The sequence below is a fragment of the Pipistrellus hanaki genome, assembly GCF_964339955.1.
Source record: "Pipistrellus hanaki genome assembly, chromosome: 1".
NCBI classification, from domain to species: domain Eukaryota; kingdom Metazoa; phylum Chordata; class Mammalia; order Chiroptera; family Vespertilionidae; genus Pipistrellus; species Pipistrellus hanaki.
In genome coordinates, this window is record NC_140503.1 from 144,626,527 (window position 1) to 144,698,615 (window position 72,089).

Here is a 72,089-nt window from a genome sequence, read left to right on the forward strand (position 1 = left end):
TTAGTTTGTAATCTAATTTGGGCTTTTTACACCCCTGAGCAAGAGGTATGAAATAGTGTACACTGTATTTGTATTTCATGGTTCCCAGGACTCACCCTTGCCAATGAAAAAGGTCTTTTGCATTTGTGTGTGTGTGTGTGTGTGTGTGTGTGTGTGTGTGTGTGTGTGAGAGAGAGAGAGAGAGAGAGAGAGAGAGAGAGAGAGAGAGAGAGAACAGCAGGAGGAATGCCAGTAGAGAGAGAGAACACAGAATAAATAGCCTGTGTAAGTATACCTGAGTGAGTGGGTTTGCTTGTTAAAGACACATTTGGTAGATTAGTAAGTGATGCTTCCATCCTTTGTGTGAGGCTGTATGTGTCAGTGGGTGCTCGCATATAAATGTCTCGCTGGGTGTAAGTCCAGGCGGGGCGGCTTCTCCAGCGTTGATCACTGCTATCTATTCCCTCCGTCGCTTTCCACCCCTCTGGCACGGCCCATGGAAACAAGATGGTCTATGTGCCCGGAATGAACAGCCTACTCCCGCTCCGAACGGCAGCGGAGGTCCGAGGCACATTACATCCTCCCGGGAAATGGAAGGACCCGCACGCGGGCCATCGCTGTCTGCGGCGTAATGAGCCGAGCGGGAGGTAATGAGAAGTGACTGTCACGCCGTCTCTGGGGCCCGCTCCTCCCGCCGCGCAATTACACGGTGACCCTAGAGGGAGACGGAGAAGGAGGAGGCCACACGCCCCCGCTTCCTGCGGGCCTGACAATCAGCCCCAGCTCACCAGCAGGAGCTGACAGGCAGAGGGGCTCATCTGACAGCCCAGAGGGCGTGCGGGGAGGTAGGTGATGATAATTCGGGAGGCGCTCTCCGCAGCCACAGGCTGTTTGCCGGGCGGGCTTGGCCGGGTGCCTGGAAGAGGCCAGCGGACCAGGACGGTCCTCTCCGGCTCTCCCCTGGCCGGTGCTTCGGGGTGAGAACCCGAGGGTCCAGGGAGTGTGCTGGTGGGCAGAGCCAGCTTTAGAGGAAGGCCCCCGGGCGGCTGCCCCCCAGAAGCTCTAAGTGATGAAGTAACAGCTCCCGGACGACCGGTCTCCCCAGTCCTGTTTCGGAGTTTCCTTTCACAGAGAATGTTCATTATAGGGACCATTTCCACAGGCTTTCTTCTAGTGTTGAAAGGGACATGGCCGGGCTGCAGAAAAGGGAAGGGGTTGCCCGCAGAGTCAACTTTCATTGATGATTGATTGATTGATTGATTGATTTTTAAATATATTTTATTGATTTTTTTACAGAGAGGAAGAGAGAGGGATAGAGAGCTAGAAACATCGATCAGCTGTCTCCTGCACACACCCTACTAGGGATGGGCCCACAACCAATGTACATGCCCTTGACCAGACTCGAACCCAGGACCTTTCAGTCCACAGGCCGACGCTCCATCCACTGAGCCAAACCGGTTTCGGCTCATTGATTTATTTTTAAAATATTTTTTATTGCTTTCAGAGAGAAAGGGAGAAGGAGAAAGAGACAGAAGCATCGAAGAAGAGAGAGAATCATTGATTGGCTGCCTCCTGCATGATCAGGGATGGAGCCCACAGCTCAGGCAGGTGCTTGGGCCGGGAGTCCAGCCGTGACCTTCGGGTTCACAGGTTCACCTCAACCACCGGGCCCCCACTGCCGGGCCAGCGTCCGCTTTCAGAGAGAGAACATACAGAAGGAGCAAAAAGGCGGAAGCCTCTGAGAATTCTTCTCATTGTGTTCATGTTGCTGTGATAGCTGAGGCCGGCCCATGCTCGGAGGGAAGCCTGCCAACGGTGAACGGGCACGAGCTGGGCTGCTGGGTTGCTTGGCACCGAGAGAGAGAGAATTGCAGCGCAGGCCGCCTGCTGGCGGGGCCACCCCATTTTCCACTCCTCTGCGCTTCGCTGCGGAAAGCCCCCAGGTGGCATTAGGGAGAATTAGCGTGTAAATCGTGTAAATCGCAGGGCCTGCTAATTCCTCACCACTTCATTAGCTGACAGTTCAAGGAAAGCGCCCTCCTGCCATTCACCTCCCGACCGGGCGCTGGCACGTCTCATCAGCGGAAGCAGAGTTCAGCCGTGTGGCACTGACATGCTGGTGACTTCTGCTTCTCCCCATCATGCGTGCTGGTTTATTCCCTGACCCTGTCCTGGCAATTAATTACCTACTGGAGGTCCCTGGGACTTCTCCCTGAAATCTCTAGGTTCAGACTAGGTTTAGTGTCACCAGGAAAAGGTGGAAAATGATCCTGTCCTTTTTCAGAATGGGTCCAAAGATGTGCCACAGAGAGGAAACATAAAATAGTACCCTCTATTTAAAGGACACTCTTTTACAACATTACTACTAGCTCATATGTTTTGAATGCTTACTATGTGCCAGGCATTATTCTAAGTACTTTATAGGTCACTAGTGGACTGGTGCATGAAAATTCATGCACAGTGGGGGTGTCCCTCAGCCTAGCCTGTACCCTCTCCTTTCTGGGACATCCCTCTCACAATCCGGGACTGCTAGCTCCTAACTGCTCACCTGCCTGACTGCCTCATCAGCCCTAACTACTCTGCCGGCTGGCCTGCTCACTCCCAACTGGCCCCCCCTTTGCTGGCCTGCTTGTCCCCAACTGCTGCCTTCTCTGCTGGTCTTCTCACTCCCAACAGCCCCACCCCCCCTTGCCAGCCTGCTTGTCCCCAACTGCCCCCCTTGCTGACCTGATCACCCCCAATTGGCCCCCATGCTGGCCTGCTTGCACCCAATTGCCCTTCCCTCCTGGCCTGACTGTCCTTAACCACCTCTGCCTCGGCCCCACCACCATGGCTTTGACTGGAAGGATGTCGGTAGGTCTCCTGGTCTAATTAGCATATCACCCCATTATTAGATTATTAGTATAGATTATATACTCACTAGAGGCAGGGTGGGGGGTGTCCCTTAGCCCAGCCTGTGCTCTCTTGCAATCTGGAACACCCAGGGTAGGGTCCCTAGGCCTGGCCAGTGATCAGGGTCTATCAGGGCTTTCCTTCCCCTGGCTGCTGGCAGCTGGCCCTACCCCCGCCGCCGCTGCCACTGCTTGCCATCTGTAACCTAGGCCTCCCTCTGTGGGTCCATGGTGGGGCGATTGGCACCCCCAACCAATCTCATCGCACCCGCTGTTGGCTGGCCTGGCAACAGTGTGGGTCATAGCGTGGTCGTCCAGAAGATCGTCAGGATGGTTCTTCTGCTGTTCTATCATTTGGTTGAGTTGCAGATTATGCATTTATTATTACAGATTTGTATTTGATACAGGAGGAAACTGAGGCACAGAGAGGTTGAGTTTGTTGCTTAGGACACACAGTATTTGAATACATGAAGCCTGGATCCAGAGCCCACACTCTTAAGCACTAGGGTATTTTGCCATAATTAGTCAGTCACTTACTTAATTCCTGGATTAATTGAGCAAAAATTAATGAAGCACCAACTATGTGTTACTTAATATGCCAGAGCTTAGCCTATTAGAGTTTAGCTGCCCATCCTTTTATTTCAATTTCCATGTCCGAAGGCAGTGTGGAGCACCCACGGTGTTTCCAGGGTTGTGCTCATGTAGATACAAGAGAAGTGTGGGGTGTGATCTCGCCATTGAGAAATGTACAGACATGTAGACCAGGGGCTGACAAACTTTCCTCTGTAAATGGTCAGATAGTAAATATTGTTGGCAATGAAGGTTACATGGTCTCAGTCCCAATAAATGTAAAAGCAGCTTTAGCCACTATGTAAGTAAATGAGCAATGTGTGTTCTAATACAACTGCAGAAATAAGCAGCAGGCCATATTGGGCCCATGGGCTTCCTGATAAAGGGGTCCTAAGGGAAGAATGTAGAACAGTCAGCAGTGATAATGTGACTGAAAGCAGAGCTCTGTGGGTACCCCCTGTCCAGCATGTGAGGTGCACAGATGTAACAAAGGGTCAGGGAGCACAGAGACCAGTGTAGTGTGCATTTTAATTAAGAGGCAGATGGTTTCTGGAGACGGAGCCTGACCCTCCACTAAAGGATGGAAAGTATGCCACTCCCAGCTGTGAAGCTGTAAGGTGGCTTCATGAACCAGTTCATGGTTCTTATTACTATGGGTAACAGGCAAGTTGGTTGTCTTATTTCCTTCTCCCCTTCCTTCCTGGCTAATAGAATTCCACTTTTGTTTGGTACCTTGAGTTGCTCAGCTCCAAGCAATGCTGCATCACTGATTAAAGTCAATCTTAGTAATTATATCCTCAAATTTTCCAGCTATATGACCTAGTTCTGATCAAAGTGCCTGCTGGGTGAAGTGGGGGTGGAATGATTGGGAAACTTTTAGCTTTTCTCATCAAAGGGACAGACAAAGTTCATGCCACATACGGCTCCTGTTTTCCTGTCACAATGGGAACATGAAGATGAGCGGGGGCAGCCTTTCTGGGGCGACTGTGTTGTAGATGGGGGCTGGGGGCAGAGAGAGGTAGCCACTGAGTAGCTGCGTGGTAGCTGGGCTGCCTGCCTCTGGCTTCTTTGTTAAGAGATAGCTACATCTATATATTTTTATCATGTTATTTGCAATAACTAAGCATATATATATATATATATATATATATATATATATATATATGGTTTCAAGCCACTCTTAGTTGATTAAAAAGCGTGTCTTTAAAATTGTTCCAGGAGAACTAACTAGAATTTACTTACTCCTAGAATTTTCCCATTTCCTTAGCTATATCAGAAAACAGTGCTAAATCTGATAAGAATTATTTCTAATAGTTTTCATCTTCTTGTTAAGTTCCTTCCCCACAATATACTAATTAAGAGAAAAAGAGCATATTGCACAAGCCCATTTTAAATTAATATCATTAAGTTAAACATCATTCACTTACACTCTTAGTGTATATGTCTTTAAATCTGTATGACAAGGGGTCAATAGTGGTTGTGCCTGGGTTATTGATTTTCTGTAGGTGTCAGGATTAGGAGTGTGTTCTTTTGCTTTGCTTTATTTTTCTAATTATTATAGAGAAAATACACAAACAGGAAAAAAAGTATAAATTGGCACTGACAAAAACTAAATTCATTTTATGTGAAGGCAAGCTTTTTTTCTGGATGACACTATTTTCTTCTCATTTCTCCCTTTGGTTTTCTAATCTCACCTCTTACAATTTTTTTTTTAACCATATTATTGGTTGTTTTTTTTTTGTTGTTGTTTGTTTCATAAATGTTATCTTTCTGTACATTTTGCTGTTAAGTGAAGTCCACAGTACGATGTTGTGAGTGTAAAGTTGGGTCACATGTTACTAAATGTCACCCAATTTTCTCTTATAGTTACTCATTCGTTTAGTAGATGTTGTAGAGTGGCTGTTATGCACCAGCCTCTGTTCTGTGTGTGACAGAATGAGGAGGAACAAGCATTTGGAGCTGTGTGCTCCTCCTTGCTTTGGGCTGTCACATATCACTCATTCTGTAAGACCAGTATAAATGCTGCCTCCCCCAGGAAATCTGAAGTGACCCACTCGTTGAGGATTAACTCACCCTTCTACATTTCCATCACGCTATTGTTTCTTCCAGTCTTTGCTTATTTTTGTATTGATGGCACATTATGCTTATTGGTGTGCATCCTTGTCTGGGCTGTGAATTCCTTTAGAAGAGCTGCTGTGTCATTTTGGCCTTTCTTAGATCTGTGTCGCTTCTTTAAACAAGCATGCCTTTATCCACAGTAAGGGTGACAGGCCACATAAATTACATGCTCAGATACATGCTCTCTGTGCAGAATGTCCTGAACTTGACCCATACATTGTCATATGTTAATCCTCAATTTTCCCAGATGCCAATAGGCACCAATGCCACTTGTCTTTCTGATCTTCTCTGTGTTCTTCAGGTATGTTTCATCCCTGGTCTTTTCTAAAACTCAGCTGTGTCCCCTCCCCAACTTTCTTACTTTGCAGGGAGACTCAGGCCCTGCAGAGGGACCCTCAGACTGACTATATTTAACTCTCATCAAGCCCTTACTTAATAATGTATTTAATAAATAGGTGGATGATCAAGTGAATGTTCATAGAAAGCCCACACTTAAAAACTTGACACTTTTAATAGCAAGTTTGGTGGAAAAGAAAATCAAAATACTATTGTCTGCAGGCGGTGTTTATGGAAGCGTGAGGAGGCACACAGATATGGTGGCACACAGGCCAGTGCTCTCCTGAGCACATGCTTGTTGGTATGGTGACCCTCTTTAAGTGAGTGAGAAAGAAAAAAAAAAAACCACACAATTTTTTTTCTGATCGAGTTAGATCAGGAAATTGTGGCAATTTTTGGAATGTCAAGAGTAAAAATAAGAAAGAAAGAATTAATCCTGTTAGCCCCCAAAGGGAAGCTGTCACCATCAAAGCTATAACTCTCTAAATGAATGTAACACCTCTGAAAACTCCTACCACTGTGCCAAGTGTTTACATGTTCTCTGCGAATGTGGCGTCAAGCAGCAAGTGGTTTTGGTGGAGAAGCACACCATCTGTGTGATCACCCACCCTTGCTAGAGTGCTCTGAACTCAGCATCTCCATATACAGTATTCCTCCTCGCATGGTTCAGAATGGGTGTGAGGAAGTGAGGGAAAACAACCAGCTTCCTTGAAACTCAGACTCCATCTGACATCTTTCCAGACACCTTTCTTAACCACACTTAGTGCAGTCCTGGAAGGTAACCTGTTCACAATAGGTTTACAAATAGTTAAACAGGACGGCCTGACCTAGAACATCAGCAGCTGCCTTCACCATCACTCAGTCTGGAAGGGGGAACCAGATCACCATTTGGTTCGCGTTTAAATGAAAGTCTGTGTAGTTGTGGGAGAAACAAGTCCACAGAAGTTATATGTGTGCCCTCTAGGCAGATGAACGAAAATGGTTTCACTAAATACTTCATCGTTAGTATCGTAGATGTGTCTCTTTGGAAAAATAACACTAGATAATTTTGATGAAAATACAAAATCAAGAATGAAAGACTGTATTCCATCCTGTGCTTTATATTTTGCTTATTTAAATATTCCACAGATGCCCTTGCTAGTTAGGCTCAGTGGATAGAGCGTCGGTCTGCTGACTGAAGGATCATGGGTTCAATTCTGGGCTAAAGGCACATATCCGGGTTGCAGGCTCGATCCTCAGTAGGGGACATGCAGGAGGTAGCCAATCAATGATTCTCTCATCATTGATGTTTCTATCTCTCTCTCCCTCTCCTTTCCTCTCTGAAATCAATAAAAATATATACTAAAAATATTCCACAGGCATTCACGCAGGTATTTTATTTGAGGATAAGCTCATCCTAATTTTAGAAATGAAATCTAAAGTTGCACTCATCTAAATGTACATATCAGTAAAGGCTGTCACCCCTTATGAATCATGTCCTCACTTGCCTGCAATTGATGCGGTGACATCATGTCCTTTCGGGCTGCTCAGAAGCCATGCTGGGTGAGGAAGGGACATTCCTTACATAAGTGGGGCAGCTTTTCCCACTTTGCCCCCAGGCCTGTCTTGCACTTTTCTGTCTGGAAGGTAGAGCACGGTCATTGTTGAAAAAAAGCACACTCCAGGAATGAAGTGATGGTAACTAAAGAATTTGAGAAGTGGTGGGTGTAAGATGTGTCATTCTACATTTATGTGATAAATTCAAAACAGCACTTTAATACAATCAAAAAATGAGTTGTCATTAATATTTTCCTGCAAACTCGGGGTAAGACTTGCATGGTGGCCACCATCACAAAGCACAGTGACAACCTTTGAGAGAGTCATTAGACACTGGTATTCCTGGGTGGCTTGCTGGCTCAGGAAGCCGTGCTAGTGATGCAACAAGTGTTATAGAAATTAGGTTGGGGAACTGCAGAGGCAAGAAGATCTATATCGTATCATACTCCAAGGAGTCTTGGCATTCTGAATCTTGACAGCATGGCTACTTCCCCCCTCCCCCCCGCCCTCGCCCCCCCCCCCCTCCCCTCAGTGGGAAAACAAAGACAAAACAAAACAAAAATCCATAATTATTTTTGCCCTCCAATTATGTCAGGAACTGTCAACAACTTTTGGAATATCAGGACTAAAAATGAGAAATACAGAATTAATCCCGCTAACACAACATAAAGCACGATTGCCATGGAAAGATAATGACAACGTGGTTACCAGACCTGAACAGGAAGAGGGGGCACCTGGACACTGGGAAGAGTCTTTACCTGCCTGGATTGGATAGTAAATCAGTCCACCTTCTCCACTTACGTTTTTAAATCTTCTTCGACAGATCACTATACCTCATGTGGGCCCATGTATTCTTAATGCATGTTATTTATCTATTTATTTTATTTGTGAGTTTATTTTATTTTTTATTTAAAAATTGGGGTAACATTGGTTAAGAAGATTAGTTTTTCAGGATCAGATTCTGATCCATAATCTCTATATTGCATTGTGTACCCACCAACCAAAGTCAAATCATTTTCCATCGCCATATATTTTGCCACCTTTACCCTTTATTCCTCCTACACTCCCCGCCCTTTGGTAACCACTATACTGTTGTTTGTGTCTGTGAGTTTCAGTCTTATATCACACGAGTGAAATCCTGTGGTTCTTAGTTTTCACTGACTGACTTATTTCACTTAGCATAATATTCTCAAGGTCCATCCAAGTTTTTGCAAACGGCAGTATTTCATCTTTTCTTATGGCTACGTAGTAATCCATAGTATCTATGTACCACATCTTCTTTTTTAAATTATTCATTGTTTTTTGCTTTTATTTTTTAAATGTTTTTTTTAAAAAATCTTTATTGTTGAAAGTATTACACAGGTCTTCTTTTTCCCCCTTCAACCTCTTCCAGCCTGCTCCGTTCTCCCTCACCCCCAGGCCCTTACCACCCCATGGTCTGTGTCCATGTGTTATGCATATATGCACTCAAGTTCATTGGTTAATCTCTTCCCACCCACCCTCTCCTGCTGTACCACATCTTCTTTATCCAATCTTCTATCAAAGGACACTTTCTATGTCTTAACTACTATGAATAATACTGCAGTGAGCACAGAAGTTCACATATCTTTATGAATAAATGTTTTCAAAGTTTTTGGGTAGATACCCATAAGAAAGATTGCTGGGTCGTATGGTAACTCTAGTCTTAATTTTTTGAGGAACCTCCATACTGAATCAGGAATGAATGAGAGTTCCTTTTTCCCCCCACAATCTCTCTAACACTTGTTATTGCTTGTCTTGTTGATGATAACCATTCTAACAGGTATGAGTCTGTGAGACCTTGGTCTTAGAGGAGATTTTATAAATTTGACCTCAAAGGCAAGGGAAGCAAATGCAAAAATAAATGGATGGGATTATATTAAATTAAAAAGCTACTGTAAGTGAAAGAAACCACCAACAAAACGGTAACCAACCAAATAGGAGGTGATATTGGCAAACAACACCTCTGACAAGGGGTTAATAAGAAAAAAAATATAAAGAAGTCATACAACTCAAAACCAAACAAACAACCCAATTTATACAAGGGCAAGAGGTTCTGAACAGACACTTTTCCCAAGAAAACATACAAATGGCCAACAGATATATGAAAAGATGCTCAACTTCAATAGCTAATACAGAAATGCAAATTTTAATGCATTTTTATTTTATTTTTTTTTAATATTTTTTATTGATTTTATACAGAGAGGAAGGGAGAGAGATAGAGAGTTAGAAACATCGATGAGAGTCATCGATCAGCTGCCTCTTGCACACCCCCTACTGGGGATATGCCCGCAACCAAGGTACATGCCCTTGACCGGAATCGAACGCGGGACCCTTCAGTCCCCAAGCCGACGCTCTATCCATTGAGCCAAACCGGTCCCGGCTTAATGCATTTTTAAATCAAATTGTTTATATCAACAGAGGCTCTGCAAAAAAAAAAAAAAAAAAAAAAATCTGCCAAAGACCCCATACTCTCAAGAGATTGCTGTGACCTGGAGAACCAGATGGACTTTGAACAGTATTTGATAGTCTATACATAAATATTGAAAGGATGTTTAACAATCAGATTTTATTTCAGAATTATAATATGCAAAGAGACCAGGTAGGATGAATTAGTGGGTGTACAAGGAAAGATCATAGCTTGGAAGGGTAGGAGACCAATGCAATTGTCCATTTGAGGGCTGACCCATAGTGTAAGTAAAGGGGCTGACGTTTCAAACTTAAAGCAAAGTGAGCATGTTTATCTGGTTAACAGATTAGTGCCATCTGAAGAATAAAGAGGGTTTTTTGTTTGTTTGTTTGTTTTTGAGGGGAGAAATGCATTTAGGATTTTATGCTTTGGAACACTGGTTATTTAACTTGAATTTTAAGAATGATGACACCAGAGAAAAGTCTTAATACTGCTTGCACTGAAATTTCAAGGTCTTTTGGCTGCAATTTCTCAGAAACATTACTTCAATCTTTGATTAATCAGAAAGTTTACTTAGACATTCAGCAGAGATCTCTGAACCTGCCTTTATGCAAGCATTTTCAAATCAGTTAAATTAGTTTCCCAAAGCAAGTAGGAGAGAAAAGGTCTGGCTTTTCTGTATTTTAGAGCTACTTTCTTCCTCTTTTATCTACAGCACACCATTGACAGCTAACAGATAACTCTTGGTAAAAAAAAAGAAGATATATATATATATATATATATATATATATATATATATACATATATACACATATATATATATATATATATATATATATATATATATATATATATATCAAGACAGTTTTGATGTCTCTGGCTTGTTTCTACTGAAGAATATAAAATTCACACCACATCACCAAATCACTATTCAGATAACACTCCTTTACTCTTGTAATCCTTAAAATGGAAACAGGCCCAATAAGTACTCATATGTGGACAAAGAAACATTGCTAAGAGTAAAAGAAAGATACCTTACATTGTGTGTGTATGTGTGTGTGTGTGCCCATTGCCCCAGTTTCTCATCAAATGGAAGGTGCTGACATTGGCACACAGTTCAATATAAAGCAAGGGCATGGAGGATAAAAATGATTATTGGTGGTTATCAAAATTTGACTAATAGTTATGCTGTTGTGGTAAAGGTCTCAACTATCCTGGTAAAGATTCTCATATAATGCTTGTTTTCTTAACCATGCTGTGGGTTTTCATACATGATGACTGATTTGGTGAAATTCTGTGAAGTACCACAAGCTAATTACCATGACAGAAAAATGTCAGTAAAAATATTCTACTCAAAAAGAGTCACAATATATTGGGTTACTTTGGTTTTTTAAAACTTAGTTATAGACTGGTATATTAAAGTTAAAGTTTTGATGTAACCAGTGTTATAGAAATTAGGTTGGGGAACTGCAGAGGACAGAAGACCTATATCGTATCAATACAAAATAGATAAATAACACACATTAAGAATACATGGGCCCACATTCTTCTTTGGGAAGAATTCATAATAATAATAAACTGCATAACTTTTTTGAAAGTATATAAAAACTTCTTCCCAGTACTTTTCTCATTACATGTCCCATTACATGGTTATTAAAATAATAACACTATGATGATAAGGAAACCAAAGCATAAAATTTAAGTAATTTTTATACAGTTAGTTAATGGCAAAAGCAGAAATAGTAAGTAAACCCTCCAGAGCCTTTCTACTAGATGACACTTTTTTTGTATTAATGCTGATTCTCATTTCAACTAAAAAATTCATATGTAGTAGATCACATTTAACAGACAAAAAAAATCAATATAAATTGATGTAAATGAAGTAACCCCCCCAAAAAAAATTTAGTCATCCTACTGTTTAAATTCTATAATTACTAAGAACAAAACTTTTGTGTGTGTTCTATTCACTGTTTCCCTTTTTGTTCTTTTAAAAATGTTTTATTGTTTACACTATTACAGATGTTCTCATTTCCCCCCTTTGCACACCTCTACCCAGACCTCACCCCCTCTCCTTCAATCTTCTCTCTAGCCAACACCACTTGTCTGTGTCTATGGGTTGTTCATATATGTTCTTTGGCTAATCCCTTCTTTAATCTATTCACCCTCACCCCACTTCCATCTAACCTCTGTCAGGCTGTTCCTTGTATCCATGCCTCTGTTTCTATTTTGTTCATCATTTTATTTTGTTCTTTAGATTTCACATACAAGTGAAATCATATGGTATTTTTATTTCTTGGACTGGTTTGCTTCACTTAGCATAATAATCTCTAGGTCCATCCATGTTGTTGCAAAAGGTAAGAGTTCCTTTTTTTTTTTTTTTTTTTTTTTTTTTTTTTTTTTTTTAACAACTTTGTTGTATTACATTGTATAAATATACCACCACTTTTTTTATCCACTCATCTACTGATGGGCATTTTGGCTGTTTCTAGATTTTGGCTATCCTATATAATAAATAGGCAATATGCAAATTGACTGTCATTCCAGCACGCAAGATGGCCAACCCAAAATGGCTGGCAGGGGAGGGCAGTTGGGAAGTACCAGGCCTGCAGGAGAGGGCAGTTGGGAGTGACTAAGCCTGAAGGGGAGGGCTGTTGGGGTGGGGGGGTGAGGGGGGACCAGGCCTGTAGGGTAAAATCATTGGGAGGGACGAGGCCTGCAGAAGAGGGCAGTTGGGGGGGGGTCCAGGACTGCAGGGGAGGGCAGTTAGGAAAGCAGGCAGGCAGGGGAGGCCAAGCAGTTTGGGGAGAGCAGGCCTGCAGAAGAGGTCAGTTGGGGGTGACCAGGTGAGCAGGGGAGGGCAGTTAGTGGTGACCAGGCTGTCAAGGGAGGGCAGTTAGGGGAGACTGGGCTGGCAGGGGAACAGTTAGGCATCGATCCGACTGGCAGGAGAGTGGTTAGGGATGATCAGGCTGGCAGGCAGGCAGGCAGGCAGGCAGGCAGGCAAGCGGTTGGGAGCTAGCAGTCCTGGATTGTGAGAGGGATCCCAGTTTGGAGAGGGTGCAGGCTGGGCTGAGGGACACCCCCCCCGCACCCCCCATGCACAAATTTCGTACACAGGGCCTCTAGTTATTGCATAAAAAGTAACTATCACAAGAAACCACTGAATGCTAGAACACTGCAGATCAGGATGTACTCAAAATTAACCCATAAGCTATACCAATAAAATATAAAAAATTATAATTCTCTAGAAATGTGGAGAACTAAAAATTTCCCACCATAACAGAACCTTTAAGTCCACTTGAGTTTATCATATATTTCCATGTTAATATCTTTTTTAGAAAAGTGAAAGTTTGGTTGTGCTATTTTTCTATTCCCTCTCAATCAGTACTTGGCTTAATCTTCAGTTTTCAGCATTTGTTCTATAGTAATAAAATATAATATATTGTTTACCTACTCATAAAGTCATTGACCAAAGAGTTCGTTAGAGTATCAAATGTGTTAATCATTTGATAAGGAGGCATTGGCCCTTTCAACGATGTTAAGAATGAGTTTACAATCCAAACTCAGGTGAATTTCTATTTTACCTTACATTTAATATCCAGCTATCACTTAGGGAGAAGACTGTTGCTAATTAATAGTATTTAGGTTAACCAAGGGGAAAGAAAACATAGCTTAACATATTTGTAGAAAGAGCATCTCTACAGGGGTTTAGGAGACAAGAAGTTTGATTTGATTGATTTGATTAAACTTATTGGCATGGTGAACTATGTAATTATCAGCATGTATCAGGAGAGCAAGTTTAATATATATTATTATATTACACATTTTAATATAGTGAGCTGACTCACAAGGAGTGAAAATGTTGAAATGGAAATTCAGACTTTGAAATTCCTAGAATCTCTGAAACCATCTTGCATTTCTCTCTCCATCTGCCCCGTCAACATGACTTTCTGAAATAACTAATCTCAAAGGAATATTTAAGAAAAAAAATCATGTGGATGTGTTTTTCTCCCCTAATAAATGCCAATCTTAGGCAGTGTTTTTGTCAGGAGTTTCTGTTCCAGCTTTAAAAGCCAAAAGGAAAAAAAAATGAAAATGAGTATAGCAGAATTTAATTTAAGACGCAAATGTAGATTCTACAGGAAAGCCGCAAAAGCTAATTGTAGTTTTTCTCCAAAGACAAAGTGTGTTGTCACCTTTCTCCTCCTGGGAATGCCCAGACCACAGCTGCCCTGTCACATTTTGACCTCTCAGATAAAGTATGCCTGACTTAAAACACACACACACACACACACACACACACACTAAATTAAAAAACAACAATAAGCATTCTAGACCCCAGTGCCAGTGGCAGAAATCAATAGACACTTAACCCTATCCAGAACAAGGTGCAAAGGCAACCATATGTGACAATATGACTGTTAACGCATGAGAAATCCAGAATAGAAACAGCAGTTGCATATTATAAAGAAAGGGCAGTGCTCACATAGTATAGATTAAAAAAAAAAAAAATCAACCCCTGAATTAAGGACACCACTTGTTCATACCCTATGAAGTTGCACACACATTTCATAGTTAGACTAACTTTGAGTCTATTCTAAAATGTACAACTTTAATTTCTTTTTATTGTTGTTGTTATTGTTGTTTATTTCTGTCAAACCTGGATACTAAGTTATCTATCAATACATATTATGCTAAGCTTGGGTAAATATACATATTTGTAGCAAAACTTTGTTCACTCTTTTAAGTCTTAGGACCTTTGTTAATTCTTACCTGAGGATATTTTTTCCCCCCATTGCATTTCAGAGAAAGTAAAAGAGAGTGAGGGAGGGGGAGGAAGAGAGAGAGAAACATTGATGTGAGAGAGTCCCCGGACTGGGGACTGGTGGGTGGGAAAGTAAGCTGGGGTGCAAACCATCAACCGAGGCATGTGCCCTTGACTGTGATTCAAACCCAAGAACCTCTGGTGCACAGACCACCTTTATATATATATATATATATATATATATATATATATATATATATATATATATATATTTAATTTTTTAAATTTTTTTTTACACTGTCCCCTTTTTCCTTGAGTGGAAGTGTGTTATAATAAATTGAATCGCCATTGTGTCACAAAATGGGAGTGGTCTTGCACACATGCCCAGGAAAGCCGGAGAAAAGGTATTATTTAGAGTCCAGGGGACTGAATGAATTTACCAAATTAAATAATTAGGAAAAGCTTGAGTAAGTCACAAAATTAGAATTTAGAATTTTAAAAAATGCCTCTGTGACTTACATGTCCTTTCTCTATTATGTATGTTAATTAGGGCCACAGATCCTATGACCAAAAAAAAAAAAAAAAAAAAGGTTTTCTTAATCTTTATCCTTCCCTGTCAAAACTCAATTTACTCAGTTAATAAAGTTCTATTGGTTTTATGTGCCCTTTCCTGCCCTCTACTAGGGGTGCTACTGCATTAGAAAATGATCAGAAACAGGAAGGAGGCTGTAAGGAAGGGGGAGTGTGAATAATTGTATTAAGCACCCTAGAGCATAACATGGTCCCAGGTGTCCAAGTGTGTGCCATAGTCCAGAGGTTGTTAGGGCTACTCATTGAGGGAGGGGTGCCTTAGACAGAGCAAGGGGTTGGGGGACACAGTGATTGTACTATGTGGCTTGTACCTACCTGTAGTTTCTCTTCAAGCTTTACCCTCTGGTGTTATTCTGCTTAATAGCAAAGGACTACCTTTCCCCACTTCTTTTTATTGATTGGAGTGGGTAGGCAAAGTTCTAATTACTGGTCATCTACTCTTCTTATCTGCCTGTGAAAGACCCTTCTCGCCTCTGATGTCCCATGTCAAAGCCACATGTGTTGGGAAAGACTGTCCTGAACCCCTTACAACACCACGCTATGGTACAAAAATGTGCCGCTAATTTACTCTCAATTAACACTTATAACGGGTGATTTAAAAAATGTTTGATAACCAAACAGCAGGGGAACCTGTGTCTCATATTCAAGCTGATAGCTCATATCAGTCTCCACTTTCTACCATGAACAGTCAAAATGAACTCAGACTGTGACTTTCTAACTAACTAAACATATATTTTTACATATTTGTATGAGCATGGTGGCATGAACAAGAAGGGAAGTGACTCTAACAGTGTTATTTTACTACTCAATGTGAACTGTTTGGAGAAATAGACTCTGTGAAATGCATACATTTTTGCTTGGTTTTCAGTTTCAAATATTGCTTTTTCCTTTCCCTGTCAACCAGGAAAAATTTCCAATTCCTTAACAGATGGAATAATAAGTGATGTTTCAATCTTGCACCTCAAAGAATAATAGCATAGTAATTAGAGCTTTCTCAGCATATATGCCAAATATATATTTAATATACTTGACAACTTTTACTTCGGCAAATATTTAATTTAAACAAAATCACAGGAGACAAAGAATATCTAAATAGCCAACATTTTAATTTAGTTTTGAGATCAGCAGTAATTTAAGCAAATGCGGACTGGACAGCTTTCTGAAATATTAAGCGGTGGACTTGCGTCTAAAGTGTAGGTTGGAGACATGTGAAGTTGGTCTGGAAAGTTTCTAAGAGTCCTTTCACCTTCAGGCTGAATAGAGACTTTTACCCAACTCATGCTGTCAGCACAGGAAGGAAAAGCCCACTTGTTGAGTAGCACTATACTATGGCATTTCTGAAGGCAAATTGTTTCTATCCAAATCCCTTGGCTGGTAGGAACAACAGGGGATTTGCTCATTATTGGCATTGTGTTCTCCAAGGAAATCCAAAGGATGCTGGGAACCTGGGTTGGTTATGTATTGTAAACCTTCCAAGGGGCTTCATATCACAAAAGAACAACCCAAACTCCACAGAGGGTGGCGTTTTAAGAAGAATCAGTGCTTGTGCTGATGTTGTCTTGCCATTTCATGCAGATTGGCAAAGGTCTAAAGGTGAAAAATATCTGGGTTCACTGTCCATTGACTGTGTCTTACTAGTAACCATGAAGTTTTTGGGAGGCTGAGTCTCAATCTGAGCCCAAGGGTTCAGCCAGAGCCGCTTGTTCTCTGCCAGCGCAGTGAGTTAATACTAGTAACCGGCAGGCTTCAGTGCCGGGTCACCCTGCCAGGACAAAGTTTATTGCCATGTCTACCAAGGGTCAATAAACTGGCTATGTGCATATGTGGTTAGTATTCTACACGGTTGGCTCTAAGTGCTAGAAATGGATCTGTACTTGTGCCAAGGAAATAGCTATACGCACTGCAGATATCTTGGCTTTCTCCTGCTGCTTCTCAGGTGGTGTGAGTCTTGGCAGGAGCCCAGCTCCAGGATGGAAATTGGGTTCTTTGTCCCACCAGCTATGCTGGGCAGCTTCACAGGGCATGTGAGGCAGTTCCAACTGGCAAACAGCCCCTTCTTTTTAATAAAGCCGTTGGCACCTTCCTTAGGGGAGAAACACAAGTGAGAAAAAGCTGGTCTTCCCTAGGCACTGAAGATGCTAAGATGGCTATCTTTATCACAAGATCTTAAGCGGAACTTAACTGAGAATACCAATATATTGCAAAGAAAAGGTCTATAATTTAATCATCATCACCTTCATCACCATCATCACAATTGCCATCATGATCATCGTTGAAATACAAGGCAGAATGAAGTAGTACCCCGAGGGCTCCGAGGCTCCCAGAATGGAACAATTATGACTTGGCACCTGTCTTGCCAGAACATCTTGTAAGCAGGTACAGTGCCAAATGAGCACATGTGAACAAGAATACGCAGCAAGGAGGAAATGTTTATTTTATTAGTGAGTACCAAATCTAACTAGAAGCAGGAAAGAACTGCTCCATCTGCTCTGTGGACAGAGCCATCCAGGCTGCAAGACAACAGACAACTACTGGTGTAGAAGTCATGGGGAAAGATAAAAGGTGTGCATCTGGCCCTTGAGCAAAATCTGGTAAATAAGCATTCTGCAGCGTAGAAGCACCTTTTACCTGCCCACCCTGTCATAGGAGGAAAACGTCTGTAAATCAAATCCATACGCTTTGCTACTCATCAAACATTGATTATTATTGTTCTGCTGGGCAAGTAGGAAGAGTGGCTAGCTGGCTGCCTTTTGCATGTATAAACAAATTGTCCATGAAGACTGCTTACTTTATTTGTTGGTTCATACACTTGCAGGTAATATGGGGGGAGAAAGGAAGTTCCGTGTGGGCCAACAGCAGACACCCTGATTTATTTCTACCTACATAGTAGCCTAATATTGCCTCTGGAGAGTGTTTTCCTTTCTTTTTGCTTCTCTTTTTCAAAAAAATACAATTTTATTGAGGTATAAGTGATATGTATATTAAACAGCATACATAAATCTTACAACTGATAAATTTATGTATAGAATATATATCCATGAAACCATCGTTACAGTTGTAACATATTTAGTATCAAAGAGTTTTCTTGTATCCTTTGTAATTCATTCATACCTGATCCTCCCACCCCAATATCTCCTTCCCTTACTGATCTGCTTTTTGTTACATATAGATTACTGAGCATTTCCTAGAATTTTATACAAATATAATCATGAATTAGGTACTTTTTTATTTAACTTATTTCACTCTAATCATGCATTATGTACTTTTTTGTTTGATTTCTTTCATTCTTTATATTAATTTTGAGATTCATAAGCTTTGTCATGTATCAATAGTTCATTATTTTGTATTGCAGAATGGTATTCTATTAGATGGATAAAGACCCATTTGTTTACCTATACACATGTTGATGATATTTGGATTGTTTCAAAATTTTAGCTATTACAAATAAAGCTGTATGAACATTATGGAGGAGATGCTATCATTTCTTTTATGGAAATATGTAAGAGTGAAATGGCTGAATTATATGGTAGGTATAGGATAATTTTAAGAAATTTCCACACTATTTTCCAAAATGGTTGTGCACCTTACATTTCCATAAGCAGAGCCTGAAAGTTGCAGTTCTTCCATCGAGAAGACATTTGAAATTTTGTTTGTTTCAGTAGTTGTGCAGCAGTATCTCATTGTGGTTTTAACTTGTATTTCCTTAATGACTAACAAACTCGAAATTCTTTTCATGTGTTTATTTGCAATCTGCCTGACTTTTCTGGGGAAATGTATGTTCAGTTTTTTGGCTTATTAACATTTTAAAAATTGAATTGGTTGGGGTGACATTGATTAATAAAATTATATAGGTTTTATGTGTACAATTCTATAATACATCATCTCTATATTGTATTGTGTGTTCACCAGTCCAATTTAAGTCTCCTTCCATAACCATTTCCCCCCACTTTTACCTTCTTCTATACCTCTTCCCTATGCCTCTTTTCCCCTGATAATCATGCTGTTGTCTGTGTCTGTGAGATTTATTATTATTATTATTTTTTTCTTAATCCCTTCACCTTTTTTTAGATTTGAGTGAAATCATATGGTACTTTCTCTGACAGGCCTTTCTCAGACAGGCCTAATAACCCAGTGATTCCACTTTTGGGAATACTAAAAAAAAAAAAAAACACCCAAAACACTGATTCAAAATATAGTGCAAACTTATGTTCATTGCAATGTTATTTACAATAGCCAAGATCTAGAAGCAGCCCAAGTGCCCATCAGTAGATGAATGAATCAAAAAGATGTACTGTCTGGGTTCTCTATTCTATTTCATTGGTCTATATGTCTGTTCTTGTGCCAGTACCATGCTGTTTTGAGAACAGTGGCTTTGTAATACAGCTTGAAATCTGGTATTGAGATCCTCCCACCTGTTAGAATGGCAATCATCAACAAATCAACAAAAATCAAATGCTGGCAAGAATGGGGAGAAAAAGGAAGCCTCATGCACTGCTGGTGGGAATGCAAATTGGTGCAGCCAATGTGAAGAACAGTATGGAGTTTCCTCAAAAAAACTAAAAATGGAACTCCCATTTGACCCAGTAATCCCACTTCTAGGACTATATCCCAAGAAACTAGAAACACCAATCAGAAAGGATATATGCACCCCTATGTTCATAGCAGCACAATTTACAATAGCTAAGATTTGGAAACAGCCTAAATGCCCATCAGCAGATGAGTGGATTAGAAAACCATGGTACATCTACACAATGGAATACTACGCTGCTATAAAAAATAAGGAACTCTTACCATTTGCAGCAGCATGGATGGACCTGGAGAGCATTATGTTAAGTCAAATAAGCCAGGCAATGAAAGAAAAATACCACATGATCTCACTCATTTATGGAAAATAAAAAAACATTATAACCTGATGACCAAAAAGATAGATGCAGAAGCAGTAAAGCACTGAACAGACTGTCAAATTGCTGCGGGAAGGCTGAAGAGTGTTGGGGAGGCAGAGGAAAGAGATCAACCAAAGGACTTGTATGCATGCATATAAGCACAACCAATGGACACAAGATACTAAAGGGTGGGGAGTAGGATGAGGGCATGGGACAAGGGGTAGGGAGGCTGGGGGAAAGTCAATGGGAGGAAAAGAGAGATATATGTACTATTTTATGTGATACTTTAAACAATAAAAAATTACATTTATTTTTTAAAAAGCTATGCTACATTTATATAATGGAATGCTACTTGGTTGTAAAAAAGAAGGACATTTTATCCTGTGCAACAGCATGGATGGACCTGAGAGCATTATGCTAAATGAAATAAAACAGAGAAAATAAAGTGTTTTTTTCTATTTATTAAGTTTTGAGAGTTCCTTATGTATTCTTTAAGCAACTCCATCAAATATATAACTTGCAAATATTTTTCCCTTGTATGTATATATTTTCTCCCTCAATAGTGTTTAGTATTAAAGAGCAGGTTTTTAATTTTAATGAAGTCCAATTGATCAATTCATTCTTTTTAAAAAATATATATTTTTATTGATATCAGAGAGGAAAGGAGAGAGGGAGAGAGATAGAAACATCAATAATAAGAGAGGATCATTGATCGGTTGCTTCCTGCACACCCCACACTGGATATCAAGCCTGAAACCTGGGCATGTGCCCTGACTGGAAATCCAACCTTGACCTCCTGCCTCATAGGTCGATGCTCAACCACTGAGCCACACCGGCCAGGCCAATATCATTGATTTTTCTCCTGTGTTTTCTGTTTCTCTTTCTTTTCATTATTTGGTGCCAGGAGCAGAAGTGGGAGAGCTATTTTCCAGATGTTAGGAGATTCTTGTTTCCTGCACTGGGCAGCTCTGTGCCATCTGGCCATTTGCCATTTGAACTTGATGCATTAGAAACAAGGTGGGCCTTGAAAATTTGCTGTGAGACCACACAGTCCAATTCAGAAAAAAGCCACTAATTGCTTTTATAGGACTTGTCTCAAAGGTTTCAAATGTAAACAGTAGATTTTTCCAAGAAAAAGAAAGAAGAAATTTTATACAGTAATTTGAAATGTTAACCAGTGGCATTTATTATTTAGAAAACCTAGGAAATGGGAAGAACTTTCTTGGCATTTTAATCTTAAATTGTAAATAAAATATTCTTTCCATCTGTGCTAATTTGGATTGTATACTTCTGGACAGTGACCTTAACTATGGGCTCAAAATAAATAATGTAGGTGCTAAAAGAAGAGTTCTAAGGACTTAAAGTTTAGGTGACAAAAATGTAGGCTTCATTGTTCCATTTGGTCACCATTTTTGAAAATATTTCCATGAGTTATAATTCTGGTCTGAGCTCTGTTTGCTAAAATTGCCTTTATTCAAGGCAGATTTCATATGCTATTTTCCTAACAATCCTAGTGTCTTAAGTCACCAATAAAATCCCTCCTTGAAGTCACCCACTTTAAAATAAACTTCATTTCTTTGAGAACAAACTTATTTCAGACATTTACATTTAATTTTAATGCTTATAGAGCAGCTATTCTAAAAGTTGCTTAATTATTACCATGTGATCCTTTTACTGGAAATCTATTCTGATATTACTAGAGGCGTGGTGCATGAAATTCATACACGAGGTGAGGTGTCCCCTCAGACCAGCCTCTCCAATTGGGATCCCTTGGGGGATGTCTGACTTCTGGTTTAGGCCTGATCCCGGCCTGGTTGCTCCCAACTGCCCCCCTCTGCCAGCCTGATTGCCCCCAACTTCTCCCCCACCCCTGCTGGTTTAGATACCCGCAACAACCCCTACTGTCAGCCTGGTTGCCCCACACAGTCTGCTGTTCGGTCATCTGTCTGGTTGTTTCTCTCATGATGGCACCAGGCTTTTTATATATTAGGATTACTGATATATAGAATATTGCTCATTTCTTTTGGGAATTCTGAGATCATTTCGCAGAAGATATGGTTGCTTTGCATTCTGAAGTTTAGATTTAAAACTCTGCACTGAGGAGGGTGTCTGTCACTAAAAGTGGTTAAGTAGTTTAAGATGTCATTAGAAATGTTGTTTTGCATTTGGCAGTATAAAAGCTAGCCGAAGGCTTTGAAAAAGCTCCTATAGGAGGGAGGAAGAGGGATTTGAATTTCTTGCCATGGGCCACCACTAGAGCAACTGTTAACAATTTAAACAAGGATTATTTTTTAAAGCAAAACTGTTCAAGTTGAGTTTTTACCTTGAGGCAGGCCAAGGACATGGCTGGGCTCATCCATTTTTAACAGCTGACATGTTAATGAGACGATTTCCATTGAAATGAGCTAAATACTATCACCATTTGTGGACTTCCCACTGGTTTCTAAAACATTTGTTGAACTTCAAAGAGTGCTTCCAGAATAAATTAAAAAATAATTTTAGATTGAACATATATGCATCCACAAACAGTCAATGCTTGTATTAATTTAACTTGGCTCATATCATGTCCAATTCTTTTTTCCAAAGAGTTGGATCTTTGGTAGCTAAACAATGATATAAATTAAATCTGGTAGAGTTTGTAATCCAACTTAGTGAACTTTTCAAAATTTTAATTTGCCTATTTTTTGGGGGGTGAAAATAACAACTAAAACATCCACTGACCAAAAAGCCATTTGTTAGTTATCAATAGGTAGCCTTAAAGTAGGGAGAATGACTTGCTTGGTACTACAGGAAGGTGACTGCGTCCTATAACAGTGGGAGAGAATGGAGCTCTTCTCTAGCTTCCACGTCTGAAAGTAGCATTATTATGAGGAGGAAGTTATCATTTTGGAGTCAAATATGAATTGGTCAAAGCACTTATCTCTTCTGGTTTAGTTATAATAGCTTACATTTTTTTTTCCAAATTACTTTTATATAAATTATCTTATTGGTCCCTCACGACAAATGCTATTATGCACGTGAGAGCAACTAGAAACACAGAGAAGTATTTTGCTCAAGTAATATTGCCAGTTAGAAAAACCAGGATAAGAGAACTGGCTTTCCCTAATTGCTTTTCCTCTAGAAATTGGTGCCACTTTTGTTTCTTTAAAGCACCTCTTTTTTTCTTTTAATGGAATATTCAACTATATCTAAATCTGCTTTTGTTAATATCTGTCATTAGATGAGAGTTAAAAATGAATGTCATTTAACTTGGTGGCAGAAGAATGAAAACACTGAGAGAGTCCCATGTGTTATTCAAACGCACAATTTCCTATTTTCAGAAAACAAGGCTCTTGTGCATCCCAAAGTTTAGGTTCAAGACTTTGACACTGCATCGAGGAGTGCGCCTCGCCCTAAGGCTTCTTTCCAAGAGAATTCCTGAGAGGAGGCCTATCTGTGACTACGCTACTGTTTGATGGGCATATCTCATGATCTGCTTCTCAAAAATGTGTATCTTCAGTGCTCCACCCCTGCACTCCAAGGTTGCCAGCTCAATCCTCGGTCAGGGTCTGAGGCACATGCAAGAATCAACCAATGAAGGCTTAACTAAATGCAACAAGTCACAAATCTCTCTCTCTCTCTCTCTCTCTCTCTCTCTCTCTCTCTCTCTCTCTCTCTCTCTCTCTCTCTCCTCTCTCTTTCTCCCTTCCTCTCTGGCTCTAAGGTAGAGTTAATTTCCTTGGCACATAGAACTTCTAGAGGCCACCCAAATTCTTCCATGGTCTTTCCTCCATTTTCAAAGTCAAACATCAAGTCCCTCTCAGACTGCTGTCTATTCCTTTTTATTTATTTCTGATTTCCTCTTTCATTTTTAAGACCCTTGTGATTACATCAGACTCATCCAGACAACCAAAATAATCTCTCCATTTTGCAGTCAGCTATTTGCCTCCTTTACATCATGTACAAACTCCATCCCCCTTTGTCATGTAACATGACATATTTAGAGGTTCGGGGTTTTAAAACGTGGATGTCTATGGGAGACCATGATTCTGTTTACCACCCTCTTCTCCCTTTCCATCGCTGCATGTATCCACACCATCAGCATATGTTATTGTACCTTATTTTTTATCATTACATTTATTATTATTTAATATGTTAGTATAGATTTACTTGTTTATTTTCCACTTCCCCTATTGGGATGCATCAGAAGGCAAATACGTTGTCTTATACATTGCTACATGCAAAAAGCATAGTAGGTGCTCAATAAATATCCCTTGAAAGAATAAAAACCCAATTTGTCACTGAAGATTGTCAATTTGACTTTGATAGCATCTTCCACATATCCATACCTTTTTTTAATGTAAAATTTTTATTGCTGACACTATTGCAGATGTACCCCATTTCTGCCCCCTTTGCACACCTCCACCCGCCCCTAGATAGTCTTTGTCAGGTTTTTCCACCTGAAAAGAAATTACCTTCTTTTCACATTTTCATATTCTACTTTTCAAAATCAAGTCACTAAGTGTGACTGATAGTCAAGAAATGGGGAGTTCAGGTCTATTATTGGTGGGGGAATATCTATATAAATTATTTCAATTATTCCATACAGGAGATTTATCTTTTCTTATTTACTTATTTATTCATTTGTACCAGCATGAACTCATGGATGCTTATTTTGTAGTTTGGGTTATTATCTAATATGTTATTAGTTCCTTGCTTTGAATTGCCCACAGTTTTAGCCATTGGGAGCTCTTTCCATTTGGTTCCTATATCCCTTTGATATGCCCCCATTCCTTTATTTTTTGATACTTCCTTACTTTCTAGCACTGTAAATTGCTCTGGCTTGCCTCTGTATTTCCGGTACCAGCCCTAGAATCAGCTATTTCTCCATGGAACTCTGACTCCTTATTTATTTATTTATTTACTTTTTAAGAATGTATTAGAAAACGAAATCTGGAGACAAGAGTGTAGATGAGCATTAATAATTTTTCTTTTTTTCTTCTTTATTTTTAAACTAATGGCAGTGGGCCTCACTTTATTTTTACAGCATTCTATGGCTTGATCCTATCTCTTTTGCAAAGTGCCAGGAAAATGTTTTATCCTCAACACTTTTGCCACAAGATAATTTAACAATCATTTGATTTGAACTTCTAAGAATAGTTCAGTTCTATTCTTTTTCTTTTTGTTTGGGGCACCAGGCTCATTTTTATGTAATACCACAGAATATGTATCTCTTCTTTCTCCTCTCATCTCAATTTCACTCTCCCAAGGAGTAGCAATTGCAGTCAATTATTTCACAACCCATTTGTGTTGTCCCACCATGCACAGATCTTTATAAAGAGGCCCTCAGCTTTTGATGCCAGTTCTAGGAATTTAATTTGAAAAATGGAGCCATATACTGGTAAATGCAGTGGACACTTGTTATAGATAAGAGATATATCCTAACACTTTAAAATCCCAAATTTTAAGCATCTCATTAACCAGATAGACTCCATAATCAATTATTAGAAGAACACAATAAAGCTGGTTGAGAGATTGTGACTGGCTAAACGACTCACTAAAGACTTAGGTTCAAAATCCAAGAACACTAGAAATTAGCACATATCATAAACTTCTAGGGTATGTGCTACACTTTAAATATATGTATTTTTTATTTTTCATTGCTGATTTACAATATTAGTTTCACTTATACCACACAGGGATTAGATATTTATATAACCCATGAAGTGATCTACTCAATAAATCGAGTACCCACCTGACACCATACATGGTTATAATAGTACTAGGGGCCTGATGCACAAAATTCGTGCACTGGGGGTGGGGGTGAGGGTCCCTCAGCCCAGCCTTCCCCCTCTCACAGACTGGAAGCCCTCAGGGGATGTCCTACTGATGGTCTGGCCTCCCTCTGTGGGAGGGGACTGGGCTGATCAGGGGAAGGTGCCAACCTCATCACCCTGCTGCTGCAGCCACTGCTAGCCACCACAGCCACCAAGGTGTTTTCATCAACATGACTCCAATCCCTTCACTGTGAAAAAACAACTTTCTTCAGGCATTTTTAAGATGACTCTTTTATAGAATATGACATTTCTTCTTTTTATTTTATTTTTTATCCTCACCTGAGGATATGTTTCCATTGACTTTTAGAGAATGTGGAAGAGAGAGAAAGACAGAGAGAAACATTAATGTGGGAGGGACACTTTGGTTGGTTGCCTCCTGCATGAACCTGGGCCCCAGCCAGGGAGGAGCCAGCAACCTAGGTACATGCCCTTCATTAGAACTGAGCCCCAACTCTGCGGTTGGCAGGCTGAGGCATTATCCACTGAGCCAAACCCACTAGGACATTTCTTAGCCCCTGCAGCAGTGGACCTTTGTTTTTTCCTCCAGGAGTGTGGTGGATTCTTATTACCCAAGTTACTAAGAACATTAGCAGTGGCATACAGGGAGCTTAGCCAATGAGCGGTCAGAAAAGGTGTTTCCTCTGCAGCCCCTGGCTCCGCTCCTGCTCTGCTCAAGCCTCTGTCACCCTGCCCCTGGCCGCTTGGTGCCAAGGCCCATAGGCCAGGAATGGCTGGAGGCGTTCTGGGACCCCCGCAGCTCAGGGCCTACACGTGAGCCTACAGGCTTGGAGCAGCCTGGGTCCCAAGGATGTTCCCAGGACCCAGGCTGCTGGGCACCTGTGTATGCAAATTAACCTGCCTTCTTTGTTTGATTAATTTGCATAATCACGCTTGATTTGGCTGATGGGCATCACGGAGGTATGGTCAATTTGCATATTTCTTTTTTATTAGTGTAGATCAGGGGTCCTCAAACTTTTTAAAGTGGGGGCCAGATCACGGTCCCTCAGAGAGCTGGAGGGCCGGACTATATGAACTACTAATTCCTACTGTAACACCTCGGCTGCACTCACTGCCCAAAAAACCTGGCGGGCCGGATCAGACTCCTCTGCGGGCCGCATGTGGCCCGTGGGCCGTAGTTTGAAGACCCCTGGTGTAGATTAATGACCATATTCCCTATGGGGCATCCCACATTCCCGAGATCATTTTGCAACTACCAATTTGTATTTCTTAATCCCTTCACCTTTTTCACCCAGCTTCCCAACCCCCTTCTCCTCTGGCAACCATCAATTTATTCTGTGTATCTATGAGTTATGTGCTAAATTTTAAAATCTCACATATCAGTTCTAAGAATGCCAAAGGCTTAATTTAATATAGAAGCAGAAGCTTACATTTCATTTGGAATATATTCCTTGAATCCTATCAGAACCAGCTGTTGTGATACAATGATAGAAAATGGGTCGCTTCACTATTGCCTCCATCTGATTTTGTCTCCATTTTCCCACAGTTGCCTGGAAAGCCAGACAGAAGGTGAGGTTGGTAAGGATGGGAACTAAACAATAGGGAAGATGTTGTTTGAGAGGTATGAAGAATGTGTGTAGGAATATAAAAGTGTGTGGATGTCAGTGAAGAAGAAATGGCTGAGGCATGGAGCTTCTGACCAAGGAAAATAGGATGCTGTAAATTAGGAGGACCAGAAAGATAAGGTTATGGGTTGAGACTTGATGGAAATGAGACCTATGTATGGAATGGGCAGGGGGAGGGGAATATTCCAGGTACAGGAAACACAAAGTACAAAGGCCTAGATGCTTTGCTGATATGTTCTAAGAATGATTAAAAAAAAAAAAAAAAAGCATTCCAATTGTCAGTGATTTTTAGATGTTCCTTGGGAATTTCTAGTTATGGACTCTCTCTAAGAAATTTAGCCTAGTTCTGAAGTCTGAGGAGCATGAAGATAATCTTGAACTAGGATATTGTCATATTTTCTTGATTTTGAACAGGTAAACTCATTTTTTTTTCTCTTTGAAAATTTTCCAAATAAATCTTTGGAAACACAGGGCAAATACAGCAAGGACTTGACTTCATTGCCAATGCCTGGAAATTATTTAACTCCCCAGGAAAATGTGGGTGATTTTTCTCTAAAATGCACAGCTCTCTAAAATGTTTCATTAAATCTCAGCAGTGGGTTAAATCTTCCCATAAGCATGGCCAGGGATGTTTGCTTTAAGCTTGTTTATTTGTAACAGGTGTTAGAATTTGACATTTGGTTTGACTTATCCATATTTTTTGGGAGACTGTAAAATAAGAAAAGCATCTGAAATATGCATAAACTTTTTATGTAGAAAGCAACTTACAGATATATGTGTAGAATAAAAAAAAAAAGTTCCAATAAAACTCTCCTTGTTACTTTAGGTTTGAAAAGGCTTGATACTTTTCTAATGGTTCCCAGCCAGCTGACGTTAGTCCAAAAGGCTGAGAAACATAATAAGAAACCTGTTCTTGTAAGATGTTCAGTCTGCCTGAAACAAGTTTGAGCAGGAAGTGTTTGTGAGAAGCCTGTTCTCTCAGCGTCTCCATCCTGCTTTCTCATTCCAGGAAGCTTCCTCCACACCCAAGAGAGTATCTGAAATTTCAGTGATTTTTCCCCCTGTTTATTACCAAGTCTATTAAGTGGAAAATAGGCAAGTGGATCCAATGTGTCAATCCGGCCTAACGACACAGCCGTTCTCGTTTGCTTCTGATGGTACTGTCTGCATCAATTCAAGATGGCTTTGCCATTTTTTAGAGCTGAACAGTGATCCTTAAACTTAAGAGATACAGGAGTACTTCCCGGTCCTCTCACCTCTGCCAACTCTCTGCACGGACACTATACAACAAGCTCTGAAAGAGGGACCACTTTCTATCTTGTTCTCTACTATTTCCCCAGGACCACCCCCCCCCCCCCATGCCTGTCACATGAAATGTGTTCAGTGAAAATGCATTAAATATCTGAATGATCAGCCCTAACAACTGTCTGTCTGTGGCATCCAATTTTGAGAACTCAAAACAAAACCAGACTCTAGCAACTCTTTACCCAGAATTTGCCATCTCATGCCTTCGGTACTTATTCAATTTTTATCTTAGGAATAACTCAAAGTGAATACTCTTAATAATCCTCAATATACAGGAAACACTTTCATAAGTTTTTTTCCCCCCCAGATAAAAATAGTAAAACAGAAGAAAGTCAGATGACTTGTTTATAATCAGATGATTATTGTAGCATTAATTCTATGTTCACAAGAATTACTGCCAGTAATAATATTGGTAATAATAACAATAACAATAAATAATCTTTAGTCCTTCTCATTCAAAATTATATATATATATATAATTATATATTAAACTAGAGGCCTGGTGCACAAAATTTGTGCGGGGGTGGTGGGGGAGTGTGTTCCTCAGCCCAGCCTGCACCCTCTCCAATCTGAGACCCCTGTAGTAGGATTGGGCCTAAACGAACAGTTGGAAATTCCCCTCACAATCTAGGACTGCTGGCTCCCAACTGCTCACCTGCCTGCTTTCCTGATTGGCCCTAACCACTTCTGCCTGCCAACCTGATCACCTCCTAACCACTCCCCTGCCAGCCTGATTGATGCCTAACTGCTCTCCTGCAGACCTGGGTCCCCCCCAACTGCCTTTCCCTACAAGCCCAGTCATCCCCAGCTTCCCTCCTCTGCAGGCCTGGTCACCCCTAACTGCCCTTTCCTCCAGGCTTGATTGCCCCCAACTGCCGTCCCTTGCTGGCCATCTTGTGGTGGCCATCTTGTGTCCACATGGGGGCAGCCATCTTGTGTGTTGTAGTGATGGCCAGTCTGAATATTACTCTTTTTTTTTAGATAGGATGCCATAATAGATAAGTATGTATGTAAGAAGACAGAAGAATCTAAGAAACTAGGTGTTTAATTTTGAGGCATTTAATAATAATAATAATACAGAGATACTATATGCCAGCTACTCAGCTAAATCTAGACATTACATAATATATATTTTTTTCTTTTAACATTTAAATTTATTGTTTGTCCTTCAAGTTTACATACTACTTGAGGATTCAAGACACACATATGACATAATATTTGCCAAAAAATACACAAATGACTATAAAGAACTACAGCTCAGATTACTACAACCAACAGGAGAGTATGCTCAGATGAAGATATAATTCTTCTTGGGAGTATTTTCTACAGAAAAGTGAATTTGAATCTCTGTGGGAAGCTGTGAAAGAATATACTTTTATAAAGATAGATAGAATACAAACAATTATGCTAAAAAGATAAGCATTTACTTTCTTTTTAAATAATCTTTTGTATTGAGATATAAAAGACATATAACATTGCATCAGTTTCAGGTGTGTATTTCAATGATTCAATATTTGTATATATTGTGAAATGACCACAGTGAGTCTAGTTAACATCTATTACCATACAAATGAAAATCTTAGGGTACAGATCTTTTTCTTATTATGAGAACTTTTAAGATATATTCTCTTAGCAACTTTCAGATATATAATATAGTATTAACAAATAGTTACAGGCTGTCCATTACATTCTCATGACTTATTTTATAACTAAAAGTTTATACCTTTTGACCTCAAAACTTTTATTTCTTAATATATAATTCTAATAATATATAATATGTTTCTGGTTAGTTAATAGTAATAACAACAGCAAAATAATACCATCTTATTCTTATACTAGAGGCCTGGTGCACGAATTCATGCACCAGTGAGGTCCCTTTGCCTGGCCTGTGGGATTGAGCCAAAACTGGCTCTCTGACATCCCCTGAGGGGTCCCAGATTGAGAGAGGGCACAGGTCAGGCCATGGGACCCCACTGGTATACAATTGGGGCCGTGGAGGGTCACGGGAGGTTGGCCAGCCAGGGAGGGGCCTCAGGAGGGCTCCAGGATATGTCTAGCCTGACTTGCTCAGTCCCGATCAGCCAGACCCCAGCAACAAGCTAACCTACCAGTCAGAGCACCTGCCCCTGTTGGCCAGTGCACATCATAGCGAGCAGTTGAGCAGCCTTAGCATATCATTAGCATATTACACTTTGGTTGAACGGATGACCAGATGACCGGACACTTAGCATATTAAGTTTTTATTATATAGGATCTGTTTAATATGCAAGAGTTCAAGAACACAATTTGATTTCATTTGTAGACTAATGGTTCTTAATGTGATAAGATCAGCTTTATAAAAATAAAAAGTAAGTAAAAGAATCCTTGTCATAAAAACTTGAAAAAGTGCAATATTTGAAACCTCAATATGTAATATATGTTAAAGTGACAGACACTCCACTGTGTTGTCATAAATTCCTTTTAAATTGTTTATGAAATTGTTCAAATTGCTATAACCTTTCCCCCACCCCTCCCAATCCCATCTACTTCACCCAACTCCCACCACATACAAAAGCTCTTTGTGTGGAGAAGTAAAGTGTGGCTTCCATAATCATGAACAGAACTGTTTAGAACATTCACCAAGTGACTCCATCTTATGGGAATATATCTTAATTGACTTGTTCCAAGTTAGATCTTTGTCAGTGGGGACTCCTAGTGTTATTTTCCATTTCTCTCATTGTCAAAGATGATACTTCTACTTCTCCATTTTAGTACTGTATTTTTCACGTTCAAGAATTTAAATTTTGTATTTTTTTTTTTAGAGAAAGTGAATATGTTTGTTATATAGAAAGTGTTCAATTTATATAGATTCCTCTTGCCTACTTTCCCCCTTTTTAGAAAATCATGCTAAGATGATTGAATTGAAAAGAAAATTGGAGAAAAAGCAAGATAAAATATTCTAGGCAAAGAATAAAATGATTTTTTAAAAAGTATGGTGATTGGATGCAGACAGGAATCAAAGAAGCAACAGAGATGTGCATTTAAAACCATGTAAAATGCTACCAAAGTTTCAGTAATAATCAGGAGCTAATAGATTTGAGTGACAGTATAAACTGTAAGTCATAGATTTCTGCATTTGTCTGTGCTAAGTCTTAGAATTTTTGTATATTTTACACTATATAGGGGAAAGAAATGCAATCTTTTAAAAGAGTATCTCCTGAATTTACCAAGTAACAAAAAAATTTTTTTAAAGTAATTGTCTAGCTATTTCCTCTGTGAGAGATAATGGATAAGAAGAGCCTTGTGATGGAACAAAGAAAGCCATCGTTAGAGAGAGGTGGAAAAAAAAAAAAAAAAGTAGCTCCAAGCCAGAAGAAGAAAATAGTTAATGAAAAGGTCCATCCAAGGAATAGATTAGATTTACATTAGGAAACATCTGTTTTGATGCAAATATTCTACCTTTAAGTCAACACCTATTTTGGTATTTTGGTTAATTTAATAGTCTTTTGTGTCTTTATAGGTGCTAAAAACAAATGTGTGACCAACATACTTGCTAGTGTGTAGAAATAAACTGAAAAATTACATTTTGCTTCTGGGCTGTATGTTCCCCAGTAACATAATGTTTTATTCTTGATTCTATATATTTACTGAAGTTTACAGAAGTATCCTATATAACAAAGAAGTAATATTCCTATATAATAAAGAGGTAATATGCAAATTTACTATCACTCCAGCACACAAAATGGCTGCCTCCATGTGGACACAAGATGGCTGCATAAGATGGCCTGCAGGGGTGGGCAATTAGAGGTGCCTGGGCCAGCAGGGGAGGGCAGTTGGGAGGGATCAGGCCTACAGGGGAGTGCAGTTGGGGGCGATTGGGCCTAAACAGGCAGTTTAACATCCCTCCAGGGGACCCAAATTGGTGAGGGTGCAGGCTGGGCTGAGAGACACCCTCCCCCATGCACAAATTTCATGCACTGGGCCTCTGGTAAAAAATAAAGACACAGAATTCTTTCTAATATTAGAACAATTTTTATTTCAGACTAAAGGCCTGGTGCATGAAATTCATGCACAGGTGGGGTCCCTAGGCCTGGCTGGCGATCAGTGCCTATTGGTACTGTCTTGCCCAGTCCTAATCAGGGGTGGGCTGGCCAGGGCCTGCTGGCTGCTGGATGGACTCTGCCAGATGAGGCCTTGGGACCGTCCAGCTGCTGGCTTGGGCCTGCCAGCTGCAGGGCCTACTGTCCAGACAGTCCTGACAGATGTGGCCTGCTGGATGGGGCTAGGGACCCTGAGAAATTTGCCAGCTGGGGAAAGGGACTGATGGAGGTTGGCTGGCCATTAGAGGTTGGCTATGGGAGTGCACTGACCACAAGAGGGTAGCTACTCCATTGAGCGTCTGCCCCCTCATGGTCAGTGTGCATCATAGCAACTGGTCAACCAGTTATTCCGATTGTTCTGGTTGTTCGGTCATAATGGTCACTTAGGCTTTTATATAGAGACTAGAGACCCAGTGGGTGAACTTTGTGCACTGGGAGGAGGGGGGTCAGTTCAGCCTAAACCCTCTCCAATCTGGGACCACATGAGGGATGTCCAACTGCCAATTTAGGCCTGATCCCTGTTTGCTTCTGCCTGCTAGACTGATCACCCCTAACAATTCCCCTGACAGCCTGATTGATGCCTAACTGCTCTCCTGCTGGCCTGATTGCCCCCAACTGCTCTTCCCTGCTGCCCAGTTGCCCCTAACTTCCCTCCCCAGCTGGCCCAGTCACTCCCAACTGCACACCTCAGCCGGCCTGGTTGCCCCAAACTGCCCTCCCCTGCCACCCTTGTCACCGCTAACTGCTCTTCCCTGCCAGGTCGCCCCCAACTGCCCTCTCCTGCAGGCCTGGTCGCTCCCAACTGCCCTTACTTACAGGCCTGGTCGCCCCTAACTGCCCTCCCCTACCAGCCTGGTTTCCCCTAACTGCCTGCCTCTGCTGGCCTGATCACCTACAACTACCATCCCTTGCCAGCCATCTTGTGGTCGTCATCTTTATTATATAGGATATGTAGCATATTTAATAACTTTTAATTCTTGAGATATTCCATCCATTATACTATATTTCTTTAAATTTAAGCATGCTTGGCAAGATGACCCCTTTATTGTATTAGTAATAGTTACTAATTAGTAATTATTTGCTACTTAACAGTTAGTATTTAAATTGTTTAACAGAACACAGAAAATAGATACTTGAATACATACTTGTTCCTCCCCTAAATTAGATTGAAAACAAAGTAACACCAAGCATTCAGACATATTTGCATTAAACATTCCTTCCCTTTCCACCCCCCCCCCCCCCAAAAAAAAATAGTAAGATGGCAAACTTCAACCAAAACTTAAAATATAATCTTTATATTTGGGAAGATATAGAATCTGAGAACAAGATTTCTGTACATTTTAGAGTGGAGCCTAGTTATTCTCAACTGTCAAAAAAACTTTACAGTAAGATTTCACACATTTGGTGGTGGATGGATAGAGGTAACCTAATTTCATTCAAAAATTATTCCATGAGTATTTTCTAAGTTCCAGACTTAGTGCTAATTCCTGATGATGGAATGACAAACAAAGCCAAATTTCACCCCTGCCCTCTTGGAACTTGCATTCTTGATGGAAAGACAGCATTAGTTTATTACCAAACTTGTGTGAGTCCTGGCTGGTGTGGCTCAGTTGGTTGAGTGTCATCCCATGACCAAAAGTATGCTGGTTTGATTCTGGGTCAGGGCACATGCCTAGGTTGTGGGCTCAATCCCCAGCAGGGGACGTGCAGGAGGCAACTGATTGATGTTTAGTTTACTTTGATGTTTCTCTCACTCTTTCCCTCTACTTCCTCTCTCTCATAAAAAAATAAAATAAAAAAACAAAAAACCAAATATGCATAGTCTCAACTGCAAGAAGCACTCTGAGGATGAGATACTGGGAAAGCTCATATGAAAAGATTGAAATAACTGGGGTTTTAGTGAAAGCTTCCTCAAGGAAGATGCCTAACTGAGATCTGCAAGTTGAGTAAGCAAATGGATGAGCAGGGGAGACAGGAGAGAGAGAGAGAGAGAGAGAGAGAGAGAGAGAGAGAGAGAGAGAGAGAGAGAGAGAGCACAATGAATTGGAGACCACCATCACATGGGGAGAGAAGAAACAGGGAAGGTCAGTATGAAGCCCACCATACAGGGCTCTGTAGGCCATACCAAAATTTCATCTTTATCTTAGGAACAGTGGGAAGCCATTGAAAGGTTTGAGTCAAGTAGGTGACTTAATTGAACTTTTGCCTTGGATTTTGAAAGACCTCTGGCTGCCTATATATAATATTTTGAGTTTCCCAGTGCATATAAAAGTTATGTTTATACTATACTATAGTTATTAAATGTGGAGTAGCATTATGTCTAAAAATAATTTACATACCTTAATTTAGAACTACTTTATTGCTAAAAATGCTAGCCATTATGTGAGCCTTTAGTGAATTGTAATCTTTTTCCTGGTGCCGAGTCTTTTGGTTTAAAGTGAGAGACATGGGACTCTTTCTGTCACCTAAACACTTAGAAGCCTAATTTCCATAGCTTTGTGTCTCATGGAATATAGAGGCTGAAGGAGTGGGAAAGAGACAGGGGAAGTGCTAGTCAGTGGAACAGTCAGAACACACACAACATTTAACAATTAAGTTCATTATCTTATATGGACACAATTTGTGGTGCCTCAAAACAATCCTATATAATAAAAGTATAATATGCAAATTAACTGAGCGGTGGAACTACTGGTCTGCGGGAAGAGGGACCAGTGAGCAGGTGGCTCAGGCCAGCCAAGGTATGTGCCAGCAGGCAGAGGGAGGGGACGGTAAGGGGAGGGGGGCAGTGGCAACCAGTGGTGGCAGAGAGGCAATGGGGGAAGTGGGCCGGCAGCGGTGGGGTGATAGGGGCAGCACAGTCCCTTGATCAGCCAGCCCCGGTTGTCTCCCACAGAGAGAGGCCAGACCGCGGCTTAGGCCTAAGTCATCAGTAGGACATCCCCTGGGAGCTCCTGGAATGTGAGAGGGCACAGGCTGGATTGAGGGACCCCCCTCCCCCCAGAGTGCATGAATTTTTGTGCACTGGGCCTCTAGTTACAAAAATAATATCAAAGATCCCTGGTTACACTGCCTTAACAAACATAATAATAATGAAAAAGTTTCAAACATGTGACACAATGACATGAAGTAAGCAAATGCTGTTGGAAAAATGGTGTTCAAACACTTGATCAACATAGGGTTTCCACAGCCTCAATTTATTTAGAAAATGCAATATCTGCAAGGTGCAATAAAGTGAAATGTAATAAAATGAGGTATGCCTCTGTGTGTGTGTGTGTGTGTGTGTGTGTGTGTGTGTGTGTGTGTATTTCAAAGTAATCTTTATAAAACGCTGAAGCGTAGCAATTTTTATGGTTAATATTTTAAAACAAATTTGCATTCTTTTTTTTTTTTTTAATCCTCACCCAAGGATGTTTATTGATTTGAGAAAGAGGAAGAAGGTTTTAGAGACTGGAAAGAAGAAACAGACAGACATGGATTGATTGTGCCCTGGCTGGGAATCAAACCGGCAACCTTTTAGTGTTGGGACAACACACCAACCAACTGAGCCACCCAGCCAGGGCAACGTATTTTCATTCTTATTTTTCCTACTAGAGATGATTGTTAGATTTTTAGGTAAACAGAAAGTATGGTATGGTTGAATGAAAATGGGAAGGGAAGTTTTCTATTTATTGAAATAATTTTGACCATCAGTTTAAGATGATGATAGCACATGCATGACACTTTTTAAAAACTAAATTATGTCAATCTTCCCAAAACCTCTAATCAAAGAAGCCACTTAAATAATGACTAGATTATAATAATATATTGAAAATTAAAGTGACAATAAAGAATAATTGAAAGTGAAGAATGATGAATAATGCTTAATTGTCCTTATCCAGGTGAGCCATCAGTGACTTGAGATCAGCCTGAAGAAGAATATTAGAAAAGTGACTGGGTTCAGGGATCAAGGCTTAAAGCTACAGGATTTCTTTCACGTATTGATTTTTTTCCCCCCTGTCATAATCATACCATTCTTTTTGATGGATTTTTCAACTTTTATGACTCTAACTTGTGTAATAGTTTTTTAAAAGTATATTTTATAATTAAAATTTCTACATGCTTTTCACACGGTCTCATGTTTTATTCAACTAACAGTTAGGTAAGTATCCTATAAAATATAATTTTAATAGCCTAGTTACCTTTTGGTTTCTGCCACTGAATATTTTATCTAAGAGGGGAAAGTCTTGGGATAGTTATATGTCTGTAGTATGGGTATATTATTTATTGATTAATTGGCAATGGGTTCTTTCTATAGGAGGCAGCCAATGAGTATGAATCAAACATTTAGAACTTTTGGATAACATTTGGATATGAATGAAATTTCCTTTTGGCAATAATAAGCTATGTAAATGCCATGTGCTTTAAAGGATAGATGAGTTGCCACACAGCACAAAGACATGCTAAGAATTGATGGAATGATCATTAGGACTTTGGTTGGCTAAGCTGGCCAGGTCCTGCCCCCACCCCGCTAAGGGTTCCAGTAGTTTTACATGGGGTCCCCTAACCTCAGTCCCTGAGCTTCTGGGACTGAAATGAAGCCCAGGTACTGTGCACTACTGCATTACCTCAACCTGCTCAGAGCAGAAGGAACATTAAAAAACCTATTACAAGAGCTCTCACGCTCAGCCTTTCATCTTTCACATCTTTTTTTTTTTTCCCCCGTTTTAAATTATATGTCTGTCGTTGAAAATGAAATACAGGAAATCTCGTGGCAACCTAGAGAGATTCTGAGAAATATTTAACTTTGACTTTAAGCCTGTCCAATATTCCTTATAATACAAATAGGCATGTTAATGGATGTTTTTTATCCTCAATGATAAATACGGCATGGAATGTCTTTCCATACGTTACCATTAAAGTATTTTTTTGAACAAATATGAAATGTTAGTGTCACGGGTAGGGATTTTTAAAAATGGCTGCTACTGTGACTCACAGTCATTTTAGCTTAGGCTTCCTATTTTTGCTATCTTTCCGACAGCAAGGGGCTAATTTCTACTTTTCTTTCCTTGTCAAAAGGATTACTCATACTCCTTCCCCACTCCTGTGTGTTCTTGTTTCTGATTAAGATAATCTATATTATAATCCCTGTGACTCCTTTGAAATTGTATTTCATATACAAATGCTATCAACTATTTTTTTTCTCATTTAACTCCATATATATTGATGTTTGGTTCAGATTTTACCACCTTTATGAACCATTTTTTCCCTCTAATTCTGCCTTCACTTTGAGATAGCTCTTGAATCCAAGAAGAGAAACATTTATTCAAGACTTTGCTTATAACACAATTTGTGTTATTTTTTAAAATTCATAATGTAACTTTATAAACTTATTCTCATTTATTTTCTTAAGGTGGCAGTTGTAATTGTCTTTATTTTATAGTTGAAGAAACCAGGTTTTAGAGAAAGTAAGTAATTTGCCCAAGGTAATATTTTTGGAAAATGAAAAAGTCAGGATACAAGCTGGTTAATATTATTATTTTTAAACGATGTGGTTCTCAAATTATATAAATACCTGCTATATATAAGGCAATGTCATTGGTATTGGGGATAGGGTGGGGAATAAAACAGTACTGCTTTCATAGACCTCACATCTCATGATTGGGTATTTTGATTCTTTTTTCTTCACTATAGATACAAAACCAGGATAACATCATTGGAGCTTTTTTTATTTTTCTTTTAATAAAAGGGTTGACCATTGACTATTATACATGCACTAGAGGTGTGGTGCACAAAATTTGTGCACTTGAGGGTCCTTCAGCCTGTCCTGCATCCTCAGTCAGACATCCTTAGAGCTGTGAAGGAGGAGGAAGAGGATCCCACCACCACCCAGTGTTCACCAGCCTTGAGCCTGTCTTGTGGCTGAGCAGTGCTCTCCCTGTGGGAGTGCACTGACCACCATGGGACAGCTCCTGCATTGAATGTCTGCCCCCCTTGGTGGTCAGTGTGTGTCAAAGTGACTAGTCATTCTGCTCTTCAGTCTATTTGCATACAGTGGTGCCTCGCATAACGAACGCCTCGCACAGCGAACTTTGGACAGGTTTTTCATGAAACCATCGGCCAAAAAGCAGAAAATGGATGAAGATGTGCAAGATTCGGTAGACTCTACTTAGTCTGTCTTAAAATTAAAAAAATGTGTTTTTTTTTTTAAAAAAAAATTATGTTTTTAGATGTATCTAAATAAAAATATGTCATCTTAGCATATTTTTTTTTATGTCATCTTAGCATATTTTATGCTACAGAACGAATTATTTTTTTTAACATGTATTGTTATGGGAAAACGCGTTTCACATAACGAACGTTTCGTATAACAAGCTTGCTCCTGGAACGAATTAAGTTCGTTGTGTAAGGCACCACAGTATTAGCCTTTTATTATATAGGATTATGGTCTTTAAATTGGTGGTTGCCAGACGGGAGGAGGGTTGGGGGACTGGGTGAAAAAGATGAAGAAATTAATTGGAAAGGGCAAATTGTTAGTCACAAAATAGTCCTGGTTTTATGTAAAGTACAGTGTAAGGAATCCTGTATAATAAAAGATTAATATGTAAATTGTCTCCTCAAGAGTACAAACAGGAGATTGGGAGTTTGATCGTTCGCTATGATGTGCACTGACCACCAGAGTATGGCAAGGAACATGGCAGGTGACCAGCTGTGGCAGCAGGACGCTGAGGGAGTGAGGGAAGGGGAGGCAGGGGTTGGGGAACCTGATTGGCCTGGATTGCCGGCCAGGCCTAGGGACCCAACCTGTGCATGAATTTTGTGCACTGGCCCTCTAGTATAGTCAATGATATTGAAATAACTATGTGCAGTGCCAGATGGGCACTAGAAAAATAAGTGGGACTACTTTGTAAAATATATGTTTAATTACCCCCTGAAACTAATATAAAATAATAATGACTGTAAACTGTAATTGAAAAATAAAAAAGATCTGGCTGACACATGAATTTGTTTTCTTTTTGCTCATTTGAAAACAGGGAGTGGCCATTTACAGCCTGCGGATCAATCCTACCTAACACCTAATTTTGTAAATAAAGTTATATTTATAAATACCTAAAAAATTCTTATATGAAACAAAAATGGAGCTTTCAATTTTTTCCATTTGGCCAATAGTGTACATTTTCAGAAGAGATCGTTGAGCTGAGGAGTGCTGTGGCATCCATTAAAGTAGTGGTTCTCAATCTTCCTAATGCCACGACCTTTTAATACAGTTCCTCGTGTTGTGGTGAACCCCAACCATAAGATTATTTTTGTTGCTACTTCATAACTGTAATTTTGCTACTGTTACGAATCATAATGTAAATATCTGTGTTTCCCGATGGTCTTAGGTGACCCCTGTGAAAAGGGGTTGTTCGACCCCCAAAGGGGTCGCGACCCACAGGTTGAGAACCGCTGCATGAAAGGGAGCCAGGCTAAGTGGGTCTGCACACAGAATGACTTCCAGGTCTTGGCTAAGCATTGGCCCTCAGGAGCAGGCCAGCTAATAGAGCTTGTCAAGAAACCACTGCCTTGGTGTTATTGGAGAGCTTATACTCAGTTTCCTGACATTGATATGATTGTTTTGTTAACTTATTCAATAAATCTTTCTTTTTCTAATCCCCAGCACAGATCAAGAATTCCAATAGTATCTATGGCATTTTAATACATCCTACAAAATGGCAAGTCATATATTCAATGAGTTACCTACGATTGTTTTGTTAACTTACTCAATAAATCCTCAACACAGATCAAGAATTCTAATAGTATCTATGGCATTTTAATACATCCTACAAAATGGCAAGTTATGTATTCAATGAGTTCAGTAATCACTTATCTGGAAAAGAACTTAGTGATCCCAAGTATGCTGTGAAAGTTCTTTTGCCCTGAGCTCTCCTATAAGCATTCTTAAGAGGTAAAGTTTCTCAATAATATTCCACAATGGCACATATTATGACCCTTAGTCATATGGAATATAACTTAGAAAGAAATGGTTGGGAAGATTCAAACTCTGGGATAATAATCATAGTGCAAACAAAGTAATTACTAAAAAAAAAAAAAAATAAAGTAAAATAAAATAAATAGTGTTTTTCCCAGATTTTAAGTTTCTTTAAAAATAATACTATATTTTAGGGAAAGTGAGTCTACACGGGGGGGTCTAAGAGATAATAGGGAGTGCCTAAATGTGATGCTAGTTGGCTGCTTTCCCACATTTGAACAAAATAATGATAGAAGTGACATAAAAATTAAGGCTCTATCATTAGGAGCTTCAATTTTCTTGGAGTCATGGACTATTCTGAAGTAATCTTTGCAATTAAAAATATTTTATTATTGGCTCTGTGTTATAGAGGCTTCTTTGAAATAAATAAACAAATAAACCAGCACAGCCCCTTGTGTTTGGCACATGCAAATAACAGTTAAAGGATGCCTTCCCTTTCAGGTAAAAATTGGCAATGGGGGAAAAGACTGCAGTTCTACATAGTTCCAGCAGGGGTCAATATGTTTTCATCGTTGCATACTGGATGCTCAGAGAGCAGCAGCAGAAGTGTTGATCCTAATTGGAGCAGACACAAGGATCTTCTATAATCCTCTGACATCCTTTTCAAATAATAATTCTTAGGTGGTGGTGGGCTGGTGACTGCAATGCCAGTGCAGGCTTCCCTACGATGAAGCCTAACCATTGTCAATTATTTTTGATGTATGCTAGTTAAACTTAAGTCTCCTTCTTACTGGCTTTCCCAACCCACAGAATGGTATTGTGCCTCCTAATTATTGAGACACAGCACCCAGGATGGTCGGGACAAGCGTGTTACTTTGGCTTAATGCGCTCTCTCAAATCTATCCCCTTCTTTTCCAGCCAGCACTGTGCTCTTCCTACTCAGCACAAAGAGCAGCATATACCTTCAGTCAAATACCTTCAGAGCAGTTTACTTACAACCCTGATTGCCATAGTCATTTGTCTTTAACTCATTAAATGCCAGCACTTGGAGGCAATTAGGGATATAATAATGAGCATATATGATTATACTGTAGTTGCATGTTTATAGCTTTAAATATACACTAATAAAAGAATAAGATGCAAATTCACCATACCTTCGTGATGCCCACCATCCAATCAGGAGTGAGTATGCAAATTAATCCAACAACTATGGCGAGTTAATTTGCATATACAGACACCGAGCGGCCAGAAGCAGGATGGGATGCTTGCATCGTTGCCATGACGATGACGCAGGTATTCCACACTGCCCCAGCCGCTCCTGGCCTCTGGGTAGTGTGGGAAGGCAGAAAGGCGGCCCCAGACAGAGTGAAGGTGGTCCAAGCAGCCAGGGGAAGGAAAGACCATTTTTGCATAAATCTTTGTGCATTGGGCCTCTAGTAGGTTATAAATGAGAATAATTCCTCCCAAATCCCACCCACTTTTTAAATAATTTGTTCAGGGGCTCTGTCAGTCAGTGGTATTCAGGAAACAAATTGCCATCCTTCAGTATTATTTTAAAGAAGGGTCATGCAGACACTTAAGTTCTCTGAGTCAAAGAACAACAACAACAACAACAACAAAAAGACAAGTCCTGCTGCTCCCCTTTGTCCCACCCCCTAACCCTCTTGTAAACTTGTTTTTTCTTCTCCTTGCCCCTGACTTGAGTCCTTTCTGTAAGCCAGAGAGTGGATGTCACCATGTGGACACATTTTCAGAAACTTGGGTCTGGAGCGCTGAGGAGTGTTTTGGCAGGAATGTGTTACCAGGGCCTATAGAAGGTGGTTACCTGCTTGAGTGCTACTGCCTGCCCTGGAGAGGAGGGAGAAAGGGTAACCTCACAAAGCTTAACCCACGGGGGTTTTACGGGGAGGCCCTCATTCAGCTCTGTAGGCGGGGAGAACGGATGTCTCTTGGAAGATGCAACATGGTGGTCAAGATGAAGTTAGAGCTAGCCAAGTAAAATCAGCAGGCCCGACCTTGGTCTAGGTTGATGGAAGCTAAGATCCTTTCCCACTCATGATCTAGAGCTTGAGAGGGGGCCTAAAATTAAGTAAACTACCACAGCCGTAAGCTTCACTATCATATAGCAAGGAATATATTTAAACATTCTCTCTAGAAATGTGCAAATTACTTTTTTAAAAAACATATTTTATTATATTTTACAGAGAGGAAGGGAGAGAGAGAGTTAGAAACATCGATGAGAGAGAAACATAGATCAGCTGCCTCTTGCACACCCCCTACTGGGGATATGCCCGCAACCAAGGTACATGTCCTTGACCAGAATCGAACCTGAACCCTTCAGTCCGCAGGCCGACTCTCTATCCACTGAGCTAACCCACTGAGCTAAACTGGTTAGGGCAGTGGAGATTTCTTTTACTTTCAAAGATTACCAGTACCCTTCAATGTACCAATAACAAAATAAACCCAATCATCTCATTATTTTTGGTAGATCTTTCTTTTAAACTCAATTAAATATTTCAGCAAAACAGGGGATATAATTCTTTGATGGGACTACTCTTCATCTCTCACTTTAATCCCATACTTATTTAGAAAACAAAATGTACTTTCTTCAAATTCTGTGGAAGGTATGAGGCAAACATGCTGGAAGTTGATGAAGATTACAGCAACAATTTCAGCTGGGGTCTGACAGCCACCTGACAGATGATGCCCATGTCCCGGAAGGTAGTGAGAAAAGCTGGGAAGAATTTTGAGCTCATCCTTGGCTGTCGCAGCAGACAGATTCATTTCTTTATTGTTCTGAAAAGGTCAAGGTTAGCATGAATGAGAAAATGGTTTACATGCATCATAATGCATTTCTTACAAGAAATATATATATATATATATATATATATATATATATATATATATATATATATATATATATATATATATATATATGATGTTTATTGAGGGCCTATAAATATCAGGCATTAATATAAGTATTGGGGCCATATTGGTAAAAAGATAGGCAGAGGCTGTGTTCTCATGGAGCTTACTTTCTTGTTAAAATAAGCATATTTTGAAAGTATATAGGTTCTAAAAAAAATCTCGGTGCATTTTCATTTTATCCCTTCACACATTTGCTTCTTCATATTTAAAATGTAAGCTGAAACACTCCTTGTATTCTTTGAAGGTGAAAGAATATATATAACTACAAGGTGAACTGCAGAATTGCATGACTGTAGAATTGCTTCAAAACCTGAATTGGGAACAGCATGAATGTAAAATGGCTTACAAATAATTAGCGGAATAGGCTGCTAGTTAGTGCATTCATTCATGAAACTGAGCAATATGCGTCTGGAGCAGCTAACACCAGAGTTCAAGGTTGCTCTTTTCCCCAGTGGGAGGCTGTGACAACTGCACATGACCATCCCTTGTCTGCACAGCATGGCTTCAGGAAAACCAAATGCTCTCTGCCTGGAAATGGTGATCTGGGGAATTGGATCTGTGATAGGAGATGGTTTCCAAATTATGTTTTAAGATTTGTAAGGGTTTTTTTTTTGTTTTGTTTTGTTTTTTTTAACTCTACAGAACTTATCATTAGGCCCCAAAGCAACCTTGAAACAGAATAAATAGGTATCCATTTCATTTATTTACTCAACTATAGCTTTATGCTCAAAGAATGACCTCTTATAACTAGTGATTTAAAAATAAATAAATCTGTAACTTTAAAAACTTATTTGAAACCCATACTTTGAAGCTGCTGTATTTTTGCTTATTATTAGGATGGTACATTTTTTAAGTTATCTGGAAAGCAGGGCCTTGGGCATGTCATGGGCTTGTAGCTCTTTTACAAGCTCAGTTTGGAGCTTTACTATCCACTTATCTTGAGGAGAACACTCCAGGACCAAAGATGAGAACTAATCCTTTCCTGTCCCCATTGCCTTGGTTCTAACATTCATCCCTCCTCATCTTCCCCTCCAATAGATGTGATGGCAATGTCTTCTTGTCCACATTTACCTTGAATGAATGAATACTAATAAACTGCCAGGCCTCCCTGCCTTGCAGACTTCTGGAGTACAAACAATACTCCCAAATTTTTAAAACCAGAAAATCCTTGCTTTTTCTCAACTCTTAAGAGAAGAGGTTACTGTTTTCCCAAAGGAGATTTTTTCTTCCAGACTTACTTACAACTCCTCATTAGGAGTTGTATTCATAATAGAGAATACACCAATAGAGAAAATGTTACTGCTTCTTTTGAGAGTCCGCTCTCGCTCGCTCTCTCTCTCTCTCTCTCTCTCTCTCTCTCTCTCTCTCTCTCTCCTCTCTCTCTTTCACTTAAGTTGCTTCAATGTTTAGGTATTTATTATATATTTATATATGAGTATTTATCTTCTCTTATATGACTATGATTTCCTCTGTTACTGCAAGGGCATTAAAAGTTATAAATAGCCTTAGCTAGTTTGGATAAAGCATTGGCTAGTGAATATATATATTGAGAGAGAGAGAGAGAGAGAGGCTTGGCTGCTGGCAAGGCCCAGAGAGAGAAGCAGGGTCCGATCACTTTGCTTCTCTCTGGGCCTCACCAGCAGCTGCTACTGCTGCTGATCAGCCCTGCCTCTTTCTCTTTCTGAGAGGTCAGCAGTTCAGCCTACTTATCTGCTGCTTGCATAGCCTGGCGTTTGGTCAAGCCTTCAGTCATTTTGGATGCTATGACCTTGGCTCTTTATATATATATATATATATATATATATATATATATATATATATATATACACACACACACACACACACACACACACACGCGCGCGCACACACACACACACACACACACACATTCTGCTGTAATGTTTGCTTAGGATATATATATATATATATATATATATAATTTTTTTTTCAGGTGAGAACATTCATTTTTATCAAGGTAAAATATTTCCTTTTCTACTAGGTGTGAGATGAAAGTGTTTTATGATATTTGGGTACCCTATTAAAGCTCATTAACTTAAGAACATGGGAAATAACTGAGAACCTTAGGTTATATCTTAAAAATTCAGTATCTACAAGTTTAAATTCCTCTCTTATATTGTGCTATTACTTGACTTGAACAACAACAACAAAATTGATTCTTAATACCAGATGACTTGTTTCTTTTTTTTTTTAACTGCTAGGAAACTCAAATCAAACTTAGGAACTGTCTGTAGCAATTATATGTAACTTTACTAACGTGTCTTAACTTTAGTAACTCTTTTTAACTTTTTATTCTTTCTGACTATTTTTTCTTGTTTGAACTGTATATGCTTGCATAAGCTATCAAAGATAATTTTTGAAGCATGTTAGATCATAAATAAGTGACTAAATAAAATTATAGTTTACACTTATTGATTGCTCACTGTGTGTTATACTCTCACCTAAGCATTTGACATTCACTATCCCATATGATATATTGATATATAAAAAAACAACAACCCAGGAAGCAGTAGTTGTCAGTTAGAAATGCATTCAGCTGCAAGTAACTAGATATCTGATGAATAGCAAAACTAAACGATGAGGGGGGTATTTCTCAGACTTAACAAGATGTCTAAAGAAAAGTAGCTGTTGGCAGTGATTTGAGAGCTCACTGGTATTAGAACTGGCATCACTGAGATCCCCTTGACTTTCTCCTCATAGATTTAGAATGGCTGCAGCACTAGTAGATCTCTATTTTCCCTGCGTTTAGCACAGGACTATCTGTCACTTTCATTAGAAAGCAAAGTTTCTCCTGAAACCCTCAGTCAACTTTCGCTCGCTTCTCCTAGATGTACAAAATGGATGCTGGCAAAGATCAGGGGTTTGGCAATGGCTATGGAAAGAATAAATTTAAAAATATTTAATATCTGCTTCTGCACAGAAATGGGTGAATTAGAACAGGAACTGTCTGTAAATAGACCTTTCCAGGGGGCATCTATAAAATATTAACCTTAGTACAATTAACCTATACATAGGTACATAGGTAGGTAGCTTATTATCTCCATGCTATCAATAAAGATTTTTAAAAAATGTTTGCATAACTTTAAAAAAATTTATTTTTCAATCAAAGTTTACATTTAATATTATTTTGTATTAGTTTTAGGTGTATAGGACTGTGGACACACAATCATACCCTTCACAAATTACTCCCCCTAATATCTCTTGTACCTTCCTGGCACCATACATAGTAATTACAATATTATTGACTATATTCCCTTTGCTTTACTTTACATCTCATGACTATTTTTTAACTATGAATTGTACTTGTCAATCCCTTCACCTTTTTTTGCCCAGTCCCCCAACCCTCCTTCCCTCTGGTAACTTTCAGTTTATTCTCTTCATAAAATTTAGAAAATTTTTAATAGCTCAAGATAGAAAGTGAGTAAATAAATCTAGATTTTAATGTAGGATGATTGTCTTGACAGTTTTTATTTTTGGACAATATGCTACTCTGTATCTAAAAATAAATACAATTTAAAATGGTACACAGGCATGCATATCAATATTAATGCAATACTAATAAAATTGGGCTTCCAAGATAAACTCTAGTCATGCTTATTGCCAAATGAATTAAGCACATACAATAGATCCAAAAGGTACTGAGGGGATTTAGATCCCGGTAATATCAGACTATCTTGTATTAAACTAGTCGTCCCACAGATAACAATGATTAAACACTTGACAAAAAATTTACAACAATAAAAACAAATACATGAAAGCCAAAACAAGAGGAAAGTCAGTTCTTGAAGATGCTGCATCGTGTGTTATCTGATTTTATATAGCTGTTGGTTTGAGGTTACTCTCTAGCTTGTGGGGCATGAAAAAACTAGAACTTAAGCAATAAACCACAATGTTAATGGCTTGAGCAGTCAGAGGATAGAATCATTGCTGCCAGGGCAGATAAAAGTGAGAACAGAGGAGCCTCGTAAAGGAAAGTACCTAGATCTACAAATAAAAACACTCAAATTCTTGCCTCTCAACTGCACATGAGAAGGAGGAATGAGAGGGTTGGCAGGAGCCTGGCAAGAAAAAATAGATTGAAGGCTAAAATAATTAAGCACCGATTTCAACTGCTGCCCACCAGAGTGGAGGCATGTTTTTCATTTGTTGGTTTTTGGTTAATTCTTACCCAAATATATTTTCACATAGATTTTTAAAAAATATTTTTAGATTTTTTACAGAGAGGAAGAGAGAGAGATAGAGAGTTAGAAACATCAATGACAGAGAATCATCAATCAGCTGCCTCCTGCACACCTCCTACTGGGAATGTGCTCGCAACCAAAGTACGTGCCCTTGACCGGAATCGAACCTGGGATCTTTCAGTCCGCAGGTCGACGCTCCATCCATTGAGCCAAACCGGTTTTGGCTCCATAGATTTTTTTAAAGTGAGTGGAAGGGAGGTGGTGAGACAGAGAGAGCAAAACCTCAATGTGAGAGAGACACATTGATTGGTTGCCTCCTACAAGTGCCCTGTCCAGGGCCAGGGATTGAGTCAACAACCAAGGCAAGTGCCCCTGACCAGAATCGAACCTGGAATCCTTCAAGCCAAGGGTCAATGACCCAAACCAGCTAGGGCTGGAGGCATGTTTTGAATTTGAGTCCAACCAAATTAAATACTTGCTAGAGAAACACACACACACACACACACACACACACTTCAGAAGAAGATAACAGAACTCAGAAACTCTACGATGTAATGTGAAGACCCACGTCCTGCATGGTTCAGGGTTCAAGCTCTGGAAGAGGGGCCACACGCAAATGAAAGAGATGAGAGAAGAAATGATAATTTGGAAATATTGGGGACCAGGCGGGAGCCCACATCAAGAGGAAGGACTCCAGTTGGGTTCAGGCCTTGCCATCCTTTTATTCAATTTGGGATGCACCTATAGCTCTCAGGCAGGCAATTTCCAGTAGCAGAGTATCTTATCAGTAAGGATTTACATGGTAGGGAAATTGCTTCAGCTACCATTGTCTGGACTAATCAGGGGGTGCATAGTTCTGACCTTTGCCAGGGCTCAAGGGTGACCAGCCTTCCTGGATCCTTGTCCACACCTCTCTTCTAAGTGAAGATAATAGGTGGTTTTCCACAATGTAATACACACTGTTTCCAGGACACGGAAATGAATTATTAGAAATGTGAAGAAACAACAAAATGTAAAAATGTAACTTTTAGCAATAAGATAAAGCAGTTCATGTAAATCAGCCCCAAAATGACACAAAGAAGAACTCTAATAAAGCTATTAAAATATGTTTAAAACTTTTAAAAATTATAAATAATGAACAGATGAGAAAGATCAGCCAATAAATGGAAATCATAAGTGACCCTCGAACAACATGGATTTGAACTTCACAGACCCACTTATGTGCATTTTTTCCCCCAGCAAATAACTGCTCTGTTTTTAAATAGTGGTGGAAATTTCACAGATAGAGAGGACCAACTGTATGCATTCACCCACACCATTTTATCTAAAGCACCTGAGCATCTGCAGATATTGGTATCTGAAGGGGTCCTGGAACCAATCCTTTGTGGATACCAAGGGACAACTAATGTAAAGTATTTGAGGAGTCAAAAGTTACATGTGGCATTTCAACTGCACTGGGAGTCAGCATCCTTAACCCTTATGCTGTTCAAGGGTCAACTATATAAACAAAAATCAAATGGAAATTCTCAAACCAAAATGTTCAATACCTAAGATAAAAACTAACGAAGAGCTTATGAGCATATTGGAAATAGCAGAAGGGTTCAGTAAACGTCAAAAGAAATTGCCCAATCTGAGAAATTCAGGGAAAAAAAAGATTGAAAATTATGAACAGAGACTTAATCTGTTCATAGGATTATATAAAATATCCTAATATATGTACAATTGGCATCCTATAATTGAGGAGAAAGAGAGTAAGAGAGAGGAGGATAGGAATATAGGAAAACAGAGCAGAGGGATGTATATACATATACACACATATATATATATGTATATGTATATATACATATACATATATGTATGTATATATGAGGAGGTGGAGGAAAGAATGAGAGAGAATTAGAAAGAAAATATGGGGTAGAAATATTTGAAAAAATAATGAGTAAAAACATTTCAAATTTGAAAGAAAATATAATTCTACAGAGTCAAAAAATTTAGCAAGCCCTAAATTGAACAAAAGTCAAAATTCTACAAAGTCAAACTACTAAAAAGCTAAAGATAAAAAGAGAAAATCTTGAAAGCAACCAGAGAAAAATGACACTTTTTATATAGGGGTTGGCAATGTAAAGAATGGCCAACTTTGAAACTTATAAGGTAAGGGAAAAATATGTTTAAAATACTATAAGAAAAAAGAAAAAGAATCAACTTTTTATCCAGATAAAATATTTTTAACAAATGAAGATGAAATAAAACATTTTCAGCTAAGTGAAAATGGAAGGAATTCATCCTGTCTTAGGATAACATTAATTTTACTAATTTTTACTTGTAACAGAAATTACAATAAATTTTATAGAATATCCATCATTTGGGATTTGTTTGATATATACATGATTATATACATAGGTTATTGCAATGGTAATCTTGTATCAGTGAGAGCATCTAACACAAAGTTAATGGTTTCTAATACCATTAAAAAAAAAAAATAGAACCCAAGATTCTTTGGAGAAATAGCAGATTCTAGAACTGGAGCAAGGAACATATCAAATGAACTAGAAGAATCCTGCAGTGCCAGGAAGCAAGAAAATGTTCAAAAACAGATCCAAATCATGGAAAAGGTGTGCTACCAGGATTTAGGAACCAACTGGCAGAGCTTGGAATAATTGAGCAGTGGTCAAAACTGGAATAATTTGAACAAGAAAATATAGTAACATTGGGTTATAACTCACAATATAAAAAATATTCACAGGTCCATTATGATACAAATAAATGAGCAAACAAATAAATAGAACTTTAGACAAATCTGTGTAGAAAAAAAATACAAATAATTATGTACATACTCCCTTCTCTAGGAAGTAGACCATGACTCCTAATTCCTTAAGTGTGAACTGAACAAAGAGACTTCCTTCCAAACAATAAAGGATGGAAAATGGAAAGAAAGAATAACTTTAGTGAAGAAACCTCACAAATATGATAGTGACAAAAGTTTCTATCAACAGTGATTAGTCATGTTGATAGTATGTACGCTTAAATTCTTTAGTATTTTTGAAATTATGTCAAAATAAAAAGTCACAAAACAAGATCTGAGGACTATTTGACCTCTATGTACTTGGCATCCAAAATATGGTCTGTAAACCAGCAACATTATCACCTGTGAGCTTCTTAGAAATACTGAATTCCATGTGACACCTCTGATCTACTTGATCAGATCTGCATTATAACAACATGTCCAGGTGATTTTTAAAAAAAATATGTTTTTATTGATTTCAGAGAGGAAGAGAAAGGGAGAGAGAAACATCAATGATGAGAATCATTGTTCGGCTGCCTCCTTCTCACTCCACCCTGGGGACTGAGCTTACAAGTCGAGCATGCGCCCTGACTGGGAATTGAACTATGACCTCTTGGTTCACAGATGTACATTCAACCTCTGAGCCATGCTGGCCGGGTAATTTTTACCACACATGAATACTAAGCAGCCCGATTTTTAGGACTTTATTTGTGTGAAAGTATTTAGCACCATTTGCAGGTGTTGTAGAAATTCAGGAAGGTTGGTCATTCATCTTCATTTATTAGCCGGATGGCTCTAAGGATGTGCCAGTCACATTCCCCATTTCCTTCCTTAACCCATGTTACTCGACAGTGCATGGTACAATGACACATTTAGAACTTCTCATTCAATAAAATCTGCTTAATGCATTTCTTGTCTTTATACTACCTATTCTCACTTAAGGCACAGCTTGACCTCATTTATGAAGACTTCCTTAAACTCCTTGAATGTTTTATTTATTTATGTTTTGAATTTCTTTATTGAGTAAGGTATCACATATGTGTCCTTATTCCCCCATTGCCCCCCATCCCCGCCATTCATGCCCTCACCCTCCTGATGTCTGTGTCCATTGATTATGCTTATATGCATGCATACAAGTCCTTTGGTTGATCTCTCCCCCTTATCCCCACCCTCCCCTACCTTCCCTCTGAGGTTTGATGGTCTGATCAATGTTTCTCTGTCTCTGGATCTGTTTTTGTTCATCAGTTTATGTTGTTCATTACATTCCATAAATGAGTGAGATCGTGTAATATTTATCTTTATTTGCCTGGCTTATTTCACTTATAATAATCTCTCTAGTTCCATCCATGCTGTTGTAAATGGTAAGAACTCCTTTTTTTCCCGCAGCATAGTATTCCATTGTGTAGATGTATCACAGTTTTTTAATCCACTCATCTGCTGATGGGCATTTATGCTGTTTATAAATCTTAGCTATAGTGAATTATGCTGCTATGAACATAGGGGTGCATATATCCTTTCTGATTCGTGTTTCTAGTTTCTTGAGATATATTCCTAGAAGTGGGTCACTGGTCAAATGGGAGTTCAATTTTTAGTTTTCTGAGGAAACTCCATACTGTTCTCCCTAGTGGCCGCACCAGTCTGCATTTCCACCATTATAATATTGTCAGTCTTAAGAAATAATTTGATCTTTTACTTCTTATTTGATGCTATTTTTTTGTTTTATTTATGAGTTCCAGATAGATTACATGTTGCTACTGTTATAGATCATTCTAGGTTCTCTATTACAACTATCTCCAAAGTATAGTAATGATCTTAGGCAACCCTGCTAGCGGTTCTCAACCTCTGGGTTGCGAACCACAGGTTGAGAATCGCTACTGTAGAGCCTAAGACCATCGGAAAACACAGATATTTACAAGACTATTCATTAACAGTAGCAAAATGATGGTTATGAAGTAGCAATGAAAATAATTTTATGGTTGAGGATCACCACAACATGAGAAACTGTATTAAAGGGTCGAGGCATTAAAAAGGTTTAGAACCACTGCTCAGAGTATAATGAACAGGATTTATTAGGGATGAGAGAAATATTAGAACTTCTGGTTATTTATCACAAACTGAGGAAAGATAATAATATATTTTATTAACATTTGATAGTGAGGTAGAGTGTATATAATTTATAATTTTATAAAACACATGTTGAAGATGCAAACTCAAAACTTTTTCCAGATGTGGGTATGCAATCAATGTGGGAGGCCATTGCTTTAGAGAGCCATAGAAAATACTCAATACATTTTTTAAAATTCCTTTTAGCAATACAAGAAAAACTAAAGGAAGAAACAATGACAGTGTGGTCTAAGACTCTCTGTTGTAGATATGCTGGGGTCAGAGACTAGCTCATTCCTTTCTGGCTAAGAATGTGGTTATGAGGATCATGTTTAGATGACATTGCACCAGAATTACTGTAATAAGTTGGGATTCAAATTTCTGCTGCTTATCAGTGGTTTCTCATTTGATTGATATAGTGGGCATTCTAGGACAACCTGACATTGAGTCAAATAAACTCAGCAATTTTATGGTTGTAGGAAAGATGATAGCTGTATTTTTCTGCAAAATCTCTAGTTTCACATTTAGCTTTAAAAAACCATAGTTCTTAATAATACGCTAGAACTAAAATCCAGTAAAACTTATTTCATGTAGTCCCGATTTAGATAGCTTTCTTGACCAATAAATATAAAACAAAACTTCAGTTTTATGCCTAAAATCTAAATGTACTAGAAGAAATAATTTAGAAGAAATGAAAGCAGTTAATTTTTGAAATTTTGACATCTTATTTGAAGACACAAAGTAACTTACATTAGTTCTCACTGTGAGAAGAGAATTAGTTGGCAACCACTACTAACTCACTACAATGATGACACGATAATAGAACCTGCTTCTCAAAATGTGTGCTATTTAAGCGATTTCCTACGTGGTAAAATATTTGCAAGCCATATTACTGATTTATCTGCCTTATATATAAAGAGACCGCTGAAATTAATAAAAGAAGAAAGACCGACTGCTCTAATGAAAAAATGAACAAAGGATTATAAAAAAAATCTATTCACAGATAAGGAAGGTATACCTGGCTAGAACGTATACATTAATACATATACTATAAATCAACACTAAACAGAAACACAATGTATCTTCCATAACATTTGTTGGCAAAACCTGTATGGAGGGCAATTTGTTTATAATATATTAAAATGACAGATTACTTAAACATTTTTATCTTGTAATTTCAAGTCTGAAAATTTATTCTAGACATACACATGCTGGGGATCATGTATAAAATAGGCTATTAAAGTAAGTGTAGAGACTTTCACTGTATTCTTTTAAAGTAGATAACATTTATGATATTTAAAATTTTTAAATATTATGAATGATTTAAAATGTAAAAATTAGCTGAAACCGGTTTGGCTCAGTGGAGAGAGCATTGGCCTGTGGACTGAAGGGTCCCAGGTTTGATATGGATCAAGGGCATGTACTTTGGTTGCGGGCACATCCCCAGTAGGGGGTGTGCAGGAGACAGGTGATTGATGTTTCTCTCTCATCGATGTTACTAACTCTCCATCCCTCTCCCTTCTTCTCTGTAAAAAAAGAAAAAAATCAATAAAATATATATTTTTTATAAAGTAAAAATTAAAATACAATATTGTGTCTTTTTCCTTGCATTTCATCAAATAGTTCAGATCATAGTCAAATGGTGGGTAGATTTATCATAAGATTAAGTTGGCATGTATCAAATTTCTCCACTTCAGTTATTTTTTTCTTTTGTAGTTAATACAATAGTTTCTAGTGGGAGAGGTTTAGAGACTAGGCAATTTTGTTTCTCCTCAAACTCTTGCTCACTAATTTTAGCATCAGTTGGTGGACCATATCTGCCATAATTATTGTGAGATGTTTGCCTAATGTTGATTCTCTGTTTCTCCTCCTAATTCACTAAATGGAATTTTATTTTAAGAGCTATTTCTCCCAAATATTTACTTAATTGTTTATATACCTACCTATTTATAAGTATTTAATTTATTCTATAGGCTAAAATCCAATATAATTGTTATTTATTTTGTTACTCAAATTGATCCAACTTTGTTCATTATGACCATTTGATTATTAGGTCATAAATCCTGTTGTCTCCTGTGTTAATTCAAAAAGCCCAATTTTTTTTAAAATCATTATCTTATCTCCCTACACCACCAGAGAGTCCAGATTTGTATTTTCCCTATCCCAGCTCTGGAATCAGCCCCTTCTTGAAGAGGTTTACAAACACATATATATTGAAGCACCCTTAGGGGCATTGCATAATATCATTTTAATTATGAGAAAACATTAGATAAAATACATTAAGGGAAATTCTAAAAAATAATTGGCTGGTACTATTCAAGTATCAAAGTCATGTAAGATGAGGAAAGAATGAGAAATTTTTACAGGACAGGAAGACCAGAAAAAAATGACAACTAATTGAAATGTAAAATCCTAGATAGAATCACAGAACAAAGTAAGGACATTAGTGGAAGATTTGCTGAAATTAGAATAATGTCTGTGGTTTAAGTGATAATGTTATTATAACAAATGTTTTCTTATTTTTTATAATTGCAGTATAGTTATGTAAGATGTTAACATAATGGAAAGCATAGTAAGAAATGGAAGAAAACACATTTTTGAAACTTTCCTATAGGTCTAAAATTAGTTCAAAATAAACAGTTAAAATATTAAATTAAAAAGAGAAAAATACATTGAAGTAGTCTGGAAAGCTCTCCAGTTATATTTTTAAATTTATGAGAGAAATGTTTACAAATTGTGTATGTGTGTGTAAATACATGTGTTTGTGAATATAGATATACTAGAAGCCCAGTACACAAAATTTGTGCAAGCGGGGGGGGGAGGGTGTCATCAGCCCAGCCTGCACCCTCTCCAATCTGGTATCCTTCTCACTGTCCTGGACTGCTGGTTCCCAACTGCTTGCCTGCCTGCTTTCCTGATCGCCCCTAGCCACTTCTGCCTGCCAGCCTGATCACTCCAGCCAGCCTGATTGATGCCTAACTGCTCTCCTGTCAGCCTGTTTGCTCCTCACTGCCCTCCCCTGAAGGCCTGGTCTCCCTTAACTGCCCTCCCCTGCAGGCCTGGTTCCTCCCAACTGCCCTCCCCTGCTGGCCATTTTGTGTCCACATGGGGGCAGGATCTTTGACCACATAGAGGCAGCCATCTTGTGTGTTGGAGTGATGGTTCATCTGCATATTACTCTTTGTTAGATAGGATAGAGGCCTGGGGCATGGGTGGGGGCCAGCTGGTTTTCCCCAAAGGATGTCCCAGATCAGGGTGGGGGTTTCCTTGGGATGTACGGTGGCCTGGATGAGGGGCCCATGGTGGTTTTCAGGCCGGCCACACCACCTGGAGACCTAAGTGGAGGCCCTAGTATCTGGGAATTATTTATCTTCTACAATTTAAACTTTGTAGTCTGGAGTGGAGCCAAGCCTCCTGCTCACTCCATGGCAGCAGCCATTTCTGTTGGGACTTATGTATCTTTTATAATTGAAACTTCGTAGCCTTAAGTGGAGGCCTGGGCTGGCCAGGGTGTGCAGAAAGCGTGGCTTTTTCCATTGCCAGGGAAACTCAAGCCTCCCTCCTGCTCTCTGTGGTAACCATCTTGGTTGGGTTTATTTGCATATTCACTCCTGATTGGCTTGTGGGTGTGGCAGAGTGATGGTTAATTTGCATATCACTCTTTTATTAGATATTATGTATATTCATATATACATATTTATACTAATAAAAGAGAAAAATGTTAATTGACTGTACCTTTGTTACGCCCATAGTCAATCAGAGCAAGTAAGCAAATTAAGACAACAAAGATGGCAGTTAATTTGCATACACTGAGGGAGGGCAGAGTGAAGACTGAAGACAGCATAGAAGGAAGAGGGAGGGAAAGCAGAAAGCAAGGCGGCTGCAATAGGGAAAGCGTGGGCAGGGCAGGTAGCGGGCAGCGGTGGCGGTGCGCATGGTGGAAAAGTGTGGGGCAGCAGTGGAAGGGAAAGCACGGGGCAGCGGTGGTGGGAGGGAAAGTGCAGAGGGGATGGCAGCTGAGGGAGGAAAAGCATGGGGTTGGGGGGGTGGAGGTGGGAGGAAAAGTATGGGGTGGGGGGCAGAGGCAGCAGGGAGAGCACAGAATTGTGGGAGAGGTGGCAGTGGCAGGAGGGAATCCCGCTGGAAGCCCTGTTCTTGCAGGAATCTTCCTGCAATGGGCCTCTAGTCTATATATATATATAGATATATAAAAGACTAAGTGACCATCTGACCATCTGATCGGTAGCTATGATGTGCAATGACCAGCAGGGGACAGGCACTCAACACAGGAGCTGCAGAGCTGCAGTCACTTGATAGCTGTGGTCTCTGGTGATGCACCCTGGGACCAGAGAGGAGGGAGCCCAATTTCATGGTGCGTCACCTGAGAACCACCCTCTTGTAATCCCACTACCTTGGGACCTCCTTTGGGGGATGTCAGAGAGCTGGTTTCAGCCTAATCCCCCAGGCCAAGTTGAGGGAACCCACCTGTGGGAGGGATCCCATTCACTCCACAGACACCACCCCAGGTGCAGCTGGCCTGAGAAGGGATCATGGGCGATTGGCACCAGGGCTTGACTGGCCCATCTTAACCAGTCTTACTCCACCTTCTAATTAATTTTCTTTCAATGTGCACAAATCCATGCACCAGGGCACTAGTATACATACACTGAGTGGCCAGATTATTATGATCTCTGAAAGCATAATAACGTGCCCCCCCTCCCTCTCTCTCTCTATATATATATATATTCTGAAAATCATTATACTAAATTAAAGGAAATAATACCTAATAGCACTTGAAGGAATCTACTAGTAAGAGACAAACTACTCTAGAGTATTTTCTCCCCCTTTTTTCTATGTTCCTTTTAAAAATTGAGACATAATTGACATATCCTATATAATAAAAGGCTAATATACAAATTGAATGGTGGAACGACCAGTTGCTATAACATGCACTGATCACCAGGGGGCAGACGCTCAATGCAGGAGCTGCCCCTTGCTGGTCAGTGTGCTCCCACAGGGGGAGTGCCACTCAGCCAGAAGCTGGGTTCATGGCTGGTGAGCACAGCAGAAGTGGCGGGAGCCACTCCCATCTCTGTAGCAGTACTAAGGATGTCCAACTGTTGGCTTAGGCCAGCTCCCCCAAGTGCAACAATTTTGTGCACTGAGTCCCTAATAACACTATACATATTAGTCTCAGATATACAATATTATGACTCAATATGTGTTTATATTGTGACATTATCACCACAATGTCTAGTTAACATTCACCATTATACATTGTTACAAATTTTCTTACCCTTGCAATTAGAACTTTTAAGATCTTAGCAATTTTCAAACATACAATTTGGTATTATTAACTACTAGCGGCCCAGTGCACTAAATTCATGCATGGGTAAGGTCCCTAGGCCTGGCTTGTGATCAGGGCCAATCTGTGGGGCAACCAGTGAGGTGAATGGGGGCCCCACTGGCACCTGCCTTGGCTGGCCTGTGGCCTGCGGGCTCGGGGCAGCTCCTGCTTTGAGTGTCTGCCCCCCTGGTGGTCGGTGAGCATCACAGTGACTGGTTCCGCCGTTCAGTCGATTTGCACATTTGCCGGGGCTGATCAGCAGACCTTTGGTGACAGATGAACAGATTACTCTAAGACACGTTTCTGTGAAAGCCTAAGGCTTTACTTGGCTATCACCAACAAGTAGCCCTGTTCATCTGTCTCCTTTGGTTTTTATTGTCATAACAGCCTGAACTAAAATTAACTTCTAGATACAATCAGCAGGGTCAGTATCCTTCAGAAAGTATATGCTTCTATAAGGCTGGGTCTAAAAGACTAAACATAGAGATTCTAGCAAAACACCCCAGGGATCAGACTTGTTTGTAAAAGTCAAGGTAGGGGCTGCCACCTTCAGCAAGGTCCCCTCAGAGGCCCCCTCACCTTTCAGAGAATCCTCCTTATGACACTCCAACCAAGTCCTGTGCTTCCCCACATATTCCCCCCCCCCCTTTTTTTTAACTTTTATTTATTTTTATTTTTTTTAAAATATATTTTATTGATTTTTTACAGAGAGGAAGAAAGAGGGATAGAGAGTTAGAAACTTCGATGAGAGAGAATCATCGATCAGCTGCCTCTAGCACACCCCCTACTGGGGTTGTGCCCGCAACCAAGGTACATGCCCTTGACCGGAATCGAACCTGGGACCTTTCAGTCAGCAAGCTGATGCTCTATTCACTGAGCCAAACCAGTTTCGGCCATATAGACCCTTTTTGTTTTGCTGGCTGTAGAAGACAGAGGGACGCAGCAAACTTTCTGCTTTGGAAGGTCAGGGTCTGTGAAGCGTGTTTACTGCTCAAGTTTTGATTTTGTAGACTCTAAGAAAAACAAAGGGAATTAGAATGACAGTAATGGTTAGTATAATTAAGAAGACAGGGTACTTACAATTGGTAAATTTTGCCTTCTAGCAAGATATAGGGAATCTATAATAATAAAAGCGTGATATGCTAATTCAACTGGATGTCCTTCCAGACAAAGCCAGGGCTATGAGGGAAACCTGGGTTCCGGCTGCCAGAGGAAAGCCGGTGTTGGCAGCTGGAGAAAGGAAGGCCTACTCTTGCACGAATCTCATGCATTGGGCCGCTAGTAGGATTATAAAGGGGAATGGGGTAGGATGAATGTAGCTATGTGCAGGCCTGGGGTCTGTAGACATTAGCTATTGTCAGGCGATGAGATGATATTGAAGAGGATGATGTTGATTTCTGGGGGGTTGGTCTGACCATGCTTATCTGTTCTGCTTGCTGGATTCACAACTGACTCATCTTCCTAATTATTTCTCACAGGCTTTGAAAAGAAAACTTTAAGAAAAACTTAACCCTCTTATTCACTTATAAGAATATGTGTTCTAAGATTTAAAATCATGATTACTTTTCAGATTAATCCATGTACTCTATCTGTTAGATTTATTATTCAGTATTCTTCTAATTCCTTTTAAGATTTCTTTTTATAAACCTTCTATGACCTTTATAAACATTTTTATAACTTTTACAATAAATATCTTACCTAATAATAAAGAAACATGTAAGTTGACTGTACCTTTGCTACGCCCACAGCCAATCAGAGTGAGTATGCAAATTAGCCCAACAAAAGATGGCGGTTAATTTGCATACATACCTGGGTCTAGGGGAACCTCCTCAGCACCCAGGTCACTCACAGCTGGCTATCAGGCAAAGGCTTTAGGCTTGGGAAGGGGCCGAGCCTACAATCAGAGGTTCCAGAGGGTGGGGGTGGAGATTGGGGAATGACCCCTTCCCAAGCCTAAACCTGGGGTGGAGGCTTAAATTTGGGAAGGGTTCGAGCCTGTGATCTATCGGAAGGGTGGGTGGGGGCTGGGGTGGAGGCTTTAGGTTTGGGGAGGTGCTGGGGGGAACCCCTTCCTAAGCCTAAAGCCCCCTAAACCTGGATGGAGGCTTTAGGCTTGGGCAGAAACTGAGCTTGGGATCAGAGGGAAGGGGAAAATATCAATGGAAACATCCTCAGGTGAAAATACAAAGAAAAATAAAAAAAGAAATGTCATATCCTATGAAAGACATATCTTGAAAATGCTTAAAGAAAATTGTCATTTTTTTTCATAGTGAAGAGTCTGTGTTGATGAAAATACCTTGGCAGCTATGGTGACTGGCAGTAACTGCAGCTGCGGGGTGATGGGGCTGGCGCCTTCCCCTGATCAGCTCGGTTGCCTCCCACAAAGGGAGGCCAGACTGCCTCCTACAGGGGATGTAGGACATCCCCTGGAGGCTCCCAGTATGTGAGAGGGAGAAGTCTGGGCTGAGGGACCCCTCCCCCGTGCACGAATTTTATGCACTGGGTTCCTAGTTCTTATATAACTTTTATAAAGTATTCCTACTCTACTCTAATTTATAAAGTATTCCTACTTTACTCTAATTATATATATATATATAATTGATTTTTTACAGAGAGGAAGAGAGAGAGACAGAGAGTTAGAAACATCGATGAGAGAGAGTCATCGATCAGCTGCCTCTTGCACAACCCCTACTGGGGATGTGCCCGCAACAAAGGTACATGCCCTTGACAGGAATCAAACCCGGGACTTTTCAGACCGCAGGCTGACGCTCTATTCAGTGAGCCAAACCAGTTTCGGCCCTACTCTAATTTCTTTTCTTCCTGTTATATTCCTTTATATTCCATCTCACAATTTTTACTTCCTTAACTCTAGTTCTTCTTTATCTTGCAGACCCTTTGCAACTTATACCTATCTTCGGCAATTTATATATACCTTCTGTAATTTATATGTATTTTCTGTAACTTACACATACTTTCTGTAACATACCCTTAATTTTTCTACTTCACTTTCTTTTTTCCTTTATCTCTATACTTTCTTTTACATAAAAATCATAAATTCCTTCTAATTAGTTATGATTAAAGGTTAGTTCTATATAGGTTCCTCTATTCCTAACTTTAGAGTAGTTGAAGTGATGAGAAGTATGTCTCAGAGTCCAGCTCTTCTTTAATTGTGCTATCATCCTTGCTCTGCCCATATCGGTCTAATTGCCTTCTATATTCCCCTCAAGGATCTGGCTCTGGATTATTTTAGGGAAAGGGGATACCAGATTTATTCTATAATTACTTCCTGCTAAGGCAGGTCAGAGGTTTCTCTCAGAGCCAATAGTTCCTTGCTCTCTCTCAGAGGGACGATGAGTCCTAGGCACAGAAGGAGGTGGTGATGGTGCCTAGAGGTGGTATTATTCTCTAGGTGTAAATGGGTCTTGTAATCTAGTGGAGACAAACTGTGATTGTATTATATAATTTATTATTATTGGGCAAAAGTTAGAACAGTTTCTAATTTTCTGTTGAAATAATTTTTCCCTAAAATTACCCCTTATGTTTATTAAAGACTAATTTACTTATTGTATTAAGTCTAGTTATAATTTGGCCTGATTGTTTGTATGAACACAATAAGAATAGCAGTTGATTACATAGGCTGTTTTTTAAAAATATGCTTTGCTGGAATCTCATGAGAAAGTTTATTCCCAGGGCAAAGAAGCCAAGCCACACAGTTGCTATCAGGCTTTGCCTGCAAAACCTACAGAACTGGGGTGCATTCCTCAAGTTGAGGTCCCTCTAGGTGTCTTGAGATTTCTTTCATGCCATTTTTCAGGAAAGCAACCTTTGTTCCATACCTGGAAAGACTGTCATGAATTATGTGACCAAGCAAGGTACCAGGCTATTTATCCAAGGGCTTATCAGCTTCAAAGTCAATCTTTATTCCTTAGAGCTTTCTGGTGACATCCAGAGTCCTGGCATGTCTCTTTTTCAGACATGATTTTCCAGCAAAGTTTTGGTTAATAAAACTGCAATTGGAAACTGACTTATGTCCTGTTACGAAGAAATCACATTTTTATTGGATTTATGCAAACAAATACATTGCCATGAGAACAATAATTAACAAAATTGTAATTATTTTTAGTTCATTTAGTTCTATAATCAAATTCTTTTTCTCCTGACTTTTCTTGCTAGTATTTCTATAAATCTAGATACTTTATAGAGTAACATAAATGACATGGAATCTTGTCCTTTTTGCAAAATACAATATTCCACAATATTATAACTTATAACAATTAGTTATAAATGAAAACATATTAGAATATATTTAATATGTATATATAAATAGAATATAATTATTATTTCCTTATTTGACAGAGCTTCCTATATACCTTAAGTATAAAATTTTTCTTTTTAAGGAGAGAAATCAAATCTTAAAATTCAAACCCTGGGAAGGCAGTCAAATATATTATATTAATATATATTATTTTTATTTCTAGAGGCCTGATGCATGAAGATTCATGCAAGAATGGGCCTTTCTTTCCCTGGCTGCTGGAACAGCTTTTGCTCTGGCCAGAGCTGCATTTCCTCCTTCCCACACTGCCCAGGGGCCTGGGGCGGCTGGGGTGGTGCAAAACACCTTCCCCTCCTGCCCCCCGGCTGCCTGTCACCTGTGTATGCAAATCAACCTGCCATCTTTGTTGGGTTAATTTGCATACTCACTCCTGATTGGCTAGTGGGCATTGCAAAGATACAGCAATTTGCATCTTTCTTTTTATTAGTGTAGATTACTATTACTATTATTATTAAGTAATCTACTCATTTAAAGTAATTGACTTTCTGATTAATATAACAATTATTTTAATAATATATATTAAACCTTTGCTTCCTAGGAAAATACAGAAAACTTTTTTTCCCCTTACTTTTAGAAATAGGCTTATTTTTATGATGGAAAACATACTGACATTTTTTTATTAAAATATTATATGTGTACATACCTTACCAACCCTCCCCCCCCCCCCCCCGCATTCCCAAACATGCCCTCCCTCCCCATAGTTTTTCTTCCATTGGTTATGCTTATATGCATGCATACAAGTCCTTCGGTTGATCTCTTATCTCCCCCATATCTCCCTGCCCTCCCCGCTCATACTGACATTCTTAAGAAGCATAACAGAGATAGTGAATTCCTTAGCTGATAAACAATTCCCTCAAACTTGGAAATCCCAAGCGGGCTCCAATGATTTACTGTGCAGTCACTTTCATTTTCTTACTCTTGGTTTTTGAGAGTTCTGTAGAGTTTCATTGCATTCTTTGGTCCTCACATGGGATGACCACTTTGCTGGGGCTGACCAGCAGCCCTGAGTGACAGATGAAGAGATTACTCTAACACAGGTTTCTGTGAAAGAGGGCTAAGGCATTACTTGGCTATCACCACCAAGTAGCCTTGTTCGCCTGCCTTCTTTGGCTTTTATTGTCATAACAAGGTCCCCAGAGGCCCCTGACATTTTGGAGAATCCTCCTTACAGACATTCCAACCAAGTCCCATGCTTCCCCACACATATTAGGCTTTTATTATATAGGATGGACACCATGCTGTCATTACATGCCCAGGACTTTTTTATTTTATAACTGGAAGTTTGTACCTTTTGACCCTCTTCATACATTTTGCTCACTCTCTATTCTGACTCTTCCTTTGGCAACTACCAATGTGTTCTCTATCTCTGAGCATTTTTTTTCCAGATCCCACATAAAAGTGAAATCAAATGACATTTGTCTTACTCTGTCTGACTGATTTCACTTAACATAATACCCTCATAGTCTATCCAAATTGTTGCAAATGACAGGATTTCATATATATATATATATATATATATATATATATATACACACATATATATACATATATATATGTGTGTGTATGTGTGTGTGTATACATATATATATACATATATATATATAAAATATATATTTTTATGTTTTATATATTTTTATATTTTATGTTTTTATGGCTGAATACTTAAGTTGTTTATATGTGATGGCTATTATAAATTATGCTTCAATAAACAAAAGGTAGCTTTTCAAATTAGTGTTTTCATTTTCTTCACATACATACCCAGAAATGGAATTGCTGGATCATATGGTAGTACTGTTTTTATTTTTTTTTGAGAAACTCTCATACTGTTTTCCATAGTGGATGTACCAGATTATTTTTCCACCAATAGTACTCAGGTTTCCTTTTCTCCAAATCCTCACCAACACTTGTAATTTCTTGTCTTTTTGATAATAGCCCTTTTAACAGGTGTGAAGTGATTTCATGCCACAGTATACTCCTTCATGCCCATGAGGAAAAGAAAGTATTGTAGCTTATTATTTAAATGGGGTTATTTTTACTTCAAAACCCAGATTCAATCAGTAAAGGGGGAGGTTATTTTAGCTTTTACTTTTGGTGGCAAGGGCAATGTGTATGAATCCTATGAAGTATTTTTTTTGTCCAGGTCACCACAGTTCTGAATGTAGGTTGGGGATCTCTATAGTCTTTTATCTTAGGTTTGACACTTTTGTGAAAGCACAGCTCTTACAAACATTCACTGTGACACTACACAAGATAAACAAAACCTCACAGAAATCCCAGCACCTTACATATCTAAGCTAGTTCTGAATCCACTGTAGCACTGAGATCCTAGTTGAAGAAATTACTAGGTATCTTTCCTACAGCATGACTCAGTGGCCCTCCTAATGTTATCTTGCTCATGGCATCTGTTTCTGCTCCCTGTTACCAATAAGCTTCTTCTCTGTGTATATTAAAAACAAACAAACAAACAAACAAACAAAAGGAACAAAAATACTATTGTAGCTTCTTCTAACTATATGATTTACTAAAACTCTGGCTTTTAGGATCTCTTATAGCCTGCACTCAGAGTTTTTCTTTATATATCTTTTCTAATTTGTTTCTTAGTACCTTATTCTATTTTAATTTTTCAGTTTAGTTTCTGAAGACAGTTGTGTGTGTGTGTTTGTGAGTCATAGATTTCTATCTGTTTTTTGAAATAGCTTCCTTTGGATGGGTTAGGAGTCCATACGTGATGAAATTTGAGATGGGGCTCCTTTTGTTCAAAATATGCCCTCTGAAAAAAAATCTATTTCAGAAAATATCATGGACAAAATTAATATTGTAGTTCTTCAGATATTGTTGGTCTGTCAAACAAAACCAAAATATGGGTTGGAAATAGGACCAAAATATAATATTAGATTCAAATAGTCAATTTATATAAATATACTTATTTATTTATATACATAGTAAAATGAAAGTTCTATAGATCAAGAACTGCTTTGGGTGTGTCAAGGTTAACACTTTATACACTATGGACATTTCATAAATAGTAAATGAGTGTGATAACAGCTGGAGATATTTCACAAAATGTTTTTTTCCCTCTTTTACTGCCGGTGTTTCAAGCTTTGCTGAAAATAATTTTTGGAATAAATGTTCATTTCAAACATTTTTGAATTTTATTTCTCTTTTGAAATAAAGTGGTTTATTATTTTAAATTTATTGTTTGAAGAATCACATCTAGAGGATAGAAAAAAATCAAGATATTGGTGCTATTTTTCTCTTAATTATCTTAAGGTATTTTCTACAATTATTTACAAAATAGCTCAATTATTCCTTTTCCTTCTCTTTTTTCAATATTTGGGACAGATGACCTCAATAGTTTTCCAACAATTTCCTTTTTTCAGCCTCATTTGTCACCAGAAATATAATATTAAGTTGGGTTCACATCTATATTATAGATTTGAGGTGTTACAAAAAGAAATCTTCATGTATGTAGAGTTTATACATCTGACTTAAAGGAATATAATTCCTCATACAGATAAAAGTGATTACAAGTTACAGGACCTAGCTACAATGTTGGATGTTTTAAAAAAACAAAACCAGCCAGCCAGCCAACCAACCAACCAGCCAACAAACAAAAACAAGGGAACTCTTACAAAGTACATTTGAAGGAAGTGGTGGTTAAATAATAATAATGTTTTTTGCTCACTGTATACCACCAAGTTCAATCCACTTAATAAAATGGTATTTGCTTCAGGAAACATTATATGCCTCTGATTCCCATTTTCTCTTTCTAATCCACCTCATTTTCCTAAACTACAGAGCCATATCTAAGTGCTAACTGGACATTTCTATTTGGATATTTTACAGAAAGCTGAGACTACATGTATCAAAGTGTAATAGCTATTTAGTCCTCCCATTTCCAAACCATCTTCACCTGGGCTTCTATTTTATTCAATGACACAGGAATTTCCTCATCTATCCATGGTAGAAATACATTCATCTCCATTTCTTTCATCCTCATTTTGGGTATCTACTCAATATCACCAAATCTTGGTTATTCTACCTACAAGATATTTCTAAAGGACATTTATTTCTCTCTTTTTTGTGTGTGTGTCTAATCTCCTTGTTCAAGCCACCAATTTCTTTTATTTAAAATACTGAAAAATTTTTACTGTGTCCTTAACTTTATATTTTATCTCTTCCTCTCCTTTAAAATCAAAATGATTTTTCTAAAATATGAACTTGAGCATTACTATTTCCTGTTTGCTTCTTTAGCAGAATCTGTCTTTTCCCTTGTCTTCACATTACATTAGTTCCTGAATTTCTTTAGGTTTTCTGTCTATACCACATTCTCATCCTTTGCTCTAGGCCCTTGAACATACCATCTGCTTGCCTTAGAAATACTTTCTCAATGTCTTTGCCTAGTTACTGTTTACCAATCTTTGGCTCTCTGCTTCAAAGTTGAGTGAAGTAGAATTCCTCAGTCTCACAAGGTTAAATATCTCAGCTGTGAGTTGCTGGAACACTCTGTACTTCCTCTATCATGATACCATTCTGAATGATAATTGCTTATTCAAATGATGCCTGCCTTGTAAGTTATAAACTTCATAAGGATGGAAACTATGTTGATCTTATTCCTCATAACCTCAATATCTACAAGAAGGTCTGGACCCATTAGGTATCAATGGATTTGTATTAAATAAATGATTGAAAGTGCCCTGATTTAAACTATTTAATTTGATAAGAGTTAATTAGGCCCCTCCCATGCTTAATGATTATCAGATAATATAAATCTCCTCATAATCAGTACCTAAAGAACACTTTTTACACCTCTAATGATTCATTTCATGTGTAAAGAGACTGACAGAGAAGTTATTACAAATACCTCCTTTAATAGTGAACAGTCTAATATAAAAGAATGAAGCTTATATCTGCAACAATTGTTATATCATTCACATAAAAATTGTGGTCTGTCTTCTCACCCTTACACACTTCTTTGGGTGAGGGGCAGTGTAGGTTATGTGACATAACTTTTGGGAGAATAAGTTGAGTACACTAGCTCAGTTATTTCTTTTATTTAAAGATATTTTGATTTCAGAGAGGAAAGGAGATGGAGAAAAATATAGAAACATCAATGATGAGAGAGAATCATTGATTTGCTGCCTCCTGCACTTCCCCTGCTGGGGATTGAATCTGCAACCTAGGCATGTGCCTTTGACCAAATCAAACCTGGGACACTTCAATCCACAGGCGGACACTCTATCCACTGAGCCTAACCAGCTAGGTCCAGTTATTTCCTTTTATTTCTCTCTTTGGGTTCAAACTAGGTAGTTCACAGAAAGTGTGCTTCTCTATGTGTGAGATCTACAAATGCAGGCCCCTGCCTGGGAAGGTCTGTAGTGTCTTTATGCTGCTGCACCCATTTTGGTGTCTGTTAAAATCTGGGATAAGAATTAAGAAACGTACTTGTTGCAGATATATTGTAAGCTTCATTCTTTTTTATTAAACTGTTCAGTATTTAAGGAGGTAGTTGTAGTAAGTTTTCTGTCAGTCTGCTCTAGCTGCATAATAAAATACCATAGACCAGGTAGCTGAAATAACAGACATGTATTTCTCACAGTTCTGGAGGCTGGGAAGTTGAAGATCAAGGTGCCAGCAGACCTGGTGACTGCTGAGAGTTCTCTTCCTGGTTTTCAGGAGCTTCCTTCTTGCTGTATCTTCACGTGGCAGAGAAAGAGGAAGAGGGCTCTGGTATTGTCCTCTTAATACAAGAGCACTAATCCCATTGTAGAGGCACCACCTCATGACCTCATCTAAACCTAAACACCTCCAAAAGGCTCCGCTTTCAAGGATCGTCATAGAGAGGTTTAACATATAAATTTTGTGGTGACACATTTTTAGCTTCCATTTGCTTTTCTATCTTTCTTGTTTTTTAACTGGCTCAGGAGAAAAAGAAATGGAGTGCACAATCTACTGAGTCTCATTGAGTCCCGGCATTGCTATAGCATTGTCCCATCCTAGGCTATTTCCTCCATTTATCCATGTAGGCAACAAATACAGATTAAGTGTCCTCTATATACCAGGTAATCTCTAGGAAGATTAGTTCTTCCACATGCACTTTAAAAACTGAAAACAAGCATCAGAAAGTTTATGGTTTTACTGCCATTGAATTCAAACATCGCATTAAAGTTGGATTGGATGGCATTTGGAGTTCATTTTAAGTATACACAATTTACTTTAACACTTTTCTGTATGACTTGCTCATTTTAGGAGACTAGTTTATGTATTCTTTTTTTTTTTTTAATCACTCTATTACTTCTAGGTAAGTAGAATAAATTATTCTCTAAACTTCTGTTTCCAACATTATACCCCGACCTTTAATTAATTTAATTTGTTCTTAAAGAAGGTATATAAATACATTTAAACAAAAATAGTTTCCATAGCACATCATGGATTTTCTAAATCCAGGCCATGATGTAATCAACTAAAATGACTATGATGCCCACATTCTTATTTCATCTGCAGCTTTCCTTATTTAAATCTATTGTACACAGAGATTTTTCTCATTGCATTTAACTTAGAATTGTAGGACATTTTTCAATTTATTTTATTTTAGAAATTCTTGTTTGATTTCACAGTACTATGGAATTCAAATTTTGCTGGAGTTAAGATATCGACCAAATAGGCTAGATTATGTGGAGCATATCTTTATGATGCTGACCTAGATGTTATAAAACTACAGACATTTTCTATCCTAGCAGCTTATAGACTATCAGCTTATAGACTATCATATTATCATACTAGCAGCTTATAGACTATCACTATACTCAAAATATTACAGGGAAGTGGATTTCACACACTGCATTGATTGTTACTGTTATATCTATTAATATTATGAAGTAGTTGAGGAGCTTGCCCTTGATTTCCTACAGTACATAATCTAATAAGACTGCTTTTGGATGTATATAAAATTTTTGACTTAATCACTTTTTGTTTAAGTAGTAACTGTAAATTCCTATTCTGTATATTTGCATACAGAATATTTATATACTGGCATTGCTTTCTAAAGGGCTCTAATGGTAGAAAACTCAAGATCTTTGGTATTGGATTTAGATCAGATATGTTTTGAACAAATCTAACCTTTTTAGCCTGTTAACTCTGGACAAAGAATTTTGGTAAATGATGTTGTTTACTAATATAAAATCTCATTTGCTCATTTTTCGCTTTGTTCCTTGCTTATGGCCTTAGAAATATAAAAAAAAAATGTAAAGAATAAAAAAATCAAGAGCACCTATTTATGAGCATAGTTGAATTATGCCTTAGAGGTTAAAAGAAAAAAGGGAGAAAAGAACAAAGGTCATTGAATATGTTACTAGTCATTAAATAGTGCCCTAGGTGCCCCATGTACTGTTTGGAGCTTCCAGAAGAATTTAATGTAGTCAGGGGATTTCAGAGGAAATCTTTCAAGATAATTTCCCAAGACATATCCAGTTACTTTTTCCTCTTTGCATTCATAGAAGTTTGTTCCTTTTTATAGCACATCTTATTATATGTAATATTATATCTGTAAATATCACTTCTCCTAGTCTCTAAGTTCCTTAAGGATAGTAAGTTCCAAGAAAGCAGTTGCCATGTTGGCAACAGTTTCAGAGACATTGAATTAAGAGGGAAATATGCTGCATCTGAGAAGTTAGAAGATTATTGGTGATATTTGCTCCTATAGATTCGAGCAAAGAGATGTTTGGGTGTATTCATCAGCATTCACTCAGGTAAAATGTCACTCACTGCATTCTGTTCATAGAGGGTTTGATATAAGATTACGAGTTTACAGAACTTGGAAAAATTGAAGGAGAAAAGCTCAGGGACGCTGCCACTGCGGATAAGAAAGATGTTGCCCAAAGGTCAGAGAAATTGATCTCAGTCCGAAACATTAAAGTAAGTCTTTTTCAAAAGCTTGCCAGAAGCTATTACATGTCTCTGCAACCTGTAGAAAGCCCCCAGAAACTGTCTGTCTGTGAGGGGAAGCAGATGGATATTAAGCTTTCCTAAAAGCCCTGGTAACATGCTCATGTCTCTACATCTCTCTCATATGTCAACTGCTTCCAGGGAATAGCAGCTTCCATTTTACCTCAGCCTAATTCTTACCCGAGTTTCTCACACTGATTAACTTTAACCTAGAATCATGCAGAGTAGGAGGTTCTAGGAAGTGAGTTTTCAGGCTTAGTAGAAGTGGTAGTGGTGCCTAGTGGACAACAAACAGTCCAGGACTAGAGTTTGTATGAGATTAGTTACCATGGCTTACGAAGAGAAGTGGGTCACAAAGCAGAGGCCTTTTTTTTTTTTTTTTTTTTTTTAAATGAAGTTGAGACAGAAGAGTGTATTAAAGGCAGAAAAGGGATTTAGAATCTCCCCCACCCCCTTTTAAACAGTGGTAATATCTGGCTAGATTTTCAGCAGAAAAAAAAAACACACGCTAATAGAGAAGAATAGATGGTGGAATAATAAAAGAGGTGATAGTTAATGAAGTAGGTCTCTGAGGGAGATAGGAGAGGTTAAGAACAAAGCATGATTTGAGAGGTTAGGAAGGACAAAGCTTTCTCTGAAACTGAAAACAAGGCAGAATGGCACACAAAATGGATAGGGTTCGGAGTGCTGAATTGAGGGAGTTCATGAGTAACTACCTCTCTTTTCTCTGCGAAGTGAGAAGTAATGATGCCTGAGAGGGGGCCTGGTTGGGGTTAATAATGAGGAGAGTGCACTGGTTTGGAGTAATGATGAGGATAGTGCAACAAGAGTTCCCAAGAGCCAGCAAGATAGTTAATTTCACTGAGCGCTCAGAGGAGTCTGGAGCCATACATATGTATTGGCATCAATATTCATGGCTGATGGATTTTGCCTACCTGCACTTACCATCTTTGATGACTTTATAGGTCACTTGCGTTCTTCTTTGCTATTATTTCAGTGAGTACCCTGTGCTTATCTTGTTCCTGACACTTACGTAGGAACAGTACAAAAATCATAGATGTGTGCCTAGTTTACAGCAGGCATTCAGTAGAATGTGTGTTAAACAGAACTGAACCAAGGTGGCTGTTGTAGGAGAAACTTGATCCAGGTTTATAGTGAGTTGTAAAGTCCTGTGACAATGTTCCTGAGGTGACTGACTAAAGAGTCTAATATGGATAGGAAAAAAAGTGAGGCCAAGAAGGGGTCTAATAAAAAGGGAAACAGATGACAGGAACAAGGGAATAGAAGTTGAGAGGTTAAAGAACAGATTTAGTGTCAGAGGAATAAGAAAACCAGGGGAAAAAAATACCAACAAGAATTGTAGCCAAAACTGGTTTGGCTCAGTGGATAGAGCATTGGCCTGCAGACTGAAAGGTCCCAGGTTTGATTCCTGTCAAGGACATGTACCTGGGTTGCGGGCACATCCCCAGTAGGAGGTGTGTAGGAGGCAGCTTATTGATGTTTCTCTCTCATCAATGTTTCTAACTCTCTATTTCTCTCTCTTTCTCTCTGTAAAATATCAATAAAAATATATTTTAAAAAAAAGAATTGTCAGTGGATTGTTGGAGATATTTTTAGAGATGTAG